This window comes from Paralichthys olivaceus, chromosome 6 (assembly GCF_024713975.1).
Source record: "Paralichthys olivaceus isolate ysfri-2021 chromosome 6, ASM2471397v2, whole genome shotgun sequence".
In the NCBI taxonomy this organism is placed as follows: Eukaryota; Metazoa; Chordata; class Actinopteri; order Pleuronectiformes; family Paralichthyidae; genus Paralichthys; species Paralichthys olivaceus.
The window spans coordinates 8,285,884-8,357,972 of NC_091098.1; the positions used below are offsets into that span (position 1 = coordinate 8,285,884).

General features: G+C 40.3%; 1 protein-coding gene across 3 annotated transcripts; it reads left to right on the forward strand.

The window, feature by feature from the left end:
- The first annotated feature begins 542 nt into the window (after positions 1 to 542).
- Positions 543 to 49,052, forward strand: tafa5l (TAFA chemokine like family member 5, like). Of its 3 annotated transcripts, XM_020088799.2 has the most exons (5): positions 543 to 780; positions 14,789 to 14,938; positions 30,424 to 30,551; positions 46,587 to 46,630; positions 48,914 to 49,052. In XM_020088799.2, the coding sequence occupies exons 1-4, from the start codon at positions 684 to 686 to the stop codon at positions 46,608 to 46,610; spliced, it is 399 nt and encodes a 132-aa protein (XP_019944358.1). In that variant the 5' UTR covers positions 543 to 683; the 3' UTR covers positions 46,611 to 46,630; positions 48,914 to 49,052. The 3 variants fall into 3 exon arrangements, with proteins under 3 accessions (XP_019944358.1, XP_019944359.1, XP_069383591.1); XM_020088800.2 differs by lacking the exons at positions 30,424 to 30,551; positions 46,587 to 46,630; positions 48,914 to 49,052 and adding an exon at positions 16,103 to 16,252; XM_069527490.1 differs by lacking the exons at positions 30,424 to 30,551; positions 46,587 to 46,630; positions 48,914 to 49,052 and adding an exon at positions 15,560 to 15,781.
- Positions 49,053 to 72,089: the final 23,037 nt, after the last annotated feature.

Here is a 72,089-nt window from a genome sequence, read left to right on the forward strand (position 1 = left end):
GGCGCGGCACTGCGCTGCACATGTGGCCACACATGACGCATTTGCGCCCATAGCTGTTTTTCAGAAGCAGAGTTTTTTGTGGGGAGGTGGGGGACACGTTTTCTGACAAGTTTCCCAGCTGTTCGCTGTGTGTTCGCCATGTCCGCCAGGCTCAACTTGCGCCTTCGTCTGTAGAGCCACACGGAGCTGGGGCTCGGCGCAGCAGAAGTTGCTTGGGAAGGATAATAATGGTGATGACAAGAGTGCGGACGAGGAGACGGGGGGGTTGTTGAGCGGCTGATTTGACTCCCTTCATCATCCTCAGCTTTCTTCGTGTGAGGATCCAAACTGCAGGAGGCAGCTCACTCCTCAGCATCTACACACTTCCAGGTTTTTGCTGGAGCCCGACAGAGGATCTCAGCTCCTGGAGCCACAGCTGCGTAAACTTGGCCAGATCTGGTGACATTGTAGCCTCAGTGTGCGCGCGCTGAGCAGCCTGGGTGGATATGCGGCTCACTGAGGGCATTTGAGCAGCAAAAAGGGGGGATTACTATCAGTCCCTCTCTTATTATAACCTCAAAATGGATGCCGACAACAGGCTGCGGAGACGCCACTGGATTAGCCCCTCTTGCGCTCATCTGCTTGACATCTAAACTGCACAGGCGTTGAAAGTTTGGATAATCTGAAAAGCTAAAAGGTGCAGGATGCAGTCTGGAGTGAAGACGCTCTCCGCGGGTGGAGGTGCGTCACTCTGCTGCCTGCTGCTCCTCTGGCTCATCTACTCCCATCTGCTGAGAGAGGGTAAGGGCAACTACAGCTATTTATTACTTTGTTAGAGGCACCATGGTCTCTGAGGGCTTCTTATTGGGATGCAGCTGCACATGCTGTGCTCCTGTGGAGAAAACCCACACAGTGACCAATAAAAGAGCCCTGCAGGGACTTGGACTATGTCTGAGCTCATAACTATCGTGACCTTGTCTTATAATCTTTTAATAGATATTCTATGATACTGAATAGCCAGTGCACAGTGGCGTTGTTGGACCTAACATTATACTGAAATAAAGACAGTATTGTTGTGACCATGTTTTCACAATAATATTCCAACAGGACTATTTCTGAAGTTAAATCAGTGAAAGAGTGTTTTCAATAGCTGTTACCTTGATGCAGCAAATCAGACTATAGGCCATGTCTTTGGGATCATAATTGAGCTTGAAGTGAAAAAGCAATACACTTGACTTGCTATTATTCCTGGTACAGACGGAAAAAAGGCCTGACACCAGCTTTCAGAGCTTTATAATTTCACTCAGGTCAAGGCTATATCCATCCATGCCATGCTTTCCACTTGAATAATACATTCACTGGTGCAATTACACCTTCACCCTGACACAGAATAGAAAGCAAAAGGATGTTTGCCTGCACTTCATTGGCTGCCATCCATGACATAACAGTTTGGATCCCGGCGCCGTCAAAGACACAGAGAAGAGGCTTAAAGCACTGGAACTTGTTGGGAGATGTTGAACACAAAGTTTGCAGATTAGATCTTTTAATCAAGTCTTTGGCCAGCAGTATAATTACTGCGTGTGGGTGGGTGGGTAGACACTGATGTGAAAAATGAACTGCCTGTGTGCTGATATGTTCTCCCTTTGCCTCTAATTTTCAGCGTTCTCTCCCAGAATGCTACTGTCACCAGCCACTTATTGCCACCCGTGATTCGAGCCGTGAATTGTTATTTGTCTTTCAAGCCTTTGCATATAATCTGAGGAGCCGAGCATCCCTCCCCTTCCCCCCAGCCTTTTATTATTGACTCATTTCCAGCCGAAAATGATCTCATTAGCGTGTTATTGTAGAAAATCACTCAATCAATCTCGTGAACTTTACCACCCTGGATATTCGGAGAATAATAGATCCTGCTGGGTTTGGCCTGATAGTTAAAACCTGTGGATGATCTGAGCTTTGACATTATCTGTATGTTGCTCACTGCTCTTCCAAGCTCTGACCTGAATTTTAAGGATGAAAGGAGTTGTATTTGTTTAAATCCATAATTGCAATCTTCAAGTCCGACTAAAATCCTCATTTGATACCAGCTGCATTGACCAGTCAGTGCTAGTTGATCTTCATCAGCTATAGTATTAGACGCTGTTAACAGCATTTCTGTGCGTTTTTGACTGCACACCACTAACAGAGACAAAGCACCCTTCACTTTTCATCACTAGATACCAACTCTTTACCACTTCCACGCCTATGACCCCCGAGGGCCCTGGAAACAACGTCAAAGTGCAGGGTGAACTGGTGGGCAGAGAGAGGTGAAGCCTTGTGGTGACGAGTGGCTGCGTCGCCTCCCCGCCCTCTCCACGGCTCATCTGTCATGGCAGCCAAGACAGGAAATCAAAGCGCAGCAGCTCTGTCCGCGCACGCCATTGGGCCAGCGCCCCACCACGATGAATGGCCTGTCAGCCGCTCTCAATGTTGCCAGTTTATTCAACAATAAATTTGGAAATGTCTGGATTTTCCTCGCTGGACCAGATTTGGGGTTCAGCAGTGCAGTTAGAAAGCAGAGGCAACTTCTTTCTGCTTTGTCAACCACAAACCTTGGGCTGGTGTGTAGAGGTGGTGGGGTGGACCATTTTTTTACCCACATTTGAAAGGTGGAGGTGAACGGTCACTTTGCAATTCAAATTAAACAAATTATATAAAAAGAATCCCTCAAATTGAGAAAATGTGATATAATGAGGGCAACGATTCTTGGAGCAATTTCTTAGATTTAGATCTTTTTTTCCTTGATGCTAAGGCAAGAACACATCACTGTGGTTTCTGCATTTCAAGCAGATTACTCTACATCTGTTTTTGTAAGAAGTTTAAAGCTTTAAAAAAACAGTTTTCAGCAAAAAAGACTCATCAATATTCTTCATGCTACCTGTCCAGATTTAAACAGCAGACAGACAAACTTGGCAACTATCTGGTGAATGAAATTGAACATCTGAGAAACAAGATATTTTTCTAGGTGTTAGTCGACCAAATAAGAACTTACAGTAGAGGAAATAATGCCAAATTCATGTTAAAGGGATAGTTAATTCACTCATTATCTACTGACCACTATGCCAATGGAGGGGTGGGTGAAGTGTTTGAGTCCACAAAACACTTTTTGAGTTTCAGGGGTGAACAGTGTTTCAGCCAAATCCAATATAATTGAAGTAACTGGGGGACCAAAACGTAAGAACTGTTCGTGTGGCGTTATCCAAGTGTCCCTAAGCCCTGACATTCAAATTTAACTCGAAACCGATTCATTAAAACAACTATATTAATATTTTGTCAGTTGTGGCCTGTCACTTCCAAATGGCATTAAAAATACAGTTCATGCACCTTTGACCTGTAGGTGTTTGGCACATGCTTGTTCGTCTTCTCAGGTTTGTGGAGCTTTCTGCAGAAAGGATCACACAGGCAAGGTGGATGTTGCGAGTCTGATGGAAAAAGTGAAGTGTCTGTGCTCATGTTTAAGTGTCTCTGTGCTATAGATTGCATCATTTCAGTGTTGGAGAGGAAATAATGTTATCTGTGGTAAGGATGTTTGTCAGTCAGCTGAATAGATAAACAGAATTCAACCAGAGTACAGTAAAAGGTCACTTTTGATTCAGGTCAACTTCTGCAACACATTTAGACAATGGGGTCACATGCTAGACAATGGATGTACATGCTATATATATAAAGTCTGTGTCGATGGAAATGTCTGCTGTAAGTATAAAGATAGATAGATAGATAGATAGATAGATAGATAGATAGATAGATACTTTATTGATCCCGAAGGAAATTCAGTAAAGTAAGTAGTTGTTGAGTAAATTTCCATTACAGGTCTCGTCCACCACGCAGTCCTTTCTTAGATTTTTACAAATAATCTAGAAATGTCAAACATCACTTCCCGTGCAGCAAAATAAAAGTAAAATGTGGCGGATTATAAGTATCATTCATACAACAATAAGAACTTAATGACTTGAATTTGAATGAAACTCAACTTTGTGTCATATTAGTGCCACAGACAGTATTGCTGCGTTTTACAGCACATGTCATAGTCCGTGTCACAGTGACATGCCTTGAATAATCCAATCAGTGTTGCTGAACACAAACAACAGTGACCTGAAACTGAGAGGCAGACACAACAATGTCTGTCCTGTCCTCCTGGACTGTGGCACAAGCTGTCGATGGGAATGACAGCACACATTTTATGAGAAATGTCTACAGGCTGTGTCACTAAATTTTGAGGTGACTCACTTTGGCTTTTATAGTCAGTACGTGGCTCCCCTGATGATGGACTCACACTCTGCATCTCGCTGACTCCAGGTTATCCCTGACGTTTCCCGTCCAAATGCAATTCACTGATTTTATCCCTGCAAATGATCCTGGATGCTTTCACAGCTTCAACAAATCAGCTTCTGTGTTGGCGACAGGAAGTCTTCATGGGGTGCCAGAGTGATGAATTTAAAAATCTTTAGTTGGTATTCTCTTTTAACTCGGGGAGCAGGGGCTATCCATCCAAGCATTAAACCGATCAGAGTGGCAAAGCATTACAGACTTTTTGAAGTGAAAAGGGTGATTTTCATTCCGGTCTTCTACAAGGCAGCATATTACGCATGCAAAGGGACACCCGCTTTGATTATGACCTTGGCTGTAAATTGTAAGCAAATCATCAAGGCCTGCTTCTATAGGCGGCGTAGCTGTAAAAGCATGAGCATCTTTATGGAAGAAAATGAAAAGAATTTTTACAGCTATATCAATTTGGCAGCACACAAAGCTCATACCTCATAGCCCCTGAATATGAATTCTTTGTAGCCGTCAGCTTTGACCTCCCTTGTGGTTGAGAGTAGTGCACCGCTGAGTTTATTTCTGCATTGTTATTTTCTCTGCAGAAAGCTCTGGGCTTGAAACTGTTCCATCATTGGCAGAGTGGTGTAAATGATTTGAATTATGATCCTTCAGTCTTGTGTCCTGTTCTGTTTTCTGCCTGATGCCATGGTCATATTTTCCATGGGGCCAGTTCTTAAAAATTAAAGCCACAGTGGCACATTATGGTATCATATGGGGGCATAACGGTGTCCCTGAACTCACCATTGTCTTTGTGTCTATATTAGAGCAGGAGGGCATACTGGGGGGGTTATCTGAGTGAAATGTGAAGTGACTCACCGTAGCTTTACAGTCCTTACTGCATTACATTCAGCAGAGCTGTTTCTTTTCGCAAGGCATATTGCATATTCTCTCTTTGTGCCTCGAGCTTGTATTCATCCACAACCCATTTGTCTGAGTGTACTCTACATGTTAATATCTCTTCGGCCTGGGTTATGCTGCATCACTGCAACTGCAATCTATCAGGAGCCCCCATCATGTGTACTGTACGAGACACGTTGAAGGCCAGACCTGAATTACAGTGTCAGTCCTTGCAGGGGATATATATGCATGGGGAATTTTTTCCATTTTAACGATGCCCTTGGCAATGTCACACAATGGCGGCTTAGAATGTTAGGGAGTGGTAACTGTACAAGAAAAGTAAACTGCAAAAAACCTATGAGTCCTGTGCAATGATCTTAGCAAGTCATACTGCACGCTCCTGCTTTCCAGTGAGAGAGGAAACAATCTTATGCTCGTGAATGCAGCTTCCACCCAAGAGAGCGCCATCTTACTGCTGCGACGAGAACTTGGAATTTGTCATTCCCTGTGGGCTGAGTAGTGTACACACCTGACATGAGAATTACATTTTGACAAATAGAGCACATCTCTGGCATCTCAGCTGGTGGGGGGTGCCATGCTGTTGACTCTGTCTCTGCAGCCCCACTGGGTGCTCGTGATGGCTTGGAAATCACACTTGGCGCGGTTTGTAAAAAAGACCCACACATTCATATATGAAGGGGCTGATATTCAGAGGAGAAACGCAAACTAGCATTGTCAGGATGATGTGATATCTGGAACTGCTCCTCAATACAATTAGAGGTGGAGTGACTGTGGGGCACCACACTGCTTATTTTACTCCTTGCACATAAATGAGCCTCATCCTGTAATAGCGTTACACAGCCCTCATCTCCACAAGTCACTGCAGCTGCTCCCACACTTCCCTGTGCCATCGCTACTGATTAATTTCTCTTAGATTCAGATTAAACTGCATATTTAGGTACCATTACAGGTCCTCCAACTTCAGTAGAGAGTTGTTCTCGTGCATAAATATTGATCGGACCACTCTAGAGTATTCAAATGGTGAGTGGTGGTATTCCCTTTAAAGCAAGCACATTAATATAAATCACATGTTTCGCTCCGCTGCTCTGCTGCTGCACTTTCTTAGTAGCAGCAGCAGATCACGACGGTGTCAGGAAGCATATAGCATGGGGTCATCCAAACATCTGCCTCTCTCACCTGGTGTCCTATTACATGCTACCGACTGCGCCGTGCACGCCAAGTGTTGTTAAGGTAATGAGATGCACTTGGCTGTGGCTGCCTTGACTAGCATATGCTCAGTCAAACAAGATTGCTGTTCGATGTCATCCCGTGTTGTTAATAACAGGCGGAGCTGTGAGACCATGAGGGGAAACTAGCACTGCGGTGAACATTGACTAACCAAGGTGGGCTGATTGTCAATTTAAATAATTGCTTTGTCGTCAGGAAATTAAAAGGAAATAATTTTCAGAATCAATTTCTTGTTTGAATCATTTGTTAGCGGGCAACAATCAGCAGCAGGAACATTAATTAAATAGTCTCCTGACATAATGGGGAACTATTTTGATGATTGAATAATTGTTGAAGTAATTTTGAAGCCAGAACACAAAATATTCCTGACAAATATTCTCTCCTGAGTATCTTTTGGCTGTTGGAGTGTTGGTGAGGACAAAACAAGCAATTTGCTATAATCGCCTTAGGCTTTAGGAAAGTGTGATGGGCTTTTATCACAATTTTCTAACATTTCAAATGTGCCCAAATAATGACTTTATCAAACGAGACAGTTGTCAAGATTGTCTCATCACTGAGAGAGACAGGAATGAATACGTACAATTTGACATGATTTCAGATACCAGGTGATGCCCTGCTCAATCTGAGGGGTCTGTAACTTAGGTGGGAGACATGGCAATCACAGAGAGAAGAAAGGATATATTCCATTACACTGTCGGGTGTTATAATGAATGATGTTCACCAGCAGGCACCAGTTGTTCTCATGTGCACCACTCGAGAGCTAATCTTCCTTTAGTGCTTGAATGAGGCCCAGTCTCCAGTTTCACCTTCCCTGATGTGGGGATTACATGCTTTCTTATTGGGAATCAAACATTTTGCACTGTGGGACAGAGCAAACAGTTTTTCATCATTTGATGAATTCAACACTCACACCAAAGTTCTGCCAGAGGTTTCTATCAGTTAATGAGTTGTGAGAATCTCTATACTTTTTGGAGGTTTTGATCTTAAGATAATGTACTTTGTGAGTTGGAGCTATACAAATAAAATAGGAATGAATACCGGTCACAGCAGGTATGTCTTCCATTAATTATAGGGTTTGTGTTTTGATTTCAGCTCCCCTTGATCACACTTTAAAGAATTTCTCAGTAACACATTAAAATGTAAATTGTGCCTTGCAGCATGACCATTGCTACATGAGCGTGTTTGAGAGTGGTTTGTCTTTAGAAGTATTATATCAATGCAGACCATTTTAATAACCCACTGATACTGAAAATACCCAAAGATGAGGTTAAATGGTATAAAGAAAAGGTTTGTGGTGCTACAGTCTCTGCTCACTTCATTTAAAACTGCAGCCTCTACAAATCAATTTTAGCTGATTACCTGCGTCATTGATAATCATAGTGTCTCACACAGTATTTTTTATCTTCCAGAAAAGATCAGTTGAATTCATATCTGATTTGACTTATGTTAATATGATTGTCATGCTCCCCTTACTCTTTATGTCGGCAGATCCATTTTCATCCTTGAGAACAGCACTTCTATAAGAAAAGGAAAGAGATAATCACTCTCACTTATTGTATGCTAGGGCAGTGATTAGAGTCTGATTGGCTCTCTCAGGGAAAACTGGTTAGATTCGGTGCCAGGGCATCAAAGCCGAGCCAGCACGGAAAGGTTCTGTGCTATAGCTGCATCTTAATATGGAATAATACCAAATACAATGCATATTGTCATGAATAATTAACTGCACTTGCTTAACAAGAAGGAATTCTTCATAAATATGGATTAAAACTGTAGTTTGCAAAAGCACTCTTTGCAGTAAAGCATTGTAAAACCTAACTTCCCATCTGTAGCGGCCCACAAGTAATTACAATCTATAAAGCAAGATTGTTTTAATATGGAAATGGAATCATTGTCATTGTTCATTCAGTGCAGCTTGTCATATAATTTTATGGCAAATTCCCTGAGGAGAGGCAGAGCCTTTCTCACAGCTCTCAATCTGGGTTTGAGACGTACGGGAGCAGCGCGGAGCTTCTCATACGATTGCCTGTTAGCTCTGATATAAGTATTTTATCAGTTAGGACAAACTATTGATGTTCTTATCTGTCTTAATTAAAGAGACAAACAAGTAGAAAGATAAACTAGAATGAACCCAGTGTCTGATTGTTGAGGACAAATGACTGAAAAGAACAGTAAATAGCTGGATTAGATTGATGTTTTCCAAAAGATGATAATTGCTGCTTTTCATTCACTGTGTGTTGTCAGGGTCGGCCAGTGTAATTTATCTAGAGTTTAATAACCTCATCATGCCCACCACTTCTTAGTCCTGTAATGACGCACATTGAGTCAGGGGGAACATTGTGAAAGGGATTGTGGAGTGCTGGCAGCCTATTTCAGGCAGAGATATTAAGATATTTGTGCTCCTGTTCTTTGGCGATCTGCAGTGTGTCTGATCAAACCTCTGATATGTACAGCACAGACACATCTTTGCTCTAAGCTGTGTGTGCATGAATGCCTGTGTGCGCATACACGCTGCCACTTTGCACTGGTGCAGTGTTGTGATTTAGTGATAAGGTCATCAGGCTGCCTGTCAGCGCTGCGAGCCAGTCTCCATGCTCTGTATCGGCTTCCTGTTGCCCTCTAGATGTCGTATATGACAGGACCCAGAGCCTGGACAGCAATGTGCCGCCATCCTTCACCAGGCAGGCTCCTTGCTGCCGCTGCTGTATGTGCATGTCATCATGTGAAATAGAGACGAGGCTAAGTGTCTTCACGGTGCTGAGTGACAGAAACCCTCTGTCATATGAATTAACTCCTGCGTGTATGATGGAATGTTGGCCGTGGCTGAGGGCACTTTGCAGAGAACCCCTCCACCCACCCACACACTTCACAACTCCCCACTTCAACTACCCCTCCGCCTTACTACTCTCTTCCTTTAGGCTTATTGCATGAAGCCCATTCATCTGCTCAGTGTGGAAACATGGCAGGGACAACTGATCTGATGGCACCTCTGTCCTCCAAGCGCCCACCAAGTACACAAGGACTTGCCTCAGCAAAAAGAGAGAGGAGGGTGGGCTGAGTGGTAATGGTGATGGTGGGTGGGGGAGAAGGATGGGCAGCCGGGCTGATGCTATGAAATGAAATGAGTATTGCAGTTCTTTGTAGAGGTGATTGTGTTTTATGACTCCCGACACTGGTCTAGGTAATAATTTGATGTAAAAATACTCCTATCTTATCAGCCTAAATCACAAAGTGTGGCCTCCACTGAAAACAGAAACCCACCGATCCATTAACTGAGACGCACATTTGTCCCATTAGCTTGGCAAGAGTTAGGTCTTGTGTGGTTATTGGTGAGCGGCCCCTTGAACCTGCCTCACAGAGGCTGGTTGAAAATGACAAAGGGTTCATCCTCTGGAGAGAAGGTGAATTTGGGTAATCTGGGACATTTTTGGAAATTGTGACTTTTATATCGATATCTGTTTTACATTAGATCAGCTTTGTTTGCTTTCTGTAATCCTTAAGGTGTTTTCTAACCATACCTGAAGAAACAATGGACTCCTCATACTCAGAGGAGACGTGACACAGCGTTTAGTTTTGTTTGTGCCAAAAAAGAAAATTTTGGAACAGGTAACTTTGTAATCTGGGACGCTTGTATTATTATTATTCTTAAAAAAAAACTTGCGAATGTTTAAATCATGTCAAGATCAATATTATCAATTTTTAAGCATTATGAAAAAATTCAAGCTGAATATGAAGTATTAAAAGAAATGTCATTCATTCACATTAACATATAAACGTCATATTTTTCCATAAAGAACCCAAGCCTAAACAAATAAACTAGAAAATGAAATTAAAACATTCTATTAAAGGGGTTTCATATTTTTAAATTCACCGTTCTATTGGGACTACTCAGGGACAAACAGTCCTTGCAGGTGAAAGACTTATCATCATCCATCACCCCATTTTCTTCTCCACATGTTTGGTGAAACAGACTCTTCTGTGCTTCTTGGATCATCCGAGCAAACTGATTATGTGCTAGTTAGTTAACCAGACAATCGGTTCAAACAGAAAGGGACAGACAGTATTTACCATTAGTCCCTAAATGCATATTTCCCCCATTTCAAGAATTTAAATGACTGTCCCAGATTATCCAAAGCATGCTGACCCACATTATCAATCATTTTTAATTAAGTGGGACAACTAAAAAATGACCCCCCCCCCACTGCCTAAAACCTACAACTTCCCTATGTGTCACTTGATTTATGGTCATTTGATCCATTGATTTGTTTGAGATTATCCATTTATAACTGAAGTTATCAGGACCTTAAAGGAACTGTTCACCGTGTCAGGAGATGAGCACTCACTTTCTGACAGTTTCTAAGTTTGATGACAAGATTAGTAACTTCTTCGAGTCTCTGCTGGTTGCCTGGCAACTACTCAGAGTGGCCAGGAAATAGTCTGGAACACAACTCCCTGTAAAATGGTAAATTGCAGTTTATACACTTTGGTTTTTATGTTGTTTAGACAGGAAACGTGTTAATTACTAAGCCTGAGAGCTGCTGGTAGACCTTTGTAGTTCTCTGAAATGTATCTATAAAATCCTTTTTAAGTGCAAAGAACTTTGATGTTTGCTTTTATTCTTTTTCACAAACTTAATTTACTTTTATTAATTGAGGGGCAAAATGTAACATTTGAGCAGTTTGATGAATAGAGGCCTGTGTGTACCTTTTAAACCTTAACCTAGTTTTTAATGTGCCTAATTGGTGCATATTCTTTAAAAAATGATTTGATAAAATTACCATAAACTTACTGAAAGTTAATAAATGTATATAGTTTAAAGGTTACATGGTGTCTACTTTAATATTTTACCACAAGGCAGGTCCATCTAGCCTCGGTTTGGAAAAACTGTGACCTTATGATGAGTAAAATAAATAAAGGTTATGGGGTCACCATGATTAGCACAAATGATCCCCCTTCAACATGTCTCGTCCTGAAACTTGGTAGAAACTGAAGCTCAAACCTCTGAGCAAACCGCTGAGGAAATGTTACGAGTAATTTGTGTTGATCAACAGTCCTTTCAACCTTTGCCATTATTACCGTCATTTCTTGCTGTAAAGCAGTTAGCGTCTCACTTAATGAACCTTCGAGGGTGTTGTGAGGCGACTGGGAGCAGCAGTATAAAGGAGTGATGGTTGGTGAATGCCAGGGATTGACCTTAAAGGAGCTGCAGCACAGACTCTTCTCTAATCTACCTTCCCTCATTTTATTTCCGTGTCAGCCTGAACGGCTTTCACTGGCAGCTCTCCATTCAATAAAGAAAAGAAGAAGCAAGAAACTGTGTTACTTTTTCCACATCAATACAAAGGTGAGAGGAGTCCCCACACCTAGAGCTGATATGTTGCGATATTTTTATAAGATCCAATATAATGTATTCCCACATGATAATAGTAAAAGCTTGATTTCTATAAAACTTTCCTTTATGAAGTTACAAGTAGGATTTTCAGTAGGATAACCAAACAATAAAACAACAAGAAAATTAAGTAAAATAAAACAATTAGTTAATATTAAATCAATTAATTAAAATTCAGCCTCTACATAGTTAACAATCAGGCTTCAGGAAGTAGGTAGTTGAAAGTCATAAAAGGAAACAAACAGGAAGCCAATGCAGGGAGACGAGAATGACTCGAGTTATATGGCCACATTTTGTTAAAGCAGTAAAGATCTTAGAGCAGCAGAATTTTGAACCAATGGAAGTTGATGCAGGGATGCCTGAGTACAGGAAGTTATTAAATCCCTCATGGACAACCCTGTGTGAGTCCTCAAGTTGTTATTTGTAATTTTTTTTTTGCTCATTTTAGGCTGCAACAAATTTCACTCAGATTTAAGTGACAAATTAATCATTATCCATTGAAACCTTTTTTCCAACCTTGGGCAGTTTACTGTGACTAAAAGCTGTTTATCTTTGCAACAAAAGACTGTTAATAGCTAATAATAATAATCCCTCAAACACACCAGGAAGGCCTGAATAAAAGACAATTAAATGTTCCCTTGGGTTTCTGATTATTTCCCCCAAACAAAAACTGCTACCTCGACACAAAGAGCTCAGTGAAATTGTCAGCTGCAAAAGGCCACACAGAGTTTACATTTCATTAAAACCCAACACTGAAAACATGATAGTTACAGCTCTTCCTTTGTTTGCACGTAACTGTTGGAAAGTTTTAATCAGTTAATCAAAAACATGTTTGAGCTATAGCTGCAGTTCCGGCCTCAAAACCCGTCTCTTCACCTGGACATGGAGTTCGTTTGAATACGAAGCTGCTTTCAAATGAACATGTTTCAAATGAGAATCTTTTCAGTGTGCAATTTACCAACTAGAAAGTTGAGTGAAAAGTATAAATACAATATTTTTTATCAACTCCCCTGACATAAAAAAGTCAAGATGATGAATAACATTTATTCTTAAAGGTTTTTTTGTGGTAAATTTTTGTTCTCTTCCAAGTATTCCATTTGCTGTAGAAACACCATGTGTGTTGTAGATTTCTGCAGATTCTGTAATTAATTTATAGATATTCTGACAAACTCTAAACTCCAAAACACGGTTAACCACAGGTTCCTGTCCAGAGACTTATCCATCAATTTGTAATGCCTGGAGAGCTCTGAAGTAATTCTCTGTGCATGGATAGAAGTATAAAAATAGCACACACACACACACACACACACACACACTGCGGAGATTTAGGAGCGAGGTAATCATCACTTTAAGACATTCTATCCATTTGCCGTCTCAGTAGAGCTTCACTTGGCTTGAAAATGAGTCTTTTGTAGGAACACGGTGCCTGGCAGCCACTGCCATGTCAACCAAGTCACGCAGCATTTTAGCCAGTAGTTACATAAATAATTCATAAGTCAAATAAAACATCTAAACACCAAAGTTTCAGTATTTTGAAATATGGCTTTGTTGCCCCTGGAACTAATTTAAAATTTGAACAAAGGACGTACAGATCTCAAACACCACATCCCAATAGAAGATGTAAGTGGAAGTATGGCTTTGATTTAACCACCTGTGAAAATGGTGGGAAAATATCAACTGAATGTAGTGTATACTGTATGGACATAATTATTATATATTGTATAACATCAAAATGTGATGTAATATAAATATCCTCATTTTAATCCCTTCAATAGCTGCTAAGACATGTAAAGGTTGGGTTGGTCATTCATTCAGTCCAAATGAAATGATTGGCCGATGTACCTGTTCCACACTAACCAACCTACCTGCCTACGTGCACCCTGCCAGCACTCTCACTGCACATGCCTGGAGTCTTCAGACGGCGAGTCATTCATTGCTGGAGCAGAGACGATAGCCAGAAATTGGTGAACGAGTTACAGAGAAGTTGGCTTCTGGCAGTTGTCAGTGCATGTTCATGTGTTTTGGGGGCGTAGCTTTGACAAGAGGTCTGATGGGAGTGGGTGGTATCTATTGATTGCATCAGCTCTTGTTACCTTTTCCAGGATTATAAACTCTAGCTTTAAACGAAAACCACAAAATCGGAGAAAAACGAAAAAAGAGAACAGTGGAATCATCCATGCTCAGCTTCCAAACAACACTTGGTGCTTTCTTTGAAAATGCATGTAACATTGCGACAGAGACAGTTTTCTCAGATTTGATTTAGATGCAAACAATACTTGCTTATGGTAAAGTGACGATCCAGAACCAACACTAAAGGTCGATAGAACATGAGAAACAAACTGTGTTTTGTTGAACTAACCATCCAACAATACTGTCTTTACTGTGCTGGAACAATTCCAGCCATCTGCCCTGACTTCTTACAGAGTCTTTATTTGCAGAGTATCAGTGGTCTTGATCAGGCAGATTTGAAATCAGAGGTTGATTCAGTCATTTGAATAAACAACAAATTCTGTGGTTTTCAGAATATTAAAACATTATTGCTTTTATCCCAAATATCTGAGCGCGGTAAAATGGACTGCATATTGGTTTAGTACTTCCATATCTTGAGGCATGAAGCATGAAACGTGTATGCTTGTTAACTTGCAGTTATGACTCACCAAATAGAAAATGTCCCCTTAACAGATTCTTGGAGGAAGTTTTGTTTTCCACATGATCACTTGTGAGGCACTTTTATCACAGGAGCAGCCAGCCATACTCTTTAAAACTTTAAAACTGAAGAAGCAATCTAGTCCTGCTGCCTTTAAAACCCAGGCATCAGTTTCTCATTTTTCTATTTGAGACTTTAAATGAGAGTCATAAAATGCTCTGTGTCCAGGCTGCCTGTTGTTTGTAGCATCCAACACCAGTTGCTCCTGTGTAATATGTTTATTACAGTTTCATGAAGCCGATGTAATGTTTTTTCCTCGCTGCTCTGTATTGCAGGCCAGTTGGCGGTGGGAACCTGCGAGATAGTGATGCTCAACAGAGACAGCAGCGTTCCCAGACGGACCATTGCCAGGCAGACGGCCCGCTGCGCCTGCCGGAGAGGCCAGATTGCCGGGACCACGAGGGCGAGGCCAGCCTGTGTAGACGGTAAGTTCAAAGACCTTTGTAGCCCAGGGGAGGGCAGTTGTGGCGTGGAGGGCAGATTTTAAAGACTTAATTTAGAATGAGTTCAAGCAACTGGGCCATGGTTTGAGAAGTAAGCGAAACAATACCTCTCAGAGAAGTGAATATTTTTGTCTCTTCTCTGCGAGGAGCAAATGTATGGATGTGGAGCAGGCTAACAGCATTCTGTGGATAAATAAATGTTAAAGTATTCAAACAAGGTCTATCAGATTATCAATTGTTAAATCATGACTCTTTGCTGGACAGCATTTAGATTTCCGTCACTTACTCAGGGGCACCACAGGGCTGTGTGAGTTCACCACTACTTTTCACATTACACACAGATGACTGTAAATCTGACACTCCGAATACATTTATTTTAACGTTTTCACTGTTATCTTTGTTGGGACCTGAGGATGACCCAAGTTTTTATCTGTTGTACAGATAGATCACTGGAGTGGTGTGAAAAGAACTCTCTTAGTTATCTTTCTGTGCAACTTAAAGCCCGACTGACAAGACTGCTGCGTATCTGCTCAAAGCTTGTGGGTCAAGCGCTTGATTCAAGCTTTCAAGCAGTATTCACTAAAAGAATGTTTTCACTGGCAGGTAATATTACATCGGACCCCTCATGTTTTATTAGAGGAATATCATCTAACAGAAGATTCCCACAGGCTCCACTGAACAGACTGAAGAACTCTTTTGGTCCCCAGTCTGTCACAATGTTAAATCAGAGTTTGAGCTCTAAATAGGCCTTATTGTTCTGATGTGGTCGAAGCACTGAATGTTAAAGGAATTGCACTACTGCCAGTTGTTTTGCAAGCATGCAGCAAATATTAAATCTCTTATATTATCATTAGAAGTATAAAAAAAGTTTGTTTCATCATGAAGCTGTGGAGGGAGAAATTAGAAAATGGTGGGGCGGCACACACAAGATAATTAATGGGAAACATTGGCTAGTTGTTTGTAAATCAATATATCTAATTGAATACAATGATGAAATGGTGATGTTTTATATCCAAAAGGTTATAGGTCAATTTCACTGTGACAGTGAAGAAGCATATTTCTGGCCATTATTCATTAACTGTAGTTTTAATGCATTTGCTGGATGTTTGTTTGTTCAAATTCTAAACATTACTAAACCCATCACAGCCACCTCTGTCTCATCTACACTAACCATGGATTATACACAACCTTCCTGCTGTGGATCAGAGGCCTTTAATCATATCATCGCTGTGTTGTATTTAAACTACAAGTACTCTCTGAACATTCATAATGTTTGAAACAAGATTCACCTCTAATATGCACCATGTGAACACTTCATTAAGTTATATTATAAAAGTTTGTGTTAGTTAAAGCAGCTGTTTGTTTTTATTGTTTCCTCACTAAGAGTAAGATGAGTTGTCTCTGAATAGTAATGTGAGCAGCTTGTTGGATTATTTTACAACGCAACTCAAGCAATGAACTGGTCCAAGCCAACAGGTAGTCCTGCACATTAGGTGCTATTAGACAGATTGTGTTTCCTTTGGACAGAGCCGAGTTAATTGACAGAAAAGCTAAGCTGTTAATGTGTGTTTAGTAAACTAGTACAAAAACAGAACAGTGTGTGAAAGATAACAATCAAACAGTCAAGCAGGCGAAGTCGCCAATGTGATGTTTGTAACAAATTACAGCCAACATCGTCAATAAGGTATTTGCGTAGTGTAATTTAAAAGCTTTTATTGAATTATACATTTAATGAAATGATATCAGTCATATTCAAGCTAAGTATTTTTTAACAGATCTTATTATGAACGTATCCCAGGGACAGGATGCAGCAGATGGATTTCCCCCCCCACAAGACTAAAAGTAAATGCACTTATATTTGAATATTGAATATTAGTCTTCAAGGACATGCAGAGGACATGCTACACACAACAGAGCAGTCCTGAGTTGAAACTGATGTAACAAATGATGAACAATACAGGATTCTACAGCAGTGACTAAAAATACATGAAATACAGAGTGATAATGGTAAGTGATGGAACATGAAACCATTAACTGATTCAACAGAATCCACAAGCCTATTTTTTTTTCTGCTGGAAATTTTGACATAAAAGCAACATAATTAAAAATCCTAACAGCACTTCTAAAAACACTGTCTTTGTTCCATCGTGTCCCAGCATGCACTATACCTAGGCCTTACATCTGGAACACCTGGATGGAAATGTAATATTAGAATAAATGTAGTTATTGTTATGCTGTCAAATATTCTTCCTTGTTATCTGGTGTAACAGTATGGCTGGGGAATTAGTGTAACTTTGTCATAACATGGCATCACATGTTCAGTGTGTTGGATTTACAGGCATCTAATGAAGTTGCATATTGAAACCAAATGCCCAGCTGCTTCTCTCCTTCCACGCATGGAATGGCTGTAGAATCATGTCAGTGCAATATGGCAGACTCTGTGGAAGAGGACCTGCTCCTTATGTAGATAAAAACATGTCATATTCATAGTTTCAAGTGATTACACACCAATATAAACATCATTTTGAATATCATGTTCAGTTCCTGCAGATACATCTCCCTACAGTCTGGATTTGAATTTGACACATTTACATCATAACAATGTTTAGTATCAACAAATATGGCAGAAAGGGATTTTGCTGCTGGCTCCACTGTGGAGGAATCAGTAAAATATCAGCAGTGCTGAGGTTGTTTGATTATCTACAACAAACAGATAAGATATGTGCAATACATAGTGTAAGAGGAAAGTAACAGCAGTAGAGATCTTTTTCAAGTTAAAAAGCAATTTCATCACAATATTATATTCACATGTTCTACACCATTCATTTAACCTAATCCACCAACTAAAGGGCCCTCTTCACCAGCTTTTATTTTTTCATTTATATATAAACGTATTGGAGGAAACCACTGCAGCACAGATCAGGCTTTTTTATTTCAGGGTGAGAGAACACAATGAAATCTAACAGAACTTCTTGGGAAGCTGGACACAGATTGTGGAGTTCATTGTATTGACTAAAACAGCGTAGGTTGTTGGATCTGTTTGGAGCACCTGATGCAGAGGCTGTCTGGAGCATGGCGGCCTCTCTCTCGCTCGCTCTCTCTCTCATCTGATGCTGACACTCACTCTCCGTCTTTTCAATCGGGCTGGTCTGATTTATCCTCATCGACCTGCCTCTGCCTTCTAACTCTCCCTGAGTGACTCTGTGTGGCTGGAACTTTTCAGAAAAAGTTAAGTTTAAATGCCAGTTAACTATTTTTACTTTTACTGTAGCCTGAATTTCAATTCATAAAATAGTAAATTCTGTATTTATGGATGTTTTTTGGCAGCCCATTCTTTTTGTCTGCACCTATATTTTAATTACACTATTTACTACAAACAGGTATCCATCCATCATCATTAATAGGGAGGGGGACGGTGTACACCCTGGACAGTTTGAAGGCATGTCAGAGAGAAAACAACCATTAACACATATTCGCACATACTAACAATTTAGAGTCACTGGTCACTCTAACCCCAGTCTGCATGTCTTGGGTCTGTGGGAGGAAGCCAGAGTACCCAGAGAAAACCCACAAAACATGACGAGAACATGCAGAGGACAAACACCATACTCCAAACTGGGATTCAAATTGGTAACTTCAATCCTTCTAGCTGTGAGGTGACAATGGTAACCACATTACAACGGTGCGGCACAAATAGGCTTATTAAACTACCTGGCATACCTGTTAACTCTGAGAGACTAGTGACATGATTTACTGTTTCAAATAGACTGTATGTGCATTGGCAGGGCTGCAGGGGTTCAACTTTACAGTCCAATATTGGTTTTGTTGTTTGTTCATTTGATGGGTTTAAGCAGTCCATACAGGTCAGAAAAAACTGAATGTGAAACTCTACTATTATACAACAGCAACAGAGCACCAGAGCAAACCCACCAAAAAAAAAAAACACAATGGAAGAAAATGTATTAATCTCTTCCTCTCTCCATTAGAAGCAACTGCCATTATAAGTTGGTTGTTCCTCCAGTAAATCAATAATCACCTTGTGTGTCAGCCTTTTTGGTGCTGGACTGATCGTCTGCCTCTGGCCTTCTCTAGTCAGCCTCTATGAGCCAATCACTGTTGGCTCACAGAGGTGCCTCCTTCATTTTCTTCAGTGTGCATCAAGTTGAACTCTCTTAAAATCACTTAAGACCACTTCGGGTGAATGCAGTGTTTATCCACTTTATATGGTTTTATACTATGGAGTTTCTCTCTGTGACTTATTGGAACGTGTCTAGAGGAAAACGGGGGGGTGGACAAGGTCCATCTGCAATACTGATTGGATCTCACAAATATCAAAATCACATGCATTAGATGCACCATTAGTTCCGTCATGCAATGACTCATGTTGGTCTTAATCTAATCGGCCCGACACAAGACTGCAGCCTCAGTGCCTGTGTCACACTACCAACGCTGTTTTTTTCCACCTCCCCTTTTCTGCAGAAGCCTCTCAACACATGCTAATTAACTTACAGAGGACTATGATTACAGCAGCAGGAAATTGATTATTACTGGCTTCCCGCTGCACCACACCCTACACTCCATTAATACCAAGCCCATTAAAGGTGGAACCTGTTGCTCATTTACAGGCTCTCCGCTGACAGTTGCGGTAGTATTCATCATCACAGGGCTTTCAAGTGGGATTTCTGCTTAATGCACGGAGATGCAATTGGTCTAATGCTGCCACTGTACAGATATCCTCTCTGACCTTTGGTCCAGAGTACATCCAGTTATGTTTGCCTTTCATGTGAATTCCCATAAATGTCCCTTTGCCCCTCTAAGCTCATAAACCAATTTACTGACTTATAAGTAAGTTTATTTGTATCCCTCACAGAGCCTTTGCAAACGCTAAATTATATTTCACTGTGTTGTTATTAACACAGCAAGGTCTCGCTGTCCTCTGGGTCATTCTAATTTAAGTCTCTCAGCAGGAGCAGGAGCAGATCACTGCCTCTTTGAGATGTTTGATAGAACAGTGAACTTCAATGAAAGGGAAACCATGAGTAAGTGAGTGAGAAGAGGGCTTAGAGCTCCATACTGTTATTGTGTGTGGTAATCTGATCATTCCTCACTTTCAGCCAGTTTGAGAGACATACATGTAACCCAGGGTTGTTTTGTAGATAGCTGTCCTAAATTGATACTTTTGAAATGGTTCCATGCCAGAACTGATACCTAGCATTTCTCTAAGCCAAAGTTGTAGAACCCTATTTTCATGCATAACTCTCGTTTGCATTAATATATACATTATCAAGAGAATGAGAGCATTGAACCATACATGTTACTATCCAGTTGCTTTGATCCACTTCCAGCGGGGGATTATTTTTGAAAGCTGGGTCCCAGTCTCTCTCCACATGTTTCCAACCATGTACTTACACTGTCACCGTCTAATGAAATGCTAAAGAAAAAATTGGTGCTGTAACAAAAATCTGTCAGAGCTGTGAGGCAGGTGGGGGTGTGAGTGATTGTCAGCCTGTAATGTTGAACACTTCTGTCTTTCTATTCATAAATAAACAACAGCAGAGACAATAATTTCTTACAATCTCATCTGCACAGTGCATCTTTGTAGCAGCGCAATAAAGGCTGGTAACGGCGCTAAATGCTAAATAGGACCCAGGAGCACAGAGAACATGTGACGAGAAAACTCAACTTTACTGCAGAAGCAAACAAACTATAGTTTTCTGCCACAGTGGATAAAGTTAATCAACATTAGGAAACTAAACTCTAGATAACTAAATCACTCCTAATAATGCAGTAGACCGAAGAGCTGCTGCGGTGTCTCCAGTACTCAGGGACCAGTCTAACTGGTGAGGGGAATGACGCTGGGGAAACCTACTTGCCCTCAGTCTTCAGCAGGAATTCAGTGAACTGGACACAAATGATGACAAAAACCAACACATCTCCAAATTCAGCACCATGGACAGCAGTCAGAGCAGCTTTATTGAGTGAATTAATTTCCTGGAAAGACTTGACATGAGTTTCAGTTCCCAACCACAGCCTCCAATATAATTCTAGATGTATGTAGTGAGTTTACACTGGATTAGAGGCACAACTGAATAGAGGGTGCACAAAAGCACTCACATCCAAGCTTGACAATCACTAGGTGCTGGACATAAGTGACGAAAACCAGAAGACAAGGATTGTCTGCACACTAGTTGGTGCTCCCACAAACTTTTTTATTTTACCTCCCAGGTAGGATGTGCTTGTAGCGCAGGCTCTCCATTCCGTCCATCCATTATGAACGGAGCCCAGCTGACATTGGGCGAAAGGCAGGTTACACACTGTACAGCCCGCCGGCGTACACAATGATCACGTCTACGGTTTAATAAGAGTCACTAATTAATGTAACCTCAATCTGCATGTGTTTTGACTGTGGGAGGAAGTTGGAGCACCCAGCGGTAACCACTGCACCACCGCACCACAACATGCACAGGCTCTTGTTTAGAAGATTAAATATTTGCAAAAATGTCTGGACGCAGACTAAAATCAATTGATTTTTGAGGTTAGTAAGATCAAGGCTGTTGTCAACTTGACAAACATCAGCATGTTTTTAATTGACATATGTCTTATTTCCTATCAGTACAAAAAGTACATTAATATTAACTGGGGCAGTTTCCTGAAGATTACGTAGTGTGTACTTTACGGTACTGATTTTGTGATTTTGGGACAAAGCATTTATTTTACCCTCGGCCGGCTTCTGTCTAACTTCTCTGAATTTTAAATTAAATGTGTTGGCAGCGATATATCTGCCTGTTGACGTGTGTTTATTCCTCTGTCACACACAATATCTCAGGTGCAAGTGGCTGCATTTTTAATGAAACCCACAGAAACGGCACATCTTAACACAGCGCTCAAGCATTTCCACTGTCAGTTAACATGACTGGCATGTTGCCGCTGGTTGTGACGCGCTCACAAATCAAAGCTGAATCTTTAATCTGCATGTCTCTCCGACACTGCAGGTTTGACAGTTGAGTTTGGTGCACATGAACAACAACACTAAAAAATATTTATAGGATTATCAAATTATGTCAAATGAGATTTTCCACTATTTGAGTTTCCTCCAGTAGCAATAAAAACAGGATCATCAGTGTTCCAGTGTCTACACTTTACAGCTCTGGAACTATTTGAAAACTGTCTTCAATGGACAATTTAACATACAATATGGAACACCCTTTTACCATGTATATAAAATCTTACCACTCATCTATATTTTATCTATTAATAATCGTACTACTTGTCTATTTCTATGGGCTACTACTACTCTACTAGGCTGTGGTGTGCAGACATAGCAATTGAGGCGGAGCAATGTGGCTGGATAGCAATAGTTTGCCCTGTGGAGGTTGGCTGTAGGGGTTTCTTTGCAACATCCACCATCAGGTTGATCAAAGATCTGGGGCACAGACAAGCCCTGCTCCAGACCATATAAGAAACATCACACACTGAAGAACACTACAGCCACTGGCTCTGGATCAGGAGGAAAGATCCCAACTGGGCCCCAAGATGCTAGAGACATGCACCCAGGTCTGAAGAACCTGTGGTGGACCTGCCTTAGAAGTCTTGTGATTAAAAGGCTGAAACACATGATGACACTTAGGTACACAACTGAAGATATGTCCCTAGCATCCACTGGTGGTCACATCCGATAACATCAACAATTTTTAATATATAAATTATCTTATTATTTATATTATAATTCATCTTTTTCAGATATATCGTAGTGTTTTGAGATGCACAGCAGATTTCGGAGGACAAAGTGAAATGAAAATAAAAGCATTCTATTGTATTGTAACTTTTCATAGAGCATGTTTGATGTTTTAACCACGTTTGCAGTTGAACTATCAGACTGTGTCCATATAACTTAATACAGTAAGTTAAGATTGAAGAGTCCCACCTGAGCGTTTAAGATCACCATCAAAAGCTCATGGATTTCAGCCATTTTGCTGTTTCCTGCGATGAATAAAAAATAAAAACCCAGGCTTACATCTGATGCAGCCCTTGGGACATTTTAAAATTTACAACAGTCTGCAGCTGGTGGCTTAAAGGAGACAATTGGAATGATATTTTCATCTTTCTTACCAGTTTGCTTGAATTCACAATTCCATAATGGCACACCAACTGCCCCGCAGTGAATAAAGTTTGTTATGAGTTACCTAAGAATGTATCAGCTGATTGGTCCAGATGGCAGCTGCATCGTTCGACACATTCACTTGGTTGGTCTTTATTTGTTGTAATTCACTGAACACCATGTGCAGTATATATATATATATTTATTTATATATTTTTCTGCAGAATAAGTTCTATTCATAGTCTCTTGTTGGACATATTTCAGGCGTTTTGCCCTCATTTTGTGCTGCTGTTTGGTGTGCACACTGTACACAGGAGGATTATGTGCTTTTCCTTGCTTGTCTCCCTGCTCTCACTGTAATCTGCTCCCTGACTCTCTCCCTTTCCCTTGCTGCTCGGCCCATTGTTGCCATGCCACCACATCACACTGTAATCGTACGGAGCTCGATGGACGCTGTGATAAGCGTCTGCAGGCTGCAGGGAGAGTGTTTAGTTGCAAGCTGCAATCTTCTGCTTTCACGCCCAGCAAAATGATTATTGACACTAAATGAGCAAAAACCTACAGCAGAAAAGAGGCTGAACAAAATAAAGCTTTCCTTAGAATAACATTACAGGCACAATTGAGAAGATAGATACTTTTTATTTACTTTTTACTTAGAGATGCCTATATTTAAAACAGGCTTATATAGGAAATGGGATTTTGATAAATCATGACAAAATGCAGTTAGAAGCCTGCATATTAATGAGCTGCCCCTGTTTAGGCTTGCTGTTGATGCTTGCTGTCATGTGCAACAACAGGGTTTTGTACTCAGGAGATATTGTGTTGATTTACATAATTTTCCCCAATTTTTTCATTGAGGTCAGTGCATCTCCACGCTCACTGTTTAAAGGTCCAGTGTGTAAGATTTAGGTGAAAGGGAACTATTGGCAGATATTTAATGTAGAATAATCCTCATGATGTTTTCACTAGTTCGTTTCATCTTTATTATATGAATTGTAGTTTTCTTTACCCCAGAAAAGGCTCTTTATATTCAAATACTTTATATTTACATCGAGGGGACCCTCTCTACAATTTTTATGACAACTGAAGGCTGCCAAAGGTTCTTCTTCATGTTTGGAAGGGGAGGGTGAAGTGAGGGGTGTTCAACATGCAATTTCACCACTAGATATCACTAAATTCTACACACTGTACCTTTAAATGTTAAATAAATCCCAAAAAAACTCCAAAGCTCAAAAAGGACAAAATATGACTTCTGTATATACCGGCTTTTATTTGAGAATTTATGGTAAACTCCTTAATACCTATCAAATGGATACCCAGAACAAAATTACATGGAGGCCTTTTTGGCAGTGAATGTGTTTGTTTCAATGAAACATTGTTATACAGGAATCATCTAAATTATCCTGATAGAATTTCATCATGACTGTCTAGTAGTTAATATACTAAATTGGAGAGTCAGATTATCACTGTCACAATGCGGCCAAAATTGAAATACACAGATAAATTCCCTACAACTGATTAACTGCTTATGTAACCCATCCCAAGTGCTATCAGACAGTTTTACCACAAAGCCCTTTTGAAAGTGAGCCCAAAAAATGCAATTGAAAAATCTCAGTAATTCCAAGCAACAGCTTGCTCAACAAAACACACAGTTTATGATGAAGTGTGTCTGCTGGCTGTGTTTAAAACTCATTGGATTTTTCTGTGGTCATAATTAGAAATGAGAGACCATCAGGGCTCTGGTAGCAGGATGGAGGACAGAAGACTGACAATGTGGCCGCTACAAATTGATCCATGATTGAAGCTTAATTAACATCAGACAGAAACCTTTTAAAAACCTGTTGTTTGTGGTGCTCAGCTCATCGTGTTGGATACTTAGACGCATCAGTATTAGTGCCATTATAACGCACAATTAATTGTTGTAATTCATGCTTTACAATATATCGTTTTTAAAATGCAATGGACCTTCTCTTTATGTGTTCCAGCAACTGCCTCAAAGGAAGCACCAGTATAAGTACCATTATCCAGATGAGACACACAGTTAATTGTTAATTGTCATGCGGCAAGTTGTATCGTGCTCTAAACGCAGCGATCCTGCTTCTGGTGAGGTTTCTCTTTGTATTTTAGACACTGCCTCTGAAGTCCTGTCTGTTTGTTTGTTGCACCTCATCTAAATACATTTAAAATGAGCTGCCTGTGGCTTTAGTAAAATTTTGATGTTATTTTTTTACTTGTGCAGAGGCAGAATTTCATCAGACTAACAGTGGGTCTGGTTTAAGTAAGTCACTGTTGTGCCTTCTGCCCTGTTCTGAGTCCCATCTGGCAGTGCTGTGTAGTGCAGGGCAGGGCAGGGCTTGGCACTGTGCATGGGGGGGACAGATGGTCTTACGTGTGATCTAGTTGGAGGTCCAGAGCCGTACCCCAGCAGGGACCCTTCCAGCTGACAAGACTGGCCTAACATCCACTTTCCCTGGGTCGGACTCCGACAGTGACTGCAACAGGACGGGCCACCCATGTGTCAGCCAGGCAGACAGAGACGCTCTCTCTTCCAGTCACCGCAGCCAGCTGTTTCACCTCTGCAGCTATTACATCATTACAAACAAGGAGGGACAAGAATTACATAACAGCCCTGAGCTCCTGTTTAAATACAACACAAACAACATCTACTTACTTATTCAACCAACGTCTGTATGTATGTGACCCGTTCATCAGCTTCACACTTGGCATGTGTACTGCTAAAGGCCCAGGGAAACGCAGCGTCACATTTGGTACGATTTAGACACGTGATACGTTCAATATTGTCTTCATAAAAGTAAAAGCACAATGTTGGTTTCCTGCTGCAATGCTTTATATTGAGCTGAACCACATAGCTTTTATTTTGAAAAGTTGTTAACTTGGATCTGAAGATTGTGACAGCCGACATACATTGTATGACTAGATAACACCAGTGGATTATTCAAGATTGTATATTAGTCACACACGTGAACATTAATAAAGCAAAAATAAGTTTCATTTTATGAAAATCATTGACCATAAAATCTTCATTGCAGATAAACCAGGTAGGATGAACACAAAGTTTTCTAACTTCACTCTTCTGCACCATAGACTGCTCATAAAACACACAACGTCCAGCACACAAACAGTATATTGTAGAACTGTTTGCAGAGGACTCACGAATGACAAGGAATCATTCTGAAGTAGCTCAGGAGCTTTAACACAGGACAATAGATCAACCCATTCCCACTGCACTAAAGTTATAATGATGCCAACATATCCATGAAGATTCTCTGGCATAGAGTGATCCAATAAGCCAGGTTTATTAGAACAGCAGTATGTAGAAAGCACATCACTGAGGGATGAAATATAGCAGCCGACAGATATTTATTATTTTTCATCACAGCTTAAGCTCAGTGGCTTCGAGTCTGTTGATGTGTGTAGGTGGTTGCAGCATTTACGCATTTCAATGTGTCTACAGTTGAGTGTGCCAGCATGTTGGACAGATAGGTTTGATGAATGGAGACAGGCTGAAGCCAAACTGCAGTTATGCTATTTTGTTGCGTGATGTTCCCGTTGAAGAAGTAGTAATGACAACACTGTCATATTAACAAACGCTGCCCGAGCCAGCCCCGCGGGTTATGGCACCAGGAAGTTCATGCAGTCATCATAGATCAAATCACACGGTCATTGATGGCACTGAAAAAGTAACAAGAGCAAGGTATCGAGTGCCCAGATACTGTGAGCTACGGCTAACAAATGCATTTATTTTAGCCAACCTCCGCGACTCAGGGCTGGCCAGCCTGATGCTCTCCACGGTTAGTCAGCACTCCAGCCACTTTGCCAGCTCAGCTTTTATTCCCGTACCCTGGAAATTGAGTTTTGCTTGCCATGTAATGTACTCAAACCTACATCTGCAACTGACTGATAAATCTACTTTTTGTTGCTCCTGACAGATGGCTGCGAAAATGAAAATTCACCGCAGCATGTTGCTGTGTCAGGACGAAGGTCACTTTAGATTTTCCTCTCCGCTTGGCTCAGGGCGAGGGCGCGATGACCATTTTGTCTCTAATTCAAGTTGCAAAGCTTTAATATTTTCTTTAAGCTTGTTTGGTTGAATGAGATGACAGGTTTCTGGATTGTTTTGTTCCACTGCTGCATCCGCCAGCAGCCTGACTACACTGGGAGGACACACCGAAAATCCCTGCTGATGTGCCAACAGTATCTGTTATTTGCTGAGCGACGACGGCTTTGTATCTACAGAGCAATAATTGCGTGCTTGCGTGTGTGGTTACATACATGAGGGTGCTGTTCAGGCAGTTTGATAAATACCACAAGATGACAGATCTTTATTGCAGAGCAGCAGTCGGGGTCTGACACTCCAAAGACCAATTTCAACTGTTAACAAGGCCTGGACCAGGAATACCTCACAGCGAAATGTCACCAGGCCTCCCTTTCCACACCTCTTTACTCTCACTCTCTCCCACTCCCTCTCCGCTCTGGCCTCAGCTCTCCCATGGACATTCAACGAATTGTAGTTCCTCTCTTTCAATTTGCAGACCGTGTTGCCTCGTTCCACAATATGCTGCCCAGGGGGATCATGGGTAGGCAAGAGCAGCGGCCCGGCCAGGTCCGCGGAGAGCTGATAACCTTTCAGTGTTGCTTTAGCACGCTGTGTAAAGAACAATCAGTGTTTATCACCATCGACTACAGGCTGATACTGATTCACTGTCATGCAGGCAGAGGGAGAGTGAGTGCATCACAGGCTTTCCCTCTGATGTTCTCCAGCAGACAGATAACTTTTCCTAGATTTAAGATTTGGGGGCTTTTTATTGCCTTTTCTCTTCTGTAATCCGCTTGCTCAAATCCACGGATTGGAATATTGCTGAGGATGTACATTTCAAATTTACAGAGCTCTGCAGCTGTCAAGGTAAAAAAATAATACATTCATACATTTAAATGAATGATTCGTGACTCGTGAATACTATTATCCTGCCATATGTTTTGAATTCGGATGTGAGATGTAACATTTTCAACAAGAGAGTGGTATATGTTCACTCGAGCAGCAGCAGCCTGATCTGGACAGTGTAGCTGAAACAATGTCCAATGTTGGATCACAACTGTATAAAATGTACTGAAAATGTAATCCACCAGCCTGACAGTATTGGTGAATGACCAAAACACAGATGTTGGCCAGATGCTAACAGTGTACCTCCCCAAAGCCCATTTTCCACTGGTCAAAGTACCCACCAGACACATGAACTTCCTGCTTTTGTCTGCAATGGGAATGGATATAATCAGCATTCACTCCCGGTCATGACTCAGGTCTTAATCAGCTCCGGCTCTGATGGAAATGAGACACCCAGGTGAATGCACTAGTTTGGCAAGACAGCGAGGTGAGGCACCTCAATTTTCTCTGTGTTTGAGATAAACACGACGCACCAGGGAAAAAAACTGAAAGACAAACTTGTCTACTGGCAACGTGAAAGGAGTTGATTGCATTTTTAAAACAGGTTTATATGCTTTAAAAAAAACCTGCTTCTACCTGCTAATTTAGGTGTAAAAGGGGTATTAATTACCAGAGTAGTCAAAACAACCTGCAACTTAAAGTGCTATCCACCAGTTTCTACAGTTCTTGGAGAGGTCGACTCCATATGTGAATAAGACGAGGTTAAAAGCTAGTATTTGGCTGGATCGTGTGATGAACGTGTGAACCTGAAGATTGGATTGCTTTCTTCTTTTTCTTCATAAAAACATAAAGTTGGTGTCTTGTTTATAGCTCTGTTAAAAAATCATCAGCTAGTGGTAACTTGGCACAACACTGCAAGTTTCTGCTTTAGTCGTGAGCGTTCGGGCCAAAAGAAACTGAGGTAATCGTCACTGTTTGTGCCAAGTTATTTTGAAAGAGCAACGACTAATGGAAAAAAAATTCCAACATCTCGACCAATGATGTAACTCACTCACTCACTCACGCACTCACTCACCCCCTTACCCCATCTATGTGGTTGTGTTTTGTACTTATATTGTGGCTTCTGAAGTTGTATTGTTGCTTTTGCATTCATGTTTTGGCTTTTGCATTCGTGTTGTCTGTTCATGCACTTGTGAGAGGCGTGTAGGCCACCTTAAGAGGGAGCTGTGAATTAATTTGGCTCAAGGGACATCACTAGAAGCAGTATTGGTCGGGTTGCCACCCTAAAATAATTCGAAAAAAGAATTATGAGGGTAAGATTTAATGTAAATCTGTATTCATATTCGCAAATTGCAAATTCAACATAAACTATTCATTTAGAGGCACAAATGAGTATTTTATGTTTTACCACGAATGCTACTGGGCTCTTTACAAATTCATGTGTAAAGAAAAAATACATAAATGAAGGTCAAGATGATGATAAAGAGCTGCAGTATTTCCCAGTTTGCACTCAGCCAGGTGACCTCGTGTTTAATTCTCTGTCATCTCTCTAATGTGTTTGATTTAAAACAGGAAAATGTAAATACAAAACAGCATTGACATGCCTCCATTTAAAACAAATTGTATTGTTAAATTAGATATTACAAGTATTTCCAAAAGACATCAGGAGGCTGTAATCACGCTGCATTATTTTGTGTTGCAGAATACAAATAGTTTTTTATTTTATTTAAAATGCATAAAAATGCAAATGTAAAAACATGACTATCTCAAGAAATTAAGTACAATTACAATTCAACATTTCTTTTTGCAATTGTTTTTCCTTGTTTGTGTGCACGGCCTTTGCAGAGAGAATAATTCTCAGTTTAGGGAACAAGGGCTATTTCAGCCATTGTTTCAATCCAACAATGAACCTTCAGTCTTGCTACTCCTGCCATGTAGCTCTATTCACTCATGCTGCAGGAAGATGTGCAACATTTGTGTGATATATTTTATAATGTGCCTGACCTTGACAGTGAAAAGACGGCAAAGTGTCATACAGGGAAACTATTGCAATGAATATTGAGTGCAAGTTTCACAGCGCCCAGTGTAGCTTCAAGTAAAATAATCCAACAATTCGATGTTATTGAATGGTTCTCATGAACAGACGTAGTAACTGAAACAACATGTTGAAAGAAAAAAGCAAAGCTCTGCAGCTGCAGTGAAAGCAAGCTTTAGCAGGAAAGTAATTTATGGACCACCAGCTGGTCTGTAAAGGTTACTACCAGAGGCAATTCAGACATGGAAGTTCAACAAGAATCTAATTAAAATAGGACAGGCTGGTAGACACACCACCACATGAAGATGCTTTCCTGTCTGGTGAGCATAAAAAGAAGACTCCTCCATTTTCTGTCCTAGAGAAATGTAAGTATTTTCCTGGGTCTGTCTTTCTAACATGCCTGTTTGACCTCTTCTCTTTGACCATCCCAGCGCGGATCGTGCGGAGCCGCCAGTGGTGCGAGATGGCTCCCTGCATGGAGGGGGAGGTCTGCAGCCTCCTGTTCAACCGATCTGGCTGGACCTGCACCAGGGGCAGCGGTCGCATCAAGACCATCACGGTAATTTACAGGACGTGATATCAATACCACATATGCACTTAACAGTATTGCACCCACGTTTTCAGCATGTGTGACCCCCGCCCCCTGCAAGCTGATAGCGTCACATGAAGCCTCGGCACCTTGACCTGGAGGCAGCACTTTCAGACAGCAGGTCAGGGTCCAGGTTTCAAAAAGCTGCATCAGTTGTGAATCTCAAAGGCAAGAAATTGAATGCTGTGCTGTTTTATGTGAACCACTACGACAAAGCATTGCCTCACTCAGAGATGTAACAGCAGATAGTGGTTTGATTGTAATCCACAGTTTAAGGGTTAGGGGTCAGGATCAGAAAGAAGTCAAAGAAACAAACTATTGGGTATGGAGAACTTCTGGGCGTTGGTGCTTTAGTAGCCACTGTGTATTTCTTTTTCTTTTTTTTTTAAACATCTTGGGAACAATGTGCAACAATGATTTTTTCTTTGTATCATGCAAGATGTAACAGTGGCAGTAAGACAGTGAGATGCTAGAGGTTTTCAGTCCCTGTTTGTGACGTCGAACATGACTCACCAGGGGAAAAAAACAGAAAGGCAAACTGCTCTGCAGGTAATGGAAATGAGTCAATCCCCTATTTCAAGCAGGTTAAAAGGAAGCTAATTTGGTGTTAAAGAGATATGATAGGAGAGGCTCAAGAATGAGTGTTCTGAAGATTCTGAACATTTACCTACACACTTATTAGACTGCCTTGTTATTTGATCCTCTGGCCAGGTTATATACACCACTCAAAACACCAGCACCAACCAGGAATACTGAGAAGATTTAAGAACACTCAAATATAATTTGAAACTATTCTGGACAGAACCTCTTCAGATTCCAGGAGTTACCAGCTCATATCAAAAACATTAGAAATGAAAAGTGAAAAAATTTAAATTTGTGGTGATCTGGTGAAGGGTAATAACTGTTATAATCCTGTTTTATTACAAGAGTCATGTCAGCCTCCTGCCTTTTTAAACTCATCAGCTCTTTCTGCTGCTGATCAGGCTCTTATACAACAATAAACAGTATAAACATCAATACACGGCTGATGGAAAACATCCGCTGTGACATCACTTGTTGGGGTGCAGCCAACACGCAGTGCAACACACTGAACTGCTCACTGTTTTAAACACTGGCGAGCGGTTCAGCAGCAGGTCTCTTTGGCGTTTGAACCATTCAACCTATATTGGCAATAATACAGTGAAACTCCTGACTCATGCTGACAGAATGTTAAATCAAAAATGAATATGAGCAGTCGATTAAATAACCTGCTCAAACATGAGATAAGACATTTAAAACATGGGTGTAACGCTGAGGAGAATATCAATAGCTGACAACACTCTGTGACCTCTCTGTGACTCTGTGGGAGACGGAAGTGAAAACACCATGGTGAATTTTTAAAACCTTCAATATGGTGTCATCTGCTCCTCTGTAGGCTCCTCTTGCAGCGACATGCCTCAGAGCTGCAAACGCTGCAGTGCTAACTGAGGCTTTTCAAAGTGATTAACTCTCATTCAATAAACACATCATTACTTCATCATCAGTAATGATGATTAATTTCACCCTTTCGTTTTTTGTATCATTATAAAGGAACTAGCGTGATAAATGAATTTGAATGCCATGAATGGCTCTGAAGGAAACCTACAGGCTGGCCAACAGTAGTCGCTCCGCAGGCGCTACCGCGTGTCCACTCAATGACTGGGTCGCCATGGATACAGGTCTCACTGTCGCTGTGAGCTTCTCACCGCACCACTTGGCAATTTCACACTATGCAACTTTATACACAATGGCAATGGCAGAGTTCTGTGTTCTGTTTGTCATGCCCAAGAAACACAATTATATTCCCTCCACTGTTCCCCCTCGCCTCATCTCTTCAACCTGGATCCACTGCTACAGTTGGTTGCATGTACACAATTGTTGTTCAAAAGTTGGCACTGCACAAGTTCAGCTTTTTTGGTTTTGGCTTGAATTGAATTGAATTAAATTCCATGTTTCCTTGTGCAGACACTGACTGCTTGATCACAGAAAACCCATTTGATACCACGCCTACATGTCGCCATCTGAAACCACATAACATCACATCAGCTGAAGGAGAATGTTGCCATGCAGATACTCAAATCTGAACAACCAAATCTGAACTTCTCGTTGCTTTTGAACCTTTGTTTTGCGGTGATAAAAAACACACTCTTTGCTAATGCTCTCTTGTAGACAAAGCTTTGTCCCAATTCAGGGGAATCAGGCCTGTGTCAAACCAAACCAAAATGAGACGATCTGGTCTACGGTAGATTTCTGTGATTTGTGTGACCGGCGTGTCCCGCCCTTACTGCTGTCGCCTAGCAACAGAGCAGTTGAACACAACGAGAAAGTTATAATGCACCTTGGTTTTTGTGAACTATTAGCGGCTGAGTTGAATCTTGATACTTAAGCATTGGACGTCTCGTTGCTCAGCATTATTTATTTGAAAAATTGTTTATTACAGAAGCGCAGTGAATTCTGGGATAGGTTCATTTGTTTCTTGGGGACAAAAGAACACATATAAAGGAGCATGTGAAATAGGACACTCTAGATGTACAGCTGTGACGCAATCTGTCTTCAAATGCAGTTTAATGGCGAAGGTTTCAATATACCATTAACGTATATTCAACATTTCTCTTCTGCAGTTATGTATCAGCCCATAAATCAGTATAACATATTGGTAATATTATTATTGGCCAATAAATCAGCATGGTTGATTAATGGATTCTCATAGATGATTTAAATTGCAATTTTCCACCATTGTAAAAGGAAAAAAATCTGCTCAAACCGTAGCAAGTAGACAGATATCTGCCTGAGGTATGAAAATGTCAAAATAAAAAGATAGAGAGGCACCAAAGGGAGACGCAGTGGGACGTAACTTAAAGAGACAGAGTGAGTGAAACAGCACAATACAGCATGTTGATGTCAGCAAGAGATGACACGACGGTCAGAGCAGCAGAGACTGTTGTCCTCGTCACGAGGTACACAAGGCCACGGGTCAACCTGTCACTGGCTCTGTTGATTTTCACTCTTTCTCTTTTACTCGCTCGCTCGCCTTCTCTTTATCTCTCTCCCTCCTCTGCCTCGTCCATCCGGCAGCCCTGGGCAGCTGCGGCAGATTTTATGCGTGCATTCTCATCGCACTCTAATCTACCCTGACAGCACACTTAGATGAGTGTTTTGCATTTGCACATATATTTACTTAAATTTTTGTTAATGCAGATTACGTGTTCAGCTGAATATCCCCTATTCGCTGTTGTTGATCAGTTTTTTCCAGAAGTTGAGAGGGTTGGGGGTTGGGGGTTGGTGGGGGGGGGGGGGGGTGCAGAGGACCAGACCGTTGCTTGGCAAGCACATGCGAGAAAACAAGTGTAGAGACAGAGTTTTTTACTGTCTTCACGTGCACTTGATCACATTGCATAGCATTCTCTGCGACGTGTCTTTGGAAAGCTGACAATGGCTGCAGTCATTATTCATGTGATTCATGCTGTGGTGCACAGGTTTAACGTAGGTGGTGTCAGCTACTGGAATGAAGTGACAGATGCGGCAGATCATGCAGGAAATTGTGCATCTAATAAAACACACATTGTGCTGTAGATATGGATTATGCGTAGGGTTTGGGTTCAGTTGCATTTTTACCAAATCAAAGTCCAATGTCAAATTGCTCATTGAAATCAAATAATAACTAATGCCTTTTGAAATCCAAGCTCAGTTAAAAATTGACTTCAAGGTTCAAGGTGGTTTGATCAATCTGCGTTTTGTTGGCTGACGAGGCAGAAACGCTTTATTTCTGATTGGCAGCCTCATTAATGTTTACAATGTGTAGCTACATCCATCAAATGAAATGAATAACAGAAGATATGAAATGCAGCCTCGATTGATTTGACACATTGAAATATACGATATGTGATAACATATATTTGTATAATAGAAAAATGTGCATTGGATACTTGCATTGTATATGAGGTTATTTAAGGCGAGATAGGAAAGAGGAGGAGATTACAGCACATGAGTCGTTTAACCAAACAACATATAAATACAGTAAATCCTCCAGGGAGCCATCTCTGCTGTCATCTGTTATTTTTCAATTGTATGTATGTTTATCTGTTTGGGTTAGCACCTGACCTGCATGGGGCCTGTACTACAAAGTGACTTTAAGTTACCCAGGATCAATTTTCATTATCAGACTAGAATAAACCTAACATTGGCCTCTTAATTAACCCTGGGTTTTCTTATCCAGCCACAAACAAGTTCAGTTAACACAGGCAGAGTTTGGAATTACTGAAATGTTTTTATTTTCATTTATAATCCTCAGAAATAATAAATAGTGTATGAATCAGTTTTTAATAAAATCAGATTAGTATTAAAGCATCAACACTGTCAGGTATTATGTCAGAATAAATGTTATGAATTTATGTTACGATAAATGTCTCACTCCATTTGTTAGAAGATCTGTTTTAAAAGAAAAGCGATTCTGCTCAACTATGAAGAAATCTTCTGACGATGACTCATGTTTTCCAGTGATCTGATTGGTCAGTAGTTCAGTCGTTGATAGGTTTTGGACTCTTATCAGGAACTTAACTTGCTCTTGAGCAGGTTGGCGGCTCAGCATAAGTTACCACGGTGATTTACCCTGGTATAAAGAAGTTAAACCTTGAAAACCACAAACCCTGCTTCGTACTGCAGGCTGCCATGTTGGATGCAAGCAACCAGTGAGGGACAATTTTATTCTGAGTGCTGCTGGAATTGATACAAGTGGACTCACTGATAATATTGTCCTGGCTGTAGCTGGTTATTCTCTCATCACTTTCACAACAGCTATTGGCCCAGGTTACCACATACTTCAGACAATAATGGTCTCCAGTAGATGACTGCTGATGTGATTCCCTGATTTTCCTCCCGCACCACAGAGACAGCTTCATTTCACAGGCCAATCATAAAAGAAAACAATGGCTGAGAGATCAATGAGATTTGCTGTGAATGTTCCTGATCTTATTAGGATGAATCCTGCTTCTTGTAATGACTGGCTGACCTTTCCTCTAGCACCACTATCAGGCCAAAATTTAGACAGGAAATATTGAAAATTAAATGGCAATTTTTACTGAGCATATCTGTTCTCCTCAGAGGATTTTGACGCATGGATATAACGGCCATTAAAGCAAAAACTCCAACCTGAATATAACCTAGGTACAATTTACAACAGAGTATTAAACTAAAACTGTAAAAATCCTACATCCCTATATATCAGAGCAAATAGATCTAATAAATCCTTGAAAACATAATCCAGTGTTTTAATATAGGGGAGTGTGTGTGTTCATTGGTTAAAATGTTTAGTAAATAAGAGAGATATTCAGATACCATTTTTTTGCTCCCGGTGGATTCCAATACGTTTACTTTTGCATATCGGCCAATACCGAGTACTGATCAGATACCAGTGCATTTAAAAAGAATAAAAACTTATATAAGTATTTGCATAAGCCTTGCTCAGGTTAAAGCCTTTGAAAAACCAATACATACAGAGAATAAATTCTGTAGAACCAGTTTGACAGTGATTACAGGAAAAGATTACACAAATAAGAGATCAGATTCTGAACATCTCTAATTAGAACTACTTTCCTTTTTATCCGGTGGGGGAAAGCAAACAAACTAAAGAAAAGCATGAAACAAAAAAATCTAATTTGCAAACTTACAATTCTGTGGGAAAATGATCTGGCTCATTATAGGTAACATCAATTGATACATAATAATCAAACAGCAGAATAGTGCGGTTATCACTACAATCAACCTGATGTATTAATAAAGGGATTTACGAATCAAGCTGCATTAGACACAAACATATTTCTGTGCACCTGAATCTCTTTCGTTTCACCACCCTCCCTCATCCTGCCCCTCAGTGCGTGTGCAGCTCATGGTGGCACTGCCAGGTCACACTCTCCAGCCTCACCTGCTAATGGAGTTTGCATATGCAGCCCCGCTCTCCACTGCCAGCTATCCATTAATATGAATCACTCTCTGGAGGCCCTACCCAAACAAGCTGGCAATTTGTCTTCACTAGTGAGCCGCTGAAAGATCTACACATGATACTCTCCGTGGCGGAGAGTGCGTTTCAGGAGGGGTGGGGTGAGGCGTTATGAGATTGGTTTCATACACTTGACAGGGAGGGTGTGGATGAGAAGGGCTGGGTTACACAAGAGCGGATGTGTATGAGTGTGCGGAGGGTGGAAAAGGCCGTCAGGTTGAAAATTGGCAAGACAGACAGAATTTCAGACGGTGAAATGATTTTTTTCTCCTTTCAGGCGAGCAGAAGGGTTGTGAGATTGTATCACTTGCTCCGTGCTTGGTGAGACCACCATTAAAGTCTATTATTAGCTTTTGCTCATTAAGTGAATGGCTCAAAAGGAAACTTAAAAAATTCCTCTTTGAAGATCAGACTGTTTCCCCAAATTTTAAAATAGTTATAACCCTGAGTGGATCATATTCAGACTGCAGTTCATGTGCCCTCCGACCCTCAGACAATATTCGACAGTCGCCGGGAAAAGAAAAAATTGCTACACCCACACAGCACATGCCACTGCTCAGCCAATGTGTAGCCTGGAAAGAAAAGAGTTTGGCATTTTTGCCAAACCAGGGAGAGGAGAAATACACACACACACACACACACACACACACACACACACACTACACCACCCGGGAGGTCAGAAAGGCTTGCATCATTTTTTTCTTTTTTGCACTGATCGCCCTCCTCCAGCTATGAGCTCTTTGTTCCCGTGTCAGCCAGCCTGAAAAAACTAGTGAAGTATGTGTAGTCCTGCCAGTGTGTCTGTAAACATGAAGTCATCGTAGCCAGTTAGCTCTGAAAGCTTTTTGAAAGGATGTGACCCAGAAAAAAAAATCTTGATTTGTACAGGAAAAAACGAAGATGCACCTTACTGAGGAACAGAAAAAATAAAACAGGTGTCTGAATTAGAAATGTGACAAATATGATGCATGAGGGAAAAACGCTGGATTGTTTTGGTGGCACTGCATCAATACAAATGTTCCTGTCCAAACTGAAGGAGTTATGAAATTCTCACCTCCTGTGAAGGAGGGGGGAGAAGGACAGATGATGTAGTTATGTAACGCTCGCTAGCACCTCAGTTAAAAATGCTTCAGTGTCGACGACAAACAACCAGGCGGCCAAGTCGTGTATCACCATAGTCACTGCAACCCATCCGACCCGAGACACACCTCTAATGAGTTCGCTTCTCTGCTCAGGCAACGCAGCAACATGACTGTTTGTCTCCGAGCTTCTCGAAATGAATTGTTGATTAGTCGGTGAGGTTGGAGAGTCGCGGTGCAGACGGCAGATCTCTGCTTGGCTTTGTGTCATTAGTGAAAAAGGATGGGAGAGGATGTAGTGCTCAAGTAAAAGTAAACAGAAAGCAATAAGGTTTCAAATTGAGGCTCAGGTGCGCTCCCAAAAAATTTCCTGGCATGTCGTCTTATTTCGAATGGAATTTCAATACAGATGGTAAAAAATAGTGTTGAGGTGGCATTATTTCACTGCTCCAGAAACTGCAAAACAGTTTATTATTTCTACAGTTTCCTTAAATGTATTTAGTTTTCTTAATGCGTTTGATTCAAACTGTGAAACAGGCAAGTGATATTTTCTCTGCCCTGCTGGCCTTTGTTTATAGTCTTGTGATCATGTTTATTTTGTTCGGCTCAGTCCCATGAAAAAACAAATGAATTCATCATGGTAATAACTACAAGCATATCTCATAATAATATACATGATCTCATTCCTCTGTGCCACAGAGCTCAATCATTGTCCAAAAAACTATTAATATATATTAATGCATCACACAAATGCACCAGTACCAGGAACAATTTATTTCACTTGACTTAATACCACATACACCCTCATTTGATTTAAATTTAATTAAACTAAATATGTATAAATCCACCACTGAAAATAGTCACTAACAAATCTTTTCTCCCGTTCCAGTCAACTGCAGTAATGTTTGCTATAAACTACAACTCTCAACTGGAAAATACTGAAACGGATTTGTAAGTTTCATTTTTTAGGGATTCATATCGACAATGGGAAACAATAAATAGTTGAAAAACCTGACGTGAGGTGGAAAGTCACAGTATTTAAAGATAGGGCTAACAGATTGGTGACTTGGGACAGAAGATGCACTCTTTGGGTATTTTTATATCATGGGTATTTTGGTGTGGTTGTTGTTTTAAGCCTTTATTTGATTGTGGAGATATGATCTATATACGCAACAAATATTTCATCAGTTAGATCAGATTTGGCTGTTGAAATTCAACGATTTGCTTGTAACAAAATGAACAGGGTTGGAGGGAGGTTCCTATAATTTAATAAACAAGACATCTCTCCAAATTAATTTGTGCTAACTTTGCTAATGTTGGGTCTGAAATGTGCAACAACTAACAAAAGCCAGAGATTATTTCAGTTTAAGTTGCTCTCAGTCTTTCTAGGTCTGAGTTTGCAACTGCCTGTACCCGTCGCAGACATCTTCACCGAGTGGTCGGGAATTAGCAGAATTACTTTACACCAGGGAGCGGCATTAAAGTGAGGAGTGGGGACCCAAATGTCTCCTGAAGTAGCTTCACACTAACTGAGAATTAAAGCTTGATGTGGAGAATCTCAGTCGACTGTGGGGTCTTTGACTGATGATACTCAAATGGAAGCAACACTCAGATGTGGCCTTTTTCTATTTTTTGGTCTTTTGCTTCTCTTGAACAGAATATAGGTGAATTTTAGTATGTTTTTTTTTTTTGATAAGGTCTGTACTGGTACTACATGCTTGAATTTTTTTTTTTAACTTTAATAAGCTATAAAAGATGCAGATGCAGACACCCACACATCTCACATATTGCTCTCTTGCTGCTGATGCAACACAACCAGTTTAGATCTAATATAACATTAGTCAACCAGAGAAGCAGAGGTGCCTTTGTCCTTCTGATTTATTACCTTTAAAAGCTGCTTTGTCTTTGTTATATTTAAACCTCCAATCTGCATGGCATGATGCATGCAGTATGTGCTTCATGTGTGCACACCCTGAAACAGTATTTTGCAGAGATCCATGTATTGCAACAGAAACATTCTGTAACCATTGCTGCTATAATAACAATTCTCCTGCAGAAAGATTCAGCTGAAAGGACTGACTGCTGCTGCTGGTGAGGGGAGGGGTCACATTAGCAGCCAATCTTTTATCTGTCATGTGATTTTATTTTTAAAGGCACATTTTCCATTCTTATAAAACCAAATCTCAATCCAAGCAGCTCATCCCACTGAGTACAAAATCTATTTCAAGAGGTGCTTTGCTTTTCTTTTGGCTTTCAGTCTAATGTGCAGTTGCATTAGTGTGTATGTGACTTTGCACTTACACCTTTTATGACTTGAGTACAGGTTTGTTTTTTTAGGTTATGTAAATTGTAGCTTTTTTTGTTCTTCTCTGAATCTTGTATTTGTCACAAAGCTGCCTTCTGAACCTCCTGCCAACAGATTTGTATTCTCAGTGGGTTGCCATCTTTAGATAAAGGTGGTCTTTGATGGTGAAATCACTTTCATTTGGTGCTGCAGCGCTGTGACCAGCAGCATTCATTTAGCCTAAATAAAGTGCATTATGAGAGAACGAAGTAGGTTGTTTCTTAAATAGTAACTCCTAGTTCTGAAAGCAACATAAAGTCAAAATGTGCCCCCAAGCAAGAGGATGTGGTGTAAATGGTCTCATTTCTAAAACAGCAGGAAAATATCAGAGGAAATCAGGACCGGAGGTCATTAGAGAACTATTTGTATTTTTGAAATGCATTGGGACAAAAAATGATTTTTCAAATATTAGATATGCATAATGTGCACCGTGCTCTGCTGGTTTTCATTCTTAGTCTGCAGTTGAAATTATTAAAATCTGTGCACCTGCAAGAAAATTCGAACCTATAGAATCTATTTCTCCAGTGTTGGGTTAAAACATACAGAAAACACATTGCTGCCATGGCAAAAAATGAAATACAGATCAGCATAACATGGAACATTTTGTGTTATCACGTGAAACAAAACAATTCCACTCTATTAATCCCGAATAATGGTTTAGGGTAATAAAAAAACAGGTTGAAATACAAAAAGATACAGACAAGCTCTGACAAACATCCACTAAGACAAAAACACAATTAAACACCAAAAAGAGCAGTTTCTTTAAATGTAGTAGATTTCAGTTTCACATAGTGATGTTATAAGTGTGTATGTCATAATGTGAAACACATCTTTAATTTATAAACTTTTCACGGTAATACACTGATCCGTTTTGCTTCTTCTTCTGTGTTAGCAATACCCTGAAAACAAGAATTAATTTTGTGCAGCAGTATGTACCAAGAGAACTGCATATCTGCAATAAACCAAAACTATAATTTTAGATTAATTGTCAATCTAATGACTCAAAGTCACCACCAGCCTCTCTTTGATATAAACATCACACAGAGGAGCGTTAGAGTGCAGCTCATATGTTTTATGTTTTACTGGCTCACCTCCAGGCTCTCATATACATTGCCGTTTGTGAACTGGGAGTAGCCCTGCCATATCGCATGTGACAGCTTCTCTCTGGATCCTCGGGGAGAACATACTGTAGCCCTTGGACGAACATTTCTAAAATGACTGATGTTCAAACAGCATGCATGTCCCTGCCAAACAGACAGAGTACATGGAGGTTACAGTTGATAAGCAAATACTCTCTTTATTTCAGTTGCATTCAACGATCTTCTGTTTATCAAATGGAAAAAGAAAAATGTGCCGCTTGGGCCTCAGCTCATCTGTTTGTCAGGTGCTCTGGCATGATCATCAGTCTTGAGGAGATAGCGTGTGAGCTGAAGCAGAAAATATATTGAAATAGGTTAGATTGATAGAGATGTTCAGAAAAGAGCTAAATTGCTGAAGCGGGCCCCCGTCTTGTGTTATTGAACATGCACAATATTCTGCGTGAAGTCATCTTCATGATTACATTTACAGTATCTCCTACTTTCTTTGGTAGTCATCCACAGGGTGTAAACCTGCAACACATTGCTTTTTTTTTTCCTCTGGTGCTGCCATCATCTATTAAACCAGCCCTTTTTTCACATTGACTTTGCCAGGCACATGTTGCCCCCCCCTCTTCTCTGTCTGTGACCGAGAATGAATGTGGTCTCCTCCACTGTCACTTTTCGCTCGCTTTATCCCACTCCCCTTTTTGAAGTACTGTCATTGCCGGGCTTTGAACTGCCATTTGTGTTTTAGCCGGCACGCTGCTCGTCTCCACAGCTTCGTCTGGTGTGAAAATTGCCACAGCCACAGGCCACATTTCAGCACAGGGGTTTTTGTAATAATAATTGCACAGCGCTTCTTTATGGACCGGACACATTCAGCGAGCTCAGCAGCATCCTGTTTCAAAGCGCTGATGCTTTTTGTGCCCTTTGCATCTTTTGTTTATGCATTTCTAATAAATAGTTTAGTGATGCTTAAACTGCAGCAATCTATCATTTTTTATGCAATTTGAGAGGCTGGATCGGCCTGAAAACATAACCCCAGATCTGTTTTTAGTGCTAGAAATAAGATACATGCAATTACTCTCAATACTGTTCTCAAGTTAAATTAAAAAGAATATTTCTAGTATTTGCACTGTTATTGATTCTTTTAATTTTATGCTATTGTATATGTAATGATAAGATAAGATTTATTCATCCCTCATTAGGGAAATTCACCTGTTACAGCAGCAGATAATCAAAAAGAGGTTCACAAAATAACAAGTGAAATTAAAAAGAGAATGAAAATAGCCAGTAAAATTGAAATAGAATTAAAAATCCATCGAAGATTTACAAAAGAAAATCGAAATGAGGTTGGAGCTGCTGCAACAAGCTGCCAATCATGCAGAGCCATCTTGAAAGATAGATGCAGTTTTCCCATATCCTGAGGGTGGAAGGATCAGTAGTGTTGTACGCTGTGCACTTTTAAGGCCCATTGATCGGTCCAATATCACATATTTGATTTAATTTATTAGTTTACATAAATAAATTGACTTGGCCATATGTTCTCTAAATTGCACAATGTTCATGTGACAGCTGTAAATACTTTGCAGGTTAAGATTTTATATCAACTGATAGCTAATGATGCATTGTTATAGATTAAACCACCTGCTCACATGTTTATGCACCAGTAAAAAATACTAAAGTAAAATACATTACTGGTCTCTGGACTAAAATTTTTTCTTCATCTTATTCACTCCACTCCACACATCACGGCTGAGTGTTTTACTCTGCATGCTGCTGTGCATTTTACTTTCCACTCCACATGTCCTTTGCTTTGCATTACTTTCCTTCAGTATGAAAATCAATACTCTCGCTCTTGCTTGAGTCGAGTTATCCATCACAATTTACATCAAGTCCATTTTCATCAAAGTTACATTACTGGTTTGAGGTAGTGCATTGCTGACGTTTTATATTAATCTGCATTTAAACTGCATTATCAAGCAGCTGTAATTTACATTCACAGAAATTAAGGCAGACTCTTGTAAAATCACCGTTGGTTTTCCCAGTCGTACAGAAATGAAGTGAAACCAGTGTCTGTCTGGGACAAATATAACCGAAGATGTTCAGCAAAAATGTAAAAATTACTAATCCCTCAAAAGACTGTGTCATGTGACAGTCGCACGCTGTGTCTGAAGTCACTCCCTAATCACAATGTAGTGAGCTTGCTATTTTGTAGTGGGTGTCCTAATGTTAAGTGAAGTTTTTATACCCTATATAGTGGACTCATTGTCTACCACAATGTATCATGGAAAGCAGTGGTCACTAAAGGCTGGTTCATGCTTTTGAGTTGGTGTGCACGTAGCCTACGCACATAACTGCCAGTGGTGGTTTCTATCCTGGTGTTGAGTGACTTCCGGTTTCTGCGTATTTAGAAACTCTCTGGCGTCTCTGTTTACTTCAGAACACGGGCTCTGCTTAGGGTACATGTCTAGGCACAGGCTACGGCTTAGCTTCAACGCAGAGGCATGAATTGGGTTAACCGAGCAATATACAGTATACCATCATGCATTGCACTCGTGGTGGAGAGACAAGGGGAGAGAAAGCAGCAGGAACAGTCTGACCTGTTGTTTTAATTAAATAGAAGAAGAGCAGCTCATCACAGCCCAAAGTTGGGGAAAGAAGTTTGTTTTTACATTTAAAGATGTTCTTTTTGACCTTAAAGCATAAATCAGAGCAAAATAAACATTTAAAAGAGAAGCAAAGAAAATGCACCGTATTGTCCTAAAGCCTTTTTTCTTTTCCTAATGAGCTCACCATGAAGTGTATATAGTTATCACTATATTGTGAAGTAGGGAATAGTGAATGAGTGATTTCACACAAGTCTCCCTCAGCAGGGGCGGATCCAGGGGTGGGACGGCTGAAATCTGATTTGCCCCTGAAGTGCCCCTGTAATAATAAATATTTTCTAAGCTTTTTTGAAGTGCACAATGTACTTAAACAACAATTCTCAGAGTTTATTCAGTGACGTTTGTCTTTGCACAATTTTATAGAGCTAATAAGGAATGACTTACTGAATCAGGAATTGTGCATGGAAGTTGGACGTATATATTTTTGGAGCCTCTGTCTTAACTGTGGCCTCTGATTTGAAACTTTTAGATCTGACACCGTCCCTCAGCTCTCAGCCTTAAAATCACCTTTTGTTCTAAGTCTCACAAATACAATGCTCTAATCATCCATGTTTTCAGCCACAGCAGGCTGCTGTTTTCAGCAAAACATCTCCAGACAAGCCGAACATCAGCTGTACATCAGGCTCACCCACAGTAAGCTATAGCTGTGCTTGTTAGCCTAATGACAACAGCAGCTTGAGTGGCCAGTAATGGTCTTGGACCTTTGTGAGTCTCCCACTGATGAAACCAACTAAGTCCTGTGCAGGACTTCACTTGTTATGAGAGACCTCTGGGAAAGGTTTTTTAGTTACTGCAGTGATGGCACAGTGCCTGTCTCCATAATGGCTGGCTGGGCTGCTGGTGAGAATTCTGCAGCTTTAAGTGTCACCAGATATACTGTCGCTGCTTTGTTTCCTCCTGAGCACTGAGAAAACAAGCTGTCTGATGCACCTGCGGCGGGTTCCCTCTCTCGGACACAAAGACTTCTGGGAGTTGTAATGTTACCTTGGCTGAGGATATTTGTGTGATGCAAAACATACTGTATCTAAAAAAATACTTTGATCCTAAAATATGCTGTGTTGATGATAAGGAAGGAAGTTAATAGAATCCCTTAATATTTTTTTGCCAATCTCTGCTGGCGCACGCTCAAAGATCCAGGCTATGCACCTCATTTGAACTGTGAAACTTTATCATTTATGCACAGTGCTCAGTGTTTACATGTGATGATGAAACAAGGGCACCCCAAGCTCAGAGACGAGGTCCAAATGCTTCTATTTCACCGCAACAAAACCAATTAGCAAAGCTCTTATTAGTCTGTTCCCTACTTTCCCTCTCTCTCTCACTCACTCCTTATCTGTGAATCTCCCTCATCCTCAACGCCAGCGGGAGATAAATATGTCTTCTGTGTCCTTGGATTCCTGTCGTGTAAGCACCGGCGGTGGTGAACACTGTTTACCGGTGTGCATGGCAGGCAAACAGCCGGCACGGTTTGTCCCGTGGGGCCAAATTCACCTTGTTACCCTTTTAATTAGTAGGAGCAGTTAATAGTGCTGTCCGCATCTGCCGCCTTAGATGCTGCTCCAACTTCACATATCCCTCAGATCGATAGCCACAAGTCGCACTAAGGCAGGCAGATGAGCAAGAGGCGAGGGGATCTATTGTGGGAGCAGCCCAGGTGCATTGGATGCTTTTTGAAGAGAATGTAAATAACACAATATGCTCCTTGATGGAATCCTCAGCGCCCGTGTACGTATATAACTATCCCTTTTCCTTTTTCCATGTACATTTGAAGGGATAACAAGGTCTCTGGGTTCCAGGGACCTGCACCTTCCTATCACCCAGTGTCTTCTCATCCACATTTCCTCTACCTTGAAAATGAATGTAATCAAAAAGCTAAGGGTTTGCTCTGCAGATTCTATTGTGCCCTTATAAGCTTTTATCCCTCCCAACTGCTCGCCCTGTGCTCATTTCTTTTCTTGTTTTGATTTAAAGATGCAGTGGAAGTACTTAGCATTTAGATGACATGCTGCAGGAGAGGTGTGATGGATCAGTGCCTCTTCAGAGGACTGAATTTCCTCGACAGTGCCGCAGCCGGCCGACCCGGTCGGACGGACAGAACGACGGATCGCAGGACGTCAGGCTGGGTGGGCAGCGGAATACCAAGTCTGCCTCACTGCTGCAGAGAAGCCTGGCACCGCCGCCAGGAGAGAGGGGACTGCTGGGAATGCCAATTCACTACCCAGGCAGCCGTCTCGCCTTGGCTCCTCCGATTGGCTAAACAGACGATTAGCTTCTTGATTATGATTAGCAGAGTCATTATCTACGAAAAAGTGGCCCATTCACCAATATTAAGAAGGCAAGGGAGCTGTTTTTTTCCTCCGGTCGAGGGGAAAAGTGTGTGATTTCATGTGTTCTCCTAAAGATGAATGCACGTGGCAAGAAGTTGTTGTTCACAGAGAAACAAAGTGGAACACTGTTTATCACCCTGCCCTACAGCTAATGTGATAAAAAAGGTTCTGTCTGTGTGATGCCACTGATGGAAGAAAGAGAATGTCTCTCACTCGTTAACGCGGATGATGAGGTGGCCATTACTTGCTCGTATTTTCCGCTCGAGGAGAGAAGCAGTGTCCTCAGAGGTCATAAAAACAGGGAGAGAACAAAATAACCTTCATCTTCCTCCATCTTGCCTTAGATATAATTGGAATACATGCCATCTGTGCTTTTAAATGGACATATGCTGCTTTGTATCCAAGGCCAATATGCTTAAGGAACGTTGAATAAAACGTTGATGAAGGCCGTCCCTCTGTTCCTCAGATGCTGACCTTCTGCTTCTCTTTTCCAGCCTATGCCCAAGGAGCCGTCGTAGGATGCAGAGGAACACAGCAGGTATGTGAGTTTTTAATGATGTATTTTATTCCACTTTGCATACCGGGTGCAAGTTGGGGTCACTTTGACATCCAGCTCAAGCAAACACACTTTTTGATTGGTGCATCTCGAAGAAAAGCAGAAACATAATGAATGGCAGAGTCTGCCCCTCTGTTCTAAGTTGTTATACAGGGTCAGTGTAGCTCAGAGCTGGAATGAGTCTGATATTATCTTCTATTCATCAAGTGTTTTCCACTCTCACTACTGAGCTTAAATAAAGATCTTGTAGTCACAATGGAATCTACCATTTCTCAGGATTCAGTCACTTTGATGTATCTATGCAAAGAAGAAATATCAAAGACAACTATTGGATTTTGGGAGATCCACAAGGGTGGAAAATAAAAGACCCGACTCTGGTTACATCAAAGAAAGAGGCTGCATCAAGTGTCAAAGCTTTCTTTTATGACCAGAGCGAAACATTGATATTTATTGGAGGCTCTTTTTCTTCCTCAAATGCAACAACTAAAAGAAAAACCATGTTTTAAAAGTTATTTTCTAAATTTCATAGTAAAATATTCTTACAAATGTTGATTGCCTTCTTAACGTTCCCTCCAAGTTGATACCCGCTTATGTCTGTGAGTAAATGACAGCCGGTTAGCCTGACCCTGCTGGGAGGTGAACTTCCAACTATTTTCTCTAAAACCAAGGAAATCTGCTGAAGATTAAACTGAATTCCTCTCCTGAGAACATTGACTGAGTGTCTGTGAAGCTTTTATATTCTGCAAAACCATGGTCATTTAGAATCTGCATGCTTTATGTCTCCTAGCCAATATTCTAAGATTGATTTTCCCTCTTCAACTGAGAAAACAAAATGAATCACGCACAATTACCAAGGACAGGGAGAAGAGGGGAATTGGGGGCGTCATAAATATTTATTTGCAAGCCCTGGGAATTTGTGCAATTCTGTGTGGATTTGCCAACTCATATTTAAGTGTCTGAATGATTTATATGGTCGGTCCTGGGTGACACATTTGTCCACTGTCACCCCGAATCATTTCTGTATTAACATTTATGGATTTATCCATATGACATATTCATGGCAGGGTTCTATTATCATTCAAATGGGTTTCCTGATTAAATGATTGGTTAAATTAAACCATTAACTGCAGAATTTCACTGGAGATGGAAAGGAATGTATTAGTGTATATACTCATGGACCCTTTTCAGAATTCTTCATAAAATTAGCTTTGTTAAAGCAGAATAGGTCAGATCTGTATTATATAAAACTGCTGGTCTTAGCAAGTTTTTTTACATTCAGACTTGTCCATTATATAAATGTTCAGCATCACTTAATGGAACAAGGCTAGCATTATATTTGGAGCCTCCTGCAGCAAAGGTAGAAATGGCACATGAACATGAATGGAGATATAAAGAAGATACAAAGGAAGGAAAATGTATTAGTCGTCTCACAGGATGAATCAGAGATTGTTTTTCAGTTGAAGCATTAAGCAAAGACCATCATGAGCACGAGTTGCTCTCAAAATGAAGACCCTCATAATATTTCACCATTTATTAGATAGAGGTAATGGTGAAAGAGCGACTTAGAGCATCACTTAATTATCATGCAGATGACATGACAATTAAATGAGTCACTAAGTTTATTACATTTATTACAGGAAGACAAATACTTAATCTCTCTGCATATTTAACCTTGTTTCGTGATGCTGTCGTCTTTATGTTAATAGATTTCAGTTTGGTGTTGTGTTACAGTAAATGAAATGTTATGCTACATTTGACCTAGTGAGACTTGCTGTCATCATTTTAACACAACAGAGACTTGGTGGTCTATAATATTGTCAGCAATTCAACAAAGTTAATGTCTGAAAACGGAGGTGGGTTTTTTTCTTATTGAAGAAGTTTGAAAGCGGGATGTATTTCACCTTGAGATTCTGTAAAGACATAGACATAATGCTAAAAATTGGGGAATTTTAACAGACTTATTGCACAAGAAATCCAAGTGCAAAAGAAAATATCTAAGAGCCGAGGAGAAACCCGAGTGCAGGGCCTGGAGCGCAGGAAAATCTAAGCACAAGCACTGTTTATTTGAGTGTGAGAGCTGTGTTGAGTGAAAGCATTACCAAATCTGAATGAGAAATCAATAAGTCCTGCTCTCAAACTATAAGACACACTCTTGAATAGCAATAGGAAAAAAAAAAAAAGCATAAGAAAGGCTTATGGATCATTTTTGATTGTTGAATACGATTTTGATCTGATCACTGTGTTTTTCCTCCATTTCCCCAACAGGCTCATTGACATCCATGATTCAAAAAGGAACTGATGCCAGTCACTACAACCGAACATTGTGTCAATTCACCGACAAGGCTCCAAAACTTGACACCAGGCCTGATCTTCCGTTGAAAAGAAATTAAATTAATAAAAATAATCACCCCTGAGCTTCTCCCATCACCGCAGTGGAATACTCTCGGCAGACACTTGTAAGAACTCTGAGAAGTCTCAAGTGAGCAGCATGGTACACCATCGCCATCAAATCTTCACTGCAGCCAAATTCACGGACTCATCATAGAACAAGAACCCTGTAAGGAACAGTTATGACCAGATGATGGAATATTATTGAAGTACTTTACCTGTTGTTTTTAGTGAGCCACCGCCTGTCAGGATTTTCGCAACCTTTGTGGCTTGAATTACACTTTGTCAGAAAGTCTCTAAGAAGTCAGCCCCTTCCTTTATCATCACTGCTGTGAAACTGTCCAGGGTTATATTCCAGCGAAGTTTCTTTAAAGAGTCATGGCTTTACTGTTGAGCCAGCCTGCATTGTCCATTGGATTCTAGCCTTCTTAACACCCCCCTCTCATTTGGCGGGTTGAAACTTTACAAGGCTGTAGCCTCCAAAATCTCTGCTCACACAGTTACGGACAAAGTGGACGAGAAAAAGCATGGAAGTGGATTGGGATGTTGCAGAAGAGACGACAGATGAGTTGACTGTCTTTCCTCTGTGAATGAAGGTTATGATGGTGAAATGTGGACATTTTGGATGATTTAGCTTATATCTCATGTTTTTTTTATTATGTGGTGCCAACATAGACTAGATGAGTAGATTTCTGTCAATGAGCCTCACACATCTTGTACACATCACCGGGAGCATTTGGCACATGTGGACCCCTGGCTCATTTTAATGGTCTGTATTTTGAGTGTATGTGAGTTGGTGGGTAAGTGCGTGTGTGTGTATGTGTGTGTGAGTGAGAGAGAGAATGTGCACATGCAGAGATACACTGTGAAATAAGTAATGTCCAATGCATTATTCATACTCTTGTATATTTTTGGGACACGCCCAGACCAGAGCTCACCATCTGGTAAAGCGCATTTGTGATTTTACAGATGTTGGATTTCATTTGAATCTGTGTAGATGAATCCTGTGTTTGCCTTTTCTTTTTCTTTTCTTTAGTACATAGAGATATTTATTTTGGGGGGAAATATTATTGAAACTGGGTAAAGATCTAAAGTATGTCACATACGGTAAGTTCAATTCTGTAATTAAAAATCAATTTATGTGTGATTAAATGTAGTCCAGAATCCTTGACTAAACTGACTATTTTCATATGAAATGTTTTGGTTGGCTGCTGGAAGTGTTATTTGCTGATTTCGATTTGAATTTGTGTTTTATGTTCTGTTGATCTCATTGAAAGCAGAGTCGAAGAAAATGAGAATATGAACAACAGTGTGATGTAATAAAACACAATCCAAGTACCACAATGTGACAAGCTGCTGTAATCTTCACAGAGGTCCTGTTTGTTGCAGGGTGGTTGCAGTAGATTACATTGTATTGTACAGGTGTCCCATTTTTTTCTGCCTGTTTTTGTTTCTTTTATTTGTTCTAAAAATTCCTGTACATCTTAATGTATGCATATGAAGACATAAATAGAGTGTCTGCTCCTGGGAGCTGAGATGTGTGTATTTGGTCCAGGTATTACCTTTGTCATGGGGACCTAAATATGTTTACACAGACACATAACCACTCCAGTACCTTTTCCACCACTGACATTTTCAGGACCAGTTGACCTCATGGGGACCAAAACCCTGTCCTGAAGAGGAAAAACTTTATTTCTCTGGTCCTGGTCAAGGTTAAGAGAAAGCTGTGAATTGTGCTTAGGTTGAGGACAGAGTTAGGTTTGACTTGGTCATGGTTATGGTAAGGAGCTCAGAAATGCATTATGCTGATGAGTGACTTCAATATAATACCATTACAAGGATGTGAGTGAGTGAGTGAGTGCATGTGTGTGTGTGTGTGTTTTCCAGGTTAACAGTAGTTATGACGTGAAAAAATAGAATTTAAAATAACTTTCATTTCATGTGTTCTTTATTTATCGCCTCTTAGGTTTTCTCTCATCATAAATAAATTGTCCCTTTTGATTTGACTCACCAGCACTGCTGCTGCATTCACACTGAATATTTTAGTAAGATCTAGAAATGACGAAAAAATGGACCTCCTGCTCTTCTGCCTAGAGAATGGTCTAAAAATGTGGTACCAGCACATATTAAACTAATTTCTGTGAGTTCTGACACGTAAACTCTGATGCACTGTGGGTTAGGGACTATCAACTGGCCCCAAGCTGAGAAAGAGCCCTTACATCAACAGGACTAAAAACTGCCTCAAACATTTATATATAAATGTCTTGTCCTTTTATTTCACTCTGTGCTTGTTACGAAAGAGGCTTTGGGTGAAACGTATAAAACTTCAGGCCAATTACTTTCCAAAAATGACAAAGCAACAGTAACTGAGACAAACTGGAACAAGAAAAGTTTTCTTGCACAGACTAAAATGAAATTGGGTAACCCTTCCAAGTATGATGTATTATAACGCAGACTTCCACAGTGGTATATTACATTATAAAAGTGTTTGTGTGAGAGATGACTCACAATGGGATGTGTGGTTATTGAAAAATAACCTAAATTGCTTGTGTGGAGTGATTTATTTTTCATACCTAGGCTGCACTGTGCATCACAAACTTGCCACTTTATAACATGGATGCCTCCCAAAGATGAAAATATGTCTTTTATTACTTATGTAATATGCTCTATTAGAAGGAAACTTGCAAAAAATAATTTAAATATCTAACAAGTAGGAGAAGACGTGCTGTTACAGCTGTGATCCATCCATAATCTATAATGCTTATCTTTCATGCAGAGAGGCTGCAGCCGATCCCAGGAGACATTGCGTAGCCAGCATAAGAGACATACAGAGACAATCGTTCACATTCACACCCATGGTTAATTTAGACTCTCCAATTAACCTTATCCACATGTGTTTGGACTGTGGGGACAAGCCGAATTACGAAAACATACATTGGGAGAACATGAAAACCTCACACAGGCTTCTAACCCAAGAACCTTCTTGCTGTGAGGTAAAAGAGCTGCACCACAGTGATACAGAGCTGTGAAAGAAAAAGATATACCCCCCACTAATCTTGGCTGAATATAATGTCCAGTGCAATTAAACATTACAGAGATAAGAATTTTAATGAACAATATTTTGAGTCTCACTGTTGCCAATTTACTTAATCCATCGTAAAATCTTAAAAGGTAGCTAGATAATAAATAATGTATATACATGTGTTTATATATGGAGGGTTATGCTCCTGGAAACTAAAGTCTGTCTGTCTCAGAACATTAAGTACCACGTAACATAGTTCTTTTCAGGAAAATTCATACAACATAGCAGAAATAGGCCATGTTTGCTGGAGGATGGGTCAAGATAATGAAGAGTGTTGTGTGTTCCTCTCGGCTGTAGAAAAAGGAGATGTGTGGTTCCTGCGCTTGCTGCTGAGCCAGTATTCCCACTCACCTCCCACAGTTAGAGACGTTCTTTCAGCGAGGCCCCGCTGCTGCTTCCTTCCATTCTTGAATGTCAGTCTTGCTGTTTCAGGGTTTTTGAATGTGGGTTGCTGTCAGGATCAACAAATGGTACGATGGTGGTATCCAGCCTCCTGCCAACTATGGTATAGCACAGTGTACACTGGATATCTGAACAGTCTGACTTTTCTTACCAGAAGCAGACAATGAGCTGTCATGAAGCTGCTATGGCAAGTTATCTTTGTGTATTCTGGATGCAGGAAGATCTGTACAGTTCATCAGATCTTATAACTGTTCAGGCAGAAAGAAAAAGATGAGCATTGGCAGTAGTGACGCTTGACATTATTATTATGGTAATTGTTGGATTGGCTTATGACATTTCTAAGAGGAGAACAATGTGCATAATAAAAGGTTGTAGCAAGTCTTATGATGCATTAAATGTTTTTGATATATGTCAGCATGGCTATGCTGGGCTGGATGTCTCGCACACGCGCATTAATGGAAAATATGAATGCATGAGCCACAACACAACTGCAAGAACCACAACACAAAAGTGAGCAACAACAGATTATGACAATGGAATGAGAAGAGCTACTGCTGTGAGCCATTGTTTGTTTTCTGTTGTGGCTTTTGCCGTTGTGTTGACACTTTTGCATTCTTGTTGTTGCATTTGCATTAGTCTTTTCCGTTAATGCGCTTGTGTGAGACATCTGACATTATTGATAAGGGGAACATAGAGAATAACCTCACTACACAAACAACATCCAATATGATTCGTGTCAAAAAGCACAGGTCAACAAACAAACAGAGGTCAGTGAAGCACATCAAGATAAAGATCATGGAGGTAAAATAAATAGCAATAAAAAAGACAATAAATAGATAATAAATAGACATTTGTTATATATGTGTTATTGTGTAAAAGTCACAAAGGCTCATAAAAGATGTCATTTGACTACTGTCTGAGTTTAGTAGCCTAATAGCAGAAGGAATGAAAGATTTGGAGTATGGTTTAGTTCTCCTCAGAGGTACATGATAACAGCGGCCGGAAGGAATCACTGAAAAAATGCATTTAAAAAAAACAATAAAAGTTCCTTAAAATCGCTCACTGACATTGACTGACAGATTCACTAATAAAATGGTTTCTTTTGTCCACGAGACAGAGACTCAGTGTTAATATCAAACTTAAGCTTACAGTCATAAACCATAAACCATGTTATGGTCAGTGTATGACTCGTGTCTGAAGTCAAAAATCATTTCCTTTGTTTTCTTTCATACAGGTCAAGGTGATGGTGGTTTGGGAAAAGACAAGCTTTATTTTTAGGCGGCACACCTGCACAATTGTTATCGAGTGCTTTCAGTTTGTCATTTAGTAACAACCATCATGCAACATAATAACATCTGACCATTGATCGGTTCTGGTCATACGAGTTGATTTTCTGTTTTTCTGCAGCGAAACTTTCAGGTGCAGGAGGAACAAGTGTTTCAGTGCTACAGGCCTCTCATCATCGTCTTCCTGTCTGTGCCATCGAGACCTCGTCGACCACAATAGATCCCCGGCCGAGCCTAATGAGACACAAACACACCCCAGAGGCTCTGACTGGCTTGCTAAACACGGCGTCGTTGAACGGAGCAGCAGTGTAGCGAATTAGCATTTATGCCCACATAAAAATCCATTTACTGATCCATTAGCTTAGCATAGTGCTAATGAGTTGCTGGTGATGACTCGCAAGGGGCTCTGGTTTGCAAGTGAGCCATCATTAAAGGTAGACGCTTACAGGGCAATAGCTCCATGGGTTGCATTGCAAGGAGTAGTACTAAGACTTAATGTGTGTCATTGATATAGTTTCCATTTTGTCCAATTCTACTTCCATATTTTCTCAAATGCGACCCAGAAACCTCCTTGTTTGGCCTGTCGGAGATGGAAGTGCAGCTGTCACATGAAATCCGTTGCTCTCTATCCCTCAAACAAACAATGAGGTGGTGGCTGCACTCAACAATTACAACCTGTCCCTGATAAGCAGAGCACCGCTGGCTGCTGAGAACCCTTTAAACATGGCTAGTTGGAAAGTAGAATACAATCAAAGGTATCAATTCACTTGGCCCTATGCAGCTTATATCAACCCAGCTATTCCGGTTGAGATTTCTGACTTTATTTTATATTTTCCTGACCTCTCTATTATCACAACAGACATTTCAGTGTTAACTTCACACCTGCTTACAGGTTAAGGTATGTGGAGCGTGGCACCTCGCCATACCCACTTGACACTTATGAATGTGTAAAGCAGACATGCAGCTGAATTAAATGTCACTCACACCACTGAGTGATTCCCTGTGAGGGGAGAAGCTGGTGTAAAGATAACGCATCATATGAAGCCTCAGTCCGAAGCCCTTTTTTTCGGTGCCTCCACACTGAAGGGGAGCAAGCTCTGGGGGGAAGATGAAAGTATAAAATGGTCGTTTTGCTAGAGCAACACAAGCTAATTTATCATTCTCCAGGGGTCAGGCGACACTCCCCTGGTCGTGAATTTTAATGTTGTTTTTTATGGGTCTTAATAAACTCTATTTTGCTGCAAGCGTTTATGCAGAGGAGCACAACATCCTTCACTTGGCTCATTTAAGGAGTCAAGAAAAGAGGAGCTGGAGCCAAATTTAACCAATGGAGTCATTATTAATTTTTTACACTAATAGGACACAGTGAGGTGAAATATTGACAGTATAGGAGAAGTTATGGGAATTATTTGCATGTTTTTTGAAGATCTGGGTTGCACTGTCAGACTGTGCATGCAACATTACATCAAGATATTACATAGAAGCAATATTTGTGTTGAATAATTTATGCATGCATTTGCTGGAAAATTTTGTACAGAAAGGGTACTGCTGTACAAGAGAGAGGGAAAGGAGAAAAGAAAAGGTGGATACCCGTCCCACAACCACCTAGCACTGCTACTTTGTGTTTAATTTGTAAGTTGTTGATGGAAAGAAAGTAATTCAATTTATCGTTCAAGATAAACCCAATTCTCTTCAGGTGTAATGTATCAGTTAGTTCTGTGATCCACAGCTTAACTGGAGGAGCTTCTGCTTTTTTTCAGACATTAGGTAGTTTTTTTAGCTGCTATCAGCCCAAAGGAGACAAAGTGTTTTTGAGAAGCAGCAAGTTTACTTAAAGCCTCCGGTTTTCCCAATATAATCACTTTAGCATTTGGCTGCAGTGGGATTTTCAGTATATTGGAGAAGATACTGAATATTTCATTCCAAAGGCTTTCTATTCTGGGGCAAATTACAAAATTGTGGATTAAAATGACTTCTTGGATCCAGCATTTGTTGCAAAGAAGAGAAACATCTGGAATATTTAGTTGAGTTTACATTTTTAATGGTGCAACCTGCAGCAATTTAAATAGATCAGGCAATGTCTAGCATTACCTAAGCAAGTATGAATATAGCTTTCTTCCCAAATGGTTTGAGATTTGTTGACCCACCTTATCTTTCCATTAAACTCAACTGAAGGGGTATTAATGTTTTGTTGAACATTGTAAATTAAAGTTATCAAATCATCTGTATCTGCCTGCCAGTTCAAACAACCATCAAGATTATCTTGACTTGCAGTGCTGTAGTCTTGCATGTATGTTTTTTCATAATCCCTAACCTGAAGATATCTGAAAAAATCATCAGTATTCTGATTGTTTTTGTCCCGCAGCTCTTGGAAGGAGGAATAGTCACCCAGTGTTAACTCCTTGGTTCTTCCACTGGGTGAACTTCAATTGTTTTAGATTAAACAACTGTGTCTATGGAGAGAGAAAAGCAACCCTCTCTCTCCATTTATTGGCTATTGGCCTGTCACTTAACCAAAACATTATGATCTTAGTATTTGTTATCCATTATGAAAACATGGAATTTATTGTAATGCAAATACAGTTGAAAAAAAACTTCGAAGATATAGCCTTTACAAGGAAAAAACACAAAACTGTAATTAACAGATCATATGTGTTGTATAAAGGTAGGCAAACACAAAATATAGCATTTCTCATGATGCCGTTATGTCTCTGACCTTTTTAACTCTGAAAGTCCATTTTGGTTCTGTTTTATAGACTCTTTATGGTTTATAGTTATGGATGTTTTCCTTGTGTTTAGATTTGTGCTCATTCTGAGTTCTGTGTTTGCTGTTTTATTTTGAAGTTTTGATCTCCCTCATGTGTTTCTATTCCGTTTACTTCCTGCCTTTGTGTGTTTCTCTCAAGTTTTGTTGCCTTGATTTGTTTCACGTTTGTCCTGTGCCACCTCATTAAGTCAAGTCCTTACTTCTGTCTTTAGTCTAAAAACATGGTGTAAATTATGCAGTTTCGAGTCAAATATAAATGTCGGGGCTTGAGGACACTAGGATGACACCACAGGAGCAGTATAGAGGCATGATGGGTTTTTTTCAGTTTTCTTACGTCTGAAGAAGGAGTAACCAATTACTTCAATTGTATTGGATTTGGCTGCGACACTGTTTACCCCTGAGACTCCAAATGTTTTGTGTGGTCAAACACTTCACTCACCCCTCCATTGGCAGTGTTGTGCATCAACAGCCTTCAGTGAACTTGTTCATATTTTTTGTGAACAATGAACTGAACTAATCAGCGACGTTTGCTCCAGCCAGAGTGAATGCCGCTCATCTTCATGTTCATATTTTAAATCATCATCACGATGTGTGAGACAGCACACAGATAAAATATCCAGTAATTGTTGATGCTACTGCTGCTAAACTTTCCTTTGGAGCTGGGAAGTTACTTGTTGATGTTTGTGTGGAGGTAGCTCATCAGAGCACCTCAAGTCATCCAGGGAGAGTTAATTGTCACAGCTCGGTCCATTTGGCCACTCTCCCTGGATTAAAAATGCAGCGGGAAAGCTGCCACAAGAGAGAAAGAGGAGACTGGACAGAGCTGAGCTGCCATGACCAGCACAAACTACTGGACAACTTATCTTTAGTGTTTGATTTATAATTGTGCCTGTCAAAATGGTTTGTGTCTGGCTGCTGTTGAGACTCCAGTGGCAGCGTTGTTTGCCACATCTTGATTTTACAAATAGTCACAAGTCATTGGTCCACTGAATAGATTTCATGTTCAGATTTGTCCACAGACAACAATCACGGTTTCATGCTCACGACCATAGACAATATAGAAATGGACAAGGCATCTCCACTTCCTCTCACTATCTAGAAATTAAGCTAAAAACAGTGATATGAACTACCTAAAATGACAGAAACCATCTTTGAGAAATATTTATTTTATATATATGTACTTTGACTTTTTAGTTTGGACAATCCATTAGCAGAGGAGGTGAGATTTACCTACACTGGGTCAGCCATCAGGTGGCGATCAAGACGCTCTGGTAAAGGCTTGATTGGGCAAGTAAACAGCTTTATTGGGATTTGGAAAAGATCATGGTTTCGGTTTAAGGAAGTACTCGTGGTTATAAAACAAATATACAAACACATTTTGTTGTCACTCAAACTGAATTTTGGAAACACACTCGATGAAATTATATTCAGAGATAGATGGACCAAACTGTTAAACTATTAAAATGGACATCCTGCTGCCCAGGGTAATATTGCAAGCTCAATGCCACCTCTTCTTCCCCCCACCCTGGAGCAAATTGCAGTCAGCAGTGCCAAAATTCATATGGGGAGGATAATGCCCATGCAGCACGCTCACTACAATTCAGCAACAGAGGCAGTTAAGTGGTTTCTCCAAACTTCAAACCTTTATAACTTTGCCTTTTTTAACTTAGAGCTTTATTAACCTGGTTTCAATTTGGTGTCATGGCATGTGTTGGAGGTGAGGTTGGTGAGCCCTTACTTCTGGGAGATTTTCTATATTCAAACAGGAAATTTTGTGGCTGTTCTTTTGCATAGGACGTTTAAGAATGTTTCCAGCGTAAACACTGACCTTGTCTGACTTGACCAATGACCTCATGGGGACCTGCTCCTAAAGAGGGAAAACATCATTTCGTAGGTCGTGGTAAGGGTTAGGGGTAGGATGTGAATCGGGGTGTGGTTAAGGTTTGGGTTGGGTACGAGTTGGTCACAGTTAAGGTTGAGGATGTTTTGGTTAGGCTGTCTGCAATAAAAGAAAGTCAATGCTAAGTCCTATTAAGGATGACTGCGCAAACGTGTATGTGTGTGTCAGGACCAGTACACCTCATGGAGACCAATGCAGTCCTAATGAGGCAAAACATCTTGTCTTCTTAGGTCAAGGTTAGGGATAAAGTTTTAGTTAGGCCATCCAAAGTGGATGGAAGTCAATGCAACTTCAAGTCCAAACCTCTCTATGTGTGTGCGGTAACCTAATTAACTGGCCCTTAATTACATGGTAATATGAAGAAAATGTACTTGCTGTTACTTAACAATTTCTTCATATTACTACGTAATTAACACACAATTAATGGCCTGTATATTAAAGGGTTACTCTCAGTTTCTGTCTGTTCAGACTGAGACGCAGCCCTGCATTTTCTAAACTAAAATGAAGGTCAGCAGCATTTCCAAACTGAGAATCTCAAAAAGTCAGTGACTGGAACCAAAGCTTGTTTCTGTTAAATCAAAACATGAATGTAAATCTCAACCTTTAAAAAGCTTAATGTGTTTATATACAAATGCAGATGAACTCCACAGTTAGATGCGCTCTCCTCATCTTCATGGTAAGAGCAAAAACTGAAAAGGATCCGAGAAGGAATTAGTGTAAGTAATATAAACATATGTAGATAGGTAGAGGATAACTGTTTTATATTTGTAAACCATCAGATGATGTTGAAGAGGTTACAACTGTGGCAGATTTGCAAGATAATATTTATGTGAGGAGTAAATGCTATAACCATGAGGTTAATGAGTTTCTAGTGTGTATTTACAACATGTTGTTTCAACATGTACAAGAATAAATAGGGTGGTGATTTAGAAGCACTCCACATCAGTGCTGGATCTCATGCTTACAAATGAGGAAAATATGATAGATGATATTCGGTATCCAGCAATTAATGTAAAGGTGATCAATGTGTCTTGTAAATGTAATTACAGGAAAAAATTACAACATGGCAAATTCTGAAGAAGCACATAAGGAATTGAAAAACTTTGATAGGGTGTAATACTCATACTTATATCTAATTAGGATGTTTATAACAAATGGAGACTAATTATGACAGTAAAATCAGGCCACTGAATAAAAAACATGATTTCCCCTTGGAACATATTGCAAAAAAGATAATTAGAGAAAAGAATCATGTTGCGATAAAAACAATAACTTGAAAAGACTCAAAAGTAGGACTGGAATGTCAGAGTTAGAAACGTTAAGAACTCAATATTCAAGAAAAATGTAAGAATTATCAAGACAATCTAAACAAAACAAAAGAACAATCTAGAACTATATCGATATGCAGATAAAAATGCAAACAGTTGGAGATTTTCAATGACAATCAGTCTATGTGTTTTTGAATAAAAAAGCGAATATGGTGGCGATATCCTTACAATGTTGAGAGAAAATTGCATTTAACACAAATGAACATTTAATGCAATTCAGTCTGTGCTAAAAGTGACTATCATAATGGGCAGGAAGGAAAGATTCGCATATTTATCACTACAAAAGAATTGGTGTAAGAATAGCAATGCAAAGCTAATGGTGAATTGTCGCTCTAAGTGTAAGTGCCATTTCGTGGAGCACCCTGAAAAGTGGTTGCCAGGGGTCAAATTTTGCCATTGACCCATTTATGCAGCAGGAAATTCTCTGTGATGAGAGTATGGATCTCCACGAAGGCTGACTTGTATATCGAATTTTAAAAGGTTAAGTGACACCATTTAACACCAGGGTCAATTCATCACGACTGCTTCCTGCTGCATCTGTCTCGCTGATCCCCAACCCTGCGTGCTGCACAGACAATTAACAGGCCTACCGCTGAGAACTCGGTTGTTTATTTGAACACATTTTGCCTTTGGACAACAGTGGCCACTCATCCCTGGGATGCGCACAAAGAGAACATCCAGATGTCACAGAGGATGCTGGGTACTCACGTGAGGAAAAGGACAAATGTACATTTTATTAGGGCAATGACTGAGAGATGAAGTGGGCTCAATGGCAATTGCAAAGCGAAAACAGTTTAAAGAGAAACAGTATTTTATATTCAAGGACAGCAGTCAAGTGTCTTTATGTTGATGAACTGAATCATAATAGCTGTATTATACATAAATAAACAGCAGCAGGGCTGCAGCATATTGTTTGTGATTGTGGAAGTGGAGGTGAAACATCCTGAGAGAATATAGCTATTGATATTTTCAGTTTGTCAACAAACCATGAACCAATATGGCCTTATCCAACTAAGTGTTGTTTGTGTACAAATTAATTGTTCAGGGAATTTCTTAGACTTTTTGAAAATAAACCAGTATATTTGTGAGCTGTTTAATTTCCTTAGTAAGAAACAAATTACATCAAATAGTGTGCCAAAAACCGTGCAGAGAATTCCCAAACCAATGAGAGACAGACAGGCTGATTTGGTCTTTTATGGCATCTACCTACCAATTCCACAAACATCTGTGGGAACGCAAATCTCATGAACCATCCTTCTTAACAGCGCTGCACGTGTTCTTAATGGCCCGAGGAATTACGATGTTGAATTTAGTGCGTTTTTCACAATACTCGATATTGACGTACATGATATTCATTGCAGATTAACCAGGTAGGATAAATGCAAACTTCTCTCTCCCCTATAGAATGTTTATAAAAAGCTCTGCACACAACGTCCAGCATGCAAACAATAAAAAGCTACAGTATATTGTCAAACTATTCTAAAAAAGCATATTAAAAAAAGCATTATTTTTTAAATTACAGTACACATGTATTATTCACTATTGCAGTTTCAAAAGGCTTCAACCAGCATTCCCACAGGCCAGGCAAACCCATTCATGTTAAGCACTGCAGGAGTTGACTGTAAATTATGAAAATGTACCAGTCATTTTCACAGCTTTATCACCTTTCATACATATTTATCTTATCATAGAACTTCTTTGTGCTATTAGCCTCAATTTTTTCTCTCTGTTTGAATCTTAATGTAAGACTGATTGATGCTTTTCTAATGTACGGTGATGGGGTTCCACTCTGCTCCTCTTTAGTCGTATGGTTATCAGTGATTAAAGCCCATAATTTAACTTAATTATTATTTTTACGGCTAAATAGCTGCCTTATAGCTCACAGCACTGACCTGCTGCGATGATGAAGAAAAACCCTGCATTTCCTCTGAACCAGAAATAATTAATAAGAGAAATCGTTATTGTTCATGTAATTATTGTCAGTAAATATGGGTGAATAACCTGAAGCTGTCTATCCATTCAGACTCGCGCCTCAGCCCCATGACGGGTGATTAAGCACGATCCATTTTTGCCCGACAGGAAAGGCTCCTTTTTTCCATGCCTATGTGCAACCAAAGAAACGAGATATCCTCAACTGTGAAATATGTAAAAGTGGAAAAAAACATGTCTGTCATTGCAGGCAGTCTGTCATTGCCAGTCTTGATTAGTTCAAACTCTGCTGAGCTCAGTGCACTGTCCCAGCCCTCCTGACTCGAAGACAAGGTCCTCTGGGTTTTAGCTGTGACAGATTGAGGGTGTCAGGAGGGACTCCCAAGGGTTTGTGTGTCTCTGTGTGGAAATGTGTGCATTCATGTGTGTGTGTGGTACCCATTTCAGTGTGTGTACATGCATTTGCCTTTGTGCATTAGTGCATGATCTAATGTGTGTTCGTTTCTGTGTATGTGCTCGCTACTGACACACTGTGAGTGTGAGTGTGTGTACTTGCCTAAATGTGTGTATTTGCATGTGTGTTTGTGTGTACTTGGAGGCTAAATGTACCAGGGCCAAATTTTCTTCTGTGAATCACGTCTCCCATCAGTCTAACAGTATTAAGCCGAGCCCAATCAATACCCTGAGGGCCTCCAATCCCTGCAACTGGACGACACAGAGAGAGAGAGACAGACAGACGCTCCAGCAGTTGTCTTCCAACTTGTTTCACCCACTTCAGAAGCTGAAAGAAGTTCACAGCACTGCCAACCCACAATTTTAACAATCATTAATAATGAGGGAAGCAATGGCTAAAAAACAAAGAATCCAATTGTTGAGAAATACAAATCACAATAGGATCAGCAAGCTCTTGTTTGTTTATTTTCCCCACATAAATCATTTCCCACAGCACAAACAGCGACTCTAGGAGATGCCCACTGCATCTTTGAGTACAGAGTAAATCAGCCAGGAGTCCTGCTCATCCCAGCTCTGAATAAAGTTCCTCTGTTGGTTGGGATATTTTTGCAGGGGGCTACTCTATCAAGCCTGGGAGGGTACCATCAGGCTCCACTGCTAGCCGTGCTTTCAGGAGTAAGTCAAAGGAACAACTGTACCATGTCTTGGTCACACGCCACCGTTCTATCTCTGTCTCTATGCTCGCCTCCACTCTCATTTTAACCAGCTTCGGGTTCCTTTTGACAAGGCTGTTTGAAAATGAAATTGTTCATTTTAATCATGCTGCCAGCAAACCAAAGCAAACTGAACAGTTTATTTAAGGAAATTGAATTCACGCAAGTGGATGACAGAGTGGTATAAACTATATATATATATTATATATATATATATATATGAATCCGCTCAAGGTGAAAATGTTTCTACTTTAATATTTAAAGTTTAAAGTGGAAATGTTTTTAATAACTTTCCCGGGGCTTTATGATTTAAATTCTTGAATGTATGCTGACAATCTGCCAACCGTCAAAATAAAAGCAAAATGTACATCAAAATGAATAACCAAAAGCAAAAAATAACCAAAGTTCTGTCGTGCCGTCACAGAAACACGTAGCTGTTGCATTCTGTGTAAGTTAGCTACAGAGGCTGTTTCTGGTGATTTAACAGTGACTGCACAGTCCAGTGGTCAAATATGTGACAATGAAGAGAGGTGATTCAGCATGCAACTGTTTTTCGCCAAAAATCATTAAAAACATACTGCACCACCTGCTCAGCAACTAAACAGCAGACAGACACATGAGGCAACTAGCTGGTGAACATAGAGGAGCATTTAGCAGCTAAAGAGACACATATTTCCCTCAGGGGTTCATAGAGTCACACAACAAAGCTAAAAGTAGACAGAGTAAAAATAAATGCTAATGGTGTTTCATATTTACTTTACAGTATATGCCATAAACGCCTCCATGTTACTAGATGAGACATGGACCAAACTAAAAAGTCATAGGTAGATAGTTCTTCCTAAGTTTTGGTGTGATTACTTATTTGTTGTTATAAAATGCAAGATGGCGGCAGCCGTATCAAGGGTATTTTTGCATCATTTTTATTCAGCAGGATGAAGTAGAGATACATCATCCAGCTTGTTATAAGCAAACGGTTGTAATAAGTAACTGTTTGCTAAAAGCTTTGTTATACTAAACTCAAAGTTTAATAGTACGTCAGTGTTGTGAGTGGCCAAAAGTGTCGTTATTGGAGGTTTAAGATTGTAGCGCTCACAGCAGCTTTCCAAAGTCTGTGTTAACATCTATGACATAATGAATCATATTTAGGAGTTTTACAAATTCCATATTCTGAAAAAACTAACTACAACCAAAATGTGCTAAAAAAAGGAAGGTAAATGTAAACTTGCATTTCTCACTCGCTATTGCAGATATAAAAGTCAGTATATATGAAATGGTGTGATGACATATTAATCAGTTAGCATTGGCTTGTTATAAAAGTTTAAATTTGAATAGAAAATCAATTCCCTGTCCAGAAAGTAGAGAGCAAGCAGTGTGAAATGAGTGGTTGGCAGCGTGCATCGGTGTAATGTCGATAGATAGACAGAGAGAAAGAGATGGAGAGAGAGAAGCAGATCAAGCATGTTTAGCTGTGTGTCCCCTGAGGGGACCCATGTCCAGATGGCTCATTGGAAAGAATCCTCCCCCCTCGTACACTAGAGTCCTGTCTCTCATGCAACACAGAAGGCTTGTTAGTTCACACTATTCCTTCTTACTATGGTCTGTGGTTTTTAATCTACAGTGTCTGTCCTGTATTTGATGCATTCATCAACTCTTTGCTCTGAACTTATCTCATTCGCTGTATTTCTTATTAAGTTTCTGTTCTCAGCCAGAATAATAACTGAAATACTCATGTTTGGAGTGAAATTATATGTTTGAGTACAAATGTCAGGCTCAATAGAAGCTAAATGAAACGTATTATCTGTAAGTGTTTGCAAGGCTCTACAAACGATAAGGGTTTACAAATGGCAGATTTTTCTTTTCTTTCACTATCAGGAGGTGTATGCTTAGGATGACAAAATGGCTAATTCGCTCCGATCCTCTATTTGTGAAAAGTCCCAGTCAGCAAGGTTGCTTTTCACCGTGTTTTTAATGGGTACCTCTTTGGCATACAAATCAATGAGTTAGCAAAGCGGTGATTGGAATTCCAGACGTGTGGGCATTTGATCGGAATTTGCACCAAGATCCATGGGGCAAGTCGATCAAGGGTAATTCTCTATGAAATATCCTGAGTTACGCTTCGGCAGGCGCATCTGGCTGCAGTCATTCATTTTGTTTAGCCATTCCAATGTGGCAATCAAAATGAATTAGCATGACAATTTTATTTCTGAAAAGGCGTAGGGTGGCCCATTTTTATTGATGAATTTCAATAAGGACTTGACAAAAGGTCTTTTGAAATTGACTGCCCCCCTCCCTCTTCCACTTGACCTTCAGGTATCTGTGTCTCTTCTGTGTAAGAATTTGGACGCCATAAATGTCCATTTCAGCCCTAATCATTTTATATCACTGTCCAGAGCTGTATTGGTTAGGGTTTGAGAAGGTAAGCCCTGAGATGATGAAAAGGTCTGAGCAGACAATGGTGATGATTGTCATAAATCTACCAGTGCGTTTTGGTCAAAATCACACAGCTCATTCTAATGTTTTCCTCAATTTGTCCGTGACTTTAATATAGATAATTAATGGCTGGTTTTGTGTAGTATTCAGGGTTATGTAGCTTAACATGATATCAGTTGTTGTTATACTAAAAGACTGAAACTTGATCTGTTGTTGATAAAGCGCAATAAGATTTGAAGCAAAGAAATGTATCGAACCTCCTATGACTGTCGAAGGGTTAGGGTTAGGGTTTAAATAAGTACTGGATCCACAAATTGACTATACAGTGCTCCAAATAATGTTTTTGTGTTTGCTAAGAGCTTACAGTCATACTAACTAGGTTGGCAGTGTGACATGCTAATTTAAGTAATATTTTTACTATTTTGTGACCTGTCCATATTAATTTAAACATTTTGCTGAATATATCTGTCTTTCGGGCTCTCATGCTCACAAACAACATTTTAAGTCACTAAAACAGAGTCTTTAGAAAATACAGTCTACTTTGCACCTGTTCACTGTTGCTTTGTGTAATGAGCCTGCGTTGGAAACAACAATAATGATGCTTATGTAGTTGTTTCTCTACATTTGGTCTAATTCTAGGTCTGATAATATATCCTCATAATGATTCAACAAGAAATGTCAAAGGATTCATCCAAGTTTCCCTGGTGCCTTAAAATGCTGTCCAAGGTGGTGGAAAATAATAATAGAACATTTAAATTGCATTAGGTTGAAATCGATAAAACTGTTGTTAAGTAGATTTTTATCCAATAGCTGTGGCGAATTTTTACTAAAAATCAAAAATACCAATCTCATTGCAACATCAGCGAAAATCATCATCCATTGAGGCTGCCAAGAAAAATCTATAGATTAATCAATAATAAAAATGACTGGTAGTTGCAGTTGCACTACTCAGAATTCATCCCTTTTTTCCGAATTCAACTTGTATATGTGTAGAAATAATTGGTTCCCACAATTACAGACAAGACTTTCCAGAGTAGAGGCCTGAACATCAGTCCTAAAGCTTTTTATGCTCCGTGCCACTTATTATGCATCATTTAATTCTCGGCTCCTCCAACAGCACATGACAGTGCACCCCAGCAGTGGAGCTCCTCAAACACCCCGGGAAGTGTAACAGCCAGCAAACCTTACACCCACGTCTTGCACCGCGGCAGCCATTATTTGCAGTGCCTCCCACCAGGAGCATAACTGCAGGCTTGCTGCAACAGGTTGTCAGGGTTTTCCAGTGATAAACAGAATGGGATCCGATGCCCTGGCATCCTTAGCACTACCACCAGATCTGCTTTCATCAAAGAGCAGCTGGTGTTTGATCTAGCCTGGATCAAAAGGTGAAGGACAGAACTGTCCTGCGGTGCTACAAGAAACGTGGGGATGTCATGCAGAGAGAGAGAGAGACAGAGGGAGAAACTGCTTGGTTAACGCTGTAGTACCATGCAGAGGCTGGTATAATTGAAACCAAGGGGAGTCCATCTTGTGTCCTGGGGGGATTTGCCAAAAGGCTTCTTCTGCGTCTCTTCAAAGGCAACAGCTACATGTCATTCTGTTCACAGATCTTTATCCTCCATAACCCTTCAATCAGATAGAGATCACATCACATCATTATCATAGAGAAGTAAAGACGACTTGAGGGGTGGAAGCACTAACAAGTTGGTGACGACCCCTCATTGGTTTTTCACAAGAAGGTTTCTTAGCCGACTTCTTAGTATATTTTTAACATTGTTTTTTCTTAATGTCAACGCTGTTTGTGTCCGCCTCACTTTGTTCTATTGATGTTCAATGACCAAGGAAGTAGCTTTTGGCCCTAATCATTTGAACGCACATCAGCTCCCTCCCGAAGGCGCATTCTCATTAGCTTCAAAAGTGCATCAAAGAAAACAAAGGCAAGACCTCGAGAACGAGAGGAAGAAAGAAAAAGACAGAGGGAGGGAGATCTGGTTTGCCTCACCATTCATTACCATCCATTGGCGTAAAGGCTTGGCCCAGATCCCCCGTAGTGGAATATGTTGATGAGGAAAAGAGAAAAAATGGCAGCAAGGGAGTTGGAGGGAGTGATTAACAGAGTGAAAGGAGGAGAGGAGGAGGGGCCCTGGGATGAAAGAAAGAAAGGAAATGAAGCAAGGAGAACAGAGGATGGATTGATGAGGAAAGAGGGAGAGTAAGCGACAATGTTCTCAATCAGATCAATGCTGCATGTTGGAGGCCACAGCAGCAGCGCGGAGTTCAGAGTCGCAGTGTGAATTAGACGAGCTGCTCCACGTCCTCCTGTCAGATGCTGGCTAACGCTCCCGGCAGTCATGGCGGGTATTTCCTCATCGTCTCGGCCCAGACAAGCTTCCTGTTGCTCTCTGTCTACATGAGGCTACACAAGGTGAGGCGGTGTGTTAATGTGAGTCACGCTGTTCAGTGTTTGAGTTATTTTAAAACTTCAATTGGTCCTTACTGAGAAACTAACTTAGATTACTTACATTATTTGTTGCTCAACTGCACATTATTCAGCCCAGTTTCATCAGAGATGCCTATGAAGTTCAATTTCCCAAATACATGACACTACTTCCCATTGAGAGAACTCTATACAGTATACATATACAGTGATAAATCTTTATGGTATGAATGTTGGACCCTATAGAGCTCAACAGTGTGGTTCTGGATGTGAAAGTCCCATTCATTTTCTGAATAGAGATTTTGATAATCAGCTGTGATATTGTTACCATCCAATGTGGACTTACCACAAGCTGCAAGAAAGAAGAAATTGACACAATTTATTTGGTCCTCTCAATTCTTGAGAGTAGAATAAGTGGGTGAGTCCAATCCTGAGGGGGCGTAGAGAGCAAGGAGAGTTTCACATGCTAATAATTATTATTATCATTTCCTGGTCCATTTGAGAATGTCAGTGTTCGAGTTTGATACACTGCCAGCAATGCTGGAACCACACAATCATTTCCATGATTCAAACTATCCTGACACGCACACAGACACACAAAGTATATACCATAAATATGTATATGCCATTGTGTCTTGCATTTGCATTTGTCTTGCAAAGGAGTAATATGCAACTTTGTTTTAATTTCTTCTTCAGATCACATGCAATGATGTGTGCTCTGTAATTATGACACATCAGACATTTTCCAATAATGAATATGTACTGTGCTCTCTTCTCTTTTATTTACTGGATTTTTAGGAATTATCCAATTTAGTCAGATGTTTCTTTAGTAATCTGTATCAGTGCATGTAATCTGTACACAACCTACCCTCTCCCAGTGTTTCATCGTAATACATCTCTTGAGTTTGAGAGTAATTGTGGATGTCAAACTTCTGGCAGTGCACGTGTGAACCTGCAGTCAGGTCTGCTGAGAGGCAGTTGGTATTGGGCAACACCATAAAAACATTTCATTGCATATTAACCTAATAGCTGTTGCTATATATATCACCTAATCACTCAGGCTCATTCAGGTACAGTATGTCCTTCCCCAGCAGCTCCCTGAGGTTTTTCGAAGGCAACGCTGCTGCGGAATTCTGGCAGCTGCATTCAGGGGGCCGTGACCTTCACGTCTTGTTGAGCTGGAGAGAGATCGGTCACTTTGCAAGCTGTTTACAAGCCGCGTACAGCAGCAATCCATTTAATATGCATTTAAAACAGGTGAAACATGCCAACTGGGTGGGATTATTTTGAGTTTATTTAATGCAGTTTGACCCAACTCACAGATTTTGTCCAGAGACAAGGATGAATATCATGAGATAAATAAAAATAAGTAGAGCTGTAGAGCAGTAGAGCAGTAGAGCTCTTATAGACAAAAGACTCTTTCGCCATTCACAGCAAGGAGGTTCTGGGTTTGAATCTGACAGACGACTGATGCCTTTCTGTGTGAAGTTTGTGTGTTCTTGTCATCCAGGTACTCCAGCTTCCTCCCATAGTCCAAATGCAGAATCAGTTAATCAGGGAAATTGCCGATAGGTATGAATATTTGTGGTGGATTGACAACCTGTCCAGGGTATAACCTGACACTCGCCAAATGTCTGCTGGGATTGACTCCACCCTGGTATAAATAATGGATGGATGGACCTCTTTGCATGCTTTCATATTTGCTTAAAATGCAAAGATGTGCAGTAAAGCATGAAAGAAGAAAGTAGTCTATGGGTTTACAATTTATAATTTGGCCATTGCTGTAACTAATCCCAGAAACTTTTGCTTTAATGTTTGATTTGATTTTACCTTATTGTCAGAATTTATGTTTCTATCTGAAGTTTGTCTCCCATCACTATGTGCACACATGTTTCACATACATAACAAAGCACAGCATATATTGGGGGAGTTGGCTTGTTGACTTTCTAATCGAAGGTTGGACTGGAGGTTGGATGCTATGAGCTCAGGAAATTAGCTGTGCACTGCTCTTTGACCCTGGAGGTGGAGAAGTTAACCACTGGTCCATTTTCCAAACCAAACAGTTTATCCTTTCTCTTTTCTCTTGTAAAACTGAAACACTGCCTCACTTCAAGTGGAGGAGAAAAAAACAGCTACTAAAACCTAGAACAATAATTAAACTAATGATTTGGCACACTACATTAAGGAAAATTCTAAATATATATATGCATTTGCACTCAAATTGTAACACGTTTACACACACACACACTTTTCGTCTATCATCAAAGGTTCGATTTTTCTGTCAAACGCCTTCAGAGAGTTGTGTGACCACTCAGAGCGTGCTTGTGTGTGAGCATGTGCACGTGGTCCATTTTTAGCACAAGTGGTCACCAGACAAGGCGAGCCGAGGGGGGTGAGTGTGATTGATTGAGAGAATGAATGAGTCCGACTGAGTTTTGAAGGAGTAAGCATGCACCAGTAGCCTCTAATAAAGTATTAGCAGGACAAGCAATTTGCCTCAGTGCCAGGCTCCTTGGCATGAAAAGAAGGACTTTTACAATAATGAGAGAAGCAGAAGAGGCAGTGGAAATGAACTCTTATCTCAACTACAAGAGGAAAAGAGGGAGACTTAAATAGCATAATATATCAGCGTATTGCAGAGAAGGAGGTGAAGGGAGAGAGAGATAAATAGAGAGGAGCAGAGGAAAGGCTGAGTATTCTCACGTTCTGCCTTTTTAAGCCTCTGGTTTGTTATGAACCAGTTGAAACACCTACAGTAACACCTCCCTGCACAAATGTGTTGCCTGTAAATTACAATTAATTAAAAAGTCAAACCCAGTGATTTATGAGACATGCAGTTTAATCCTTATATGGCAAACAGCTTCACAAATCAGAAAACCTGCACATCAATCTGTGATGTCATCATGATTAAAAACCAGGAGCTGCTCCACTGATGATAAATGTGAGCCTGGTTTTATTCAAACCACAGAATATTTTATGAATCAAAAAAAAAAAAAGATTCTATCACCTACCTGGAGGGCACCTTTGGATGCTCGATCACCTTTTCCCAATTTAATATTAATGCTTCTGACTTTTCTACATGGAAGATCATTCACCTTCATTACAACTTCAGTCTTATTTTCATTGGTATTTTTTATAGTTGCTTGTAATTGGCAATAGTAAAATTGTGTTCATCAAGTTAATTGGTGGTTGGCGTTGGCTGCAAAGTTTAACGAGGCAAGGAGCAGAAGCAGCTGAACAACAGGACGGACTAAAAAAAACAGTCAGTTGATCCAGAGTGTCTTTATGTAGCTGTAAAACTGTAAAATGTTGGTAATAATTTCTCTTTACACACAAACAACTATGTTAAATCAGTGGGTCTAGTTCTAATGGGACTGTAAATTGCAAAATGAACATCATTCTGTATCGAGGAAGATTTGAAACTAGTGATCAAGACCATAGAAACTGATGCTAACTGATTAATTAATCATGTGAGGAGTTGGATTATTTTCTTATAACTTCAGTTAACTTCCCTTAGCAGCCAGTGGAGTCATCAGGCATTATGATAATGATAATGATAATAATAATTAACTTTTAGATTATTAAATTACATATGTACATCATGTTTTAATGAACTGGCTCCATGTTTTCCAGAGTAATGTTTTGGTCGACTGTTAGCTCAGACTGGCTTATTTCACTAAAGTAGGGTCCTGCATTTTCTTTAACCGCAGCCTTTGCATTTTGTATAATGCACGGAGGAATCGGTGGGCAGTTAAGACACATGGAAGTCACTCAGACCAGTTGGATGCCAGCCTGCATTCAGGAACAGAAGACCGCAGGCCTCCTCCAACACCCATCACTGCAGGTACTGAGAGACTGGCACTGCAGGACGCCAAGGAGGAGGAGGGATGAGAGTGTGAAGTTTGGTCCTGGGTTTGAGGCCAAAAATAACAAGATGTTCTGCAGCAGCATGTGGCACTTTAAAAACCGGGAAGTTGCAGGTGATGAGGAGTGGGGATTGATGTTTTTTTTTTTTTTTTTTTTTTAAATCTAACGGTATAATTGAGTGGAATCTTTATGTGTAATCCCCCGACTCAGAGGGTTTCTCACTGCAGGCAGAAAATTGATTAATTCCACTTTGAATATGTAATCAAACTGCAATAAAATCAGATACAGTCTGCACTAACTGGCAGATATCTGATGTCTGTCTTATTATCAGATGTCTGTCTTATCATACTGTAGAGATGTACAGTATCAGTGGGGAGCTGTATGGAGGGAACTTTTTTCTCAAATCATTAGAAATCTTTGAAAGTCAAACGTAAATGAAAAAAGATGAAAAGTATAAGC

Coding starts and splice junctions, on each gene's coding strand:
- tafa5l (XM_020088799.2), top strand. CDS start 684: ATGCAGTCTGGAGTGAAGACGCTCTCCGCGGGTGGAGGTGCGTCACTC. Junction 781..14,788: donor CTCCCATCTGCTGAGAGAGG/GTAAGGGCAACT, acceptor TCTGTATTGCAG/GCCAGTTGGCGGTGGGAACC. Junction 14,939..30,423: donor GAGGCCAGCCTGTGTAGACG/GTAAGTTCAAAG, acceptor TGACCATCCCAG/CGCGGATCGTGCGGAGCCGC.